Source organism: Molossus molossus, unplaced genomic scaffold, assembly GCF_014108415.1.
Source record: "Molossus molossus isolate mMolMol1 unplaced genomic scaffold, mMolMol1.p scaffold_m16_p_17, whole genome shotgun sequence".
Classification (NCBI taxonomy): domain Eukaryota; kingdom Metazoa; phylum Chordata; class Mammalia; order Chiroptera; family Molossidae; genus Molossus; species Molossus molossus.
The window spans coordinates 6,668,513-6,735,894 of NW_023425352.1; the positions used below are offsets into that span (position 1 = coordinate 6,668,513).

At 49.2% G+C, this 67,382-nt stretch overlaps 1 protein-coding gene across 1 annotated transcript; it reads right to left on the bottom strand.

The window, feature by feature from the left end:
- Positions 1-26,697: 26,697 nt before the first annotated feature.
- On the bottom strand, positions 26,698-51,495 carry CUNH10orf143 (chromosome unknown C10orf143 homolog). Its single transcript, XM_036266020.1, has 4 exons — positions 51,386-51,495; positions 39,830-39,994; positions 39,659-39,721; positions 26,698-28,586 (listed from the first exon to the last, which is right to left on the bottom strand). The coding sequence occupies exons 1-4, from the start codon at positions 51,452-51,454 to the stop codon at positions 28,557-28,559; spliced, it is 327 nt and encodes a 108-aa protein (XP_036121913.1). The 5' UTR covers positions 51,455-51,495; the 3' UTR covers positions 26,698-28,556.
- Between the last annotated feature and the right edge of the window lie 15,887 nt (positions 51,496-67,382).

Consider the following 67,382-nt stretch of genomic DNA (forward strand, 5'->3'; position numbering starts at 1 on the left):
ATCATCATCATCATTGTTTTGCAGATGAGGACGCACAGGCCCAGAGAGGTGGCAGGCCTTGTCCGTGTCCTGCAGCCATCTGTCCTGTGATCACCAGGTGCCTTCTGAGTGCTCCAGCGCTAATGACAACACTGGGTCCTCACACAGGGCCCAGACTTGCTTCCGAATTTGACGGAGGGGGAATCTGAGGCACAGCGGCCTTGAGAAACGTTAGGCCACTCGGCTGGGATGTGGGAAGCTGTCCATTATGCCAGGTTGTCAGGGCTCCAGCCTTCAGGGTCAGAGGCACAGACAGGACCCTGGAGAGCCCGCCAGCTGACTCCTCCTGCCCTCTCCAGGTTGTCAGCCCGGCCTCCACCTCCACCCAGGTGGCTGCTCCAAAGGATGAGGCCCCTCCTGCTGCATATGGGCCCTCCGGAGGTCAGACGCTTGTCACCAATAATGCGGGTCTGTCCTGCCACATGGCTGGGCCCTTGGCCGGTTTTGGCCTCCTTGAGCTGCAGTTAGGGGGCAGTGTACCCTGGGCAGGGGTCTGGGGAGCGCAGTGGGGGGTGGCGTGGGAGGGGCCAGATCTGTGTGCCCCCAAGGGTTTAGGTGGATCAGCAGCCGCCTGGGAAAACGTCCCGTCTTTCATCACATGGGCCACATGTGGGGGTTTTATTGACTGTGTTACTTTGCTCTGCAAGGTTTTCCCCAGGACTTTCCCATAATCACGTTTTCTAGTCAGGCTGATGATGTCTCCCTTAAGAGGTATTAATATTTGAATAAATTGTTCTTAAGGTGCGTCTACTTATGAAATAAACTATCACAAGCACACCGCAGTGTTCCACAGAGCACAGGAGACATCACGATGCGGAGAAGCTGCAGGAGAGTCGTAACTGTGTTTTAACTTCTTGAATCCGTCTGCAAGGGACGGGATGCCTTTCTGGACCATCTCTGCTAGAGGGGAAAACGTAACCGCTACTTCCTCCGAACGAAGCAGAGCAGTCGGCGAGGGTAGCGCTCAGCTGGGATGGAGGCAGCGTGCAGGGCCCCTGGGAGCCTCTCGGGCAGCAGCAGGAAGCCGAGGTGCAGAGCGTGGCTCCTTCGAGATCTTTGCTCTCCCTCTAGCCCATCCGGGCAGCTCACTGCCTAGACCCCCAAACCACGGCTGGAGGAAGACTTCCCTGAATTCAAAGCTCTTTTCTTTAATGGTAGGTGTCAAATATATCGCCATAACTAAATATTCAATTCATTAAGTATTAAACATCTGCTCTAAATAGCACTGTGAAATGCAAATAATGGCAGCTGTGTTATATCTTAATACAAAATTCATTAAATGCATTGCCCCAAACATTCCAGCCTCATTATACAGCGGTGTGCTCAAGGCTCGCTACCAGTGATGCGTCCCCGTCTGCAGACTCTTTGTGAAGCCGCCACATCCAGGTTTGGGGCAGTTAAGACAGAAGCCGGGGGTGGGGAGAATTTGCTGCCATTCCCCAGGAGCAACAGGAAATAAAGCTGTGTCTACTTCGTGCGTCCTGCAGGGTCAGCAAGCTATGTGCAGAGAGGACCTTCCGGCAGCTGGGCCCCCACCATCCTGGGGTACTGGGCAGATGAGCAAAGAGGACACGGGCTGGTTAGAATCTCAGAGCTGTCTCTTCTACCCACAGACACTTAGAAGCGTCTCCAAGGAGCCTCTGCTAATCACCAGAGCACCAGGGCAGCTGGGCACATGGGCTGTCGGACAGCACTATGCGGCTGGTTGGTTGGTTGGTTAGTTAACTAATCCATTCCGTGTTCCCTCCTTCCTCCCCCCAACCCCCGAATCTCCCTGGAAATGGCCTCGTCTCACCGTGGTGCCTTCAGTGATGCCGTACTCACCCCCATGCCTTGCAGAATGTGCGCCACCGGCTGCTTCATGTTGGGGCTCCGGCTCCCCCCATGCCCGAAGCCGTTCTCCTCTCCTCTGGTGTGAGCCTGTGCCTCGTCTGTAGTGGACGCTCCATGAATACTTCCCGAACCACTGAAAGAACACACGAGCACACTCACTGCCGTGAGATAGCGTAGGAGCCTGGGCCCACCTACCATCCAGCCAACGTGAGCGTGACATGGAAACAAGATTCATGTGGCTCACCACAGAGGAGGCGTCTGCCTGGCCCAGCTCTGCGTTCCCGGCTGCTGTCTGTGGGGGCTGACCTCAGAAGTCGGCATGGTAATGGGCGGGTAACCTGGCAGGAAAGGGCTGGGACTCATCCCTGGGGGCCTCAAGCACACAGGGTGCTTCCGGTGACATCCTCATGGCAGCCCACGGTGGGAAAAGCCTTTCACTCTGGGCCAGGACTTATATATCAACATGCACTTGTGGTCTGTTCTAAACGCACACTTTTCACCTGTTAGCATCTCCGAAAATGCACTCAATCTTACAAGGAAGGCACCACCTAGCAGGCAGCAGCTGCCTGGACCCTCCTCTCCACACTTGAGTTGTCCATCTTACAGGCACCACATGGGTTGAAATCAGTTTTTGTTGAGGTGTCTTCAAAGAGAGTCACTATGCGTCGGCAATGAATGAAAAGATCTGCATATGCAGAAAGGTACCAAAGCAGGGCAGCTAACTCTAATCCGGTACCAAAGACCGAATTCAACATTAGGGGGGCCGATATCCATCCCTGGGAGAACGACGTGAGGCCACGTGTTTTTCCAAACAAGCACCATGTGCTTGGAAGGGAAGAGCCCAGAGCAGAGGAGGTTGGGTGGGTCTGGGCATGGAGACAGGTGACATGCCTGGCTGTGCAGCCACTGCAGAAGCAGAGGAGACACAGGAGGATGCTGGCCGGTCATTGCATGCCTCGCAGCGTGGCATCGCTGGCTGTGCCTTCCCTTTCTTAGTGGTCCACGAAAGCACACCTGTCTTACAGCTTACGGCACTTAGGTGAAATGAAAGACGCACAACGAAACAGGTGCTGCCGACCAGTCGTCACCTTGAGTAGGCAACTCGTTGTCAGCATTCTCTAGTCTGTTCTACTTCACGTTTTACAAATTCCGGCCACAATCTACGAACTGGATTTCCTGGCCCATTAATGGGCTGTGACCTTTACTTTGAAAGCGGTGATGACGGCAGGCGCCTCGCCCCAGGTGCAGGGAGCCCCCAGAGGTGGAGGGAGGTGCAGAGCCTCGACCTCGGTGTCGTCCGGCAGAGACGCAGGGAGCCACGTGAAAAGTGCAAGAATAAGCAGGCAGATTAATTTTAATCATTAATTTATTTAACCCAATGTATTAAAAATGTCTTCTCAACATTGGATCAATCCACACACACATTCTTTTTTTAATCCTCACCCGAGGACAGCCTTGCATTCATCTTCAGATAGAGTGGGAGAAAGGGAGGGAGAGAGAAACATCGTTGTGAGAGAGACACGTCGATCGGCCGCCCCCCACACAACCCCCACCGGGGCTGAGGACAAACCGCAACCGAGGTACATGCCCCTAGCAGGAACGGAACCCGGGCCTCTCTGGTCCACGGGCCGAGGCTCTAATCTCTGAGCCAAACCAGCCAGGACCACACACACACATTCTTAATGAGCTATTTGACATCCTTTTCCACACTAAGTCTTTGAAATTGTGTGTAGTTACTCTTACCGTCCATCCAAACTCAGACTACATACATGTTACGTGTCACATGTGCTGGTGACCCCACAATGAACAGCACAGCCCTAGAGCCGGGGTTGACAAGCCCGTGTGTCAAGGGCCACATAGTCCACGTTTTAGGCTTTGCCGCTGATGGTCTGGAGCCTAATACCCAACTCTGCCCCCGTCACGTGAAAACAGCCCCACTAAATACGCAAATGCCTGCTGCTGTTTTCCAACAGATACATTTACAGGAACGAGCAGCAGAACCGCTTTGGCCCAAGGGCCTGAGTTTGCTGAGCCCTAACGGGTCATTCCTTGCCTGAGGCCATCAACATCTCTAGACTCCCCAGTTCAAGCCAACAAACACTGTTTGTAAATTTGCTAAGTGGTGATTGGACATTAAGACAGCTACCGTCTCCAACTCCTGCCCCCACAGAGGGCCCTGGGTCGACGTCCTCCCCTCGAGAATGCTGTTCCCCTAGCGTTGCTGCCTGCGTTCTTCCCAAGAGCTCGGTGCAGGCCTCCCCTCCTCCTTCCCCGCATCTTTGTTCTCTTCTCCGAGGGGTGGGCTGGGTTCTCCAGCATCTGTGAAGTAGGTAGGAACGAGAGGTGGACTTCCATGACAGCCAGCCTTGCCTCTGGTGGACTTGGAAGCCTCAATCCGGGGAGCAGGGGACATGGCCAGGCTTGTTCAGGGCAAACTGGCCAGACTGGGAAAAGGCTGTTCAGGGGCACAGGCTCTAGGGGTCTACAGAAAAGCACATGCTCCTTTCCCCCTTCCCTGGTCACTGCGCCTCGAGGCCGCTGGAGGAGCTGGGGGACCCAGTGCCGTAGTATTCTCATAAGCACAGCACAGTTCGAGCCAAATGCATTCAATGTCTGATTTTAGCTCCAGATGGGGCACTTGCCCAGCCCTGCAAAGGAAATTATTTCCAAATGACAAACATTAGCCCTGGGGCTTCCAAACATTATTCCTGGAGCCAAGTGAGCACCACGCAACGGCAACATTGTAGCAGACCTCCCAGGGTTTGCTGCCTGCCCCTGACCTTCCCGGGGAATTCCTGCCCCCACTGGTTCCAATGACTGGGGGGCACCTGGCCGGTGAGCCTCTGCCCTGAGGGCCGGGGAACGGAGCTCCTCTGTCTGCTAAGGCACACCCGCTCAGGGCTGTCTGCAGACACACGGAGAAACCTGATTTGCAGGGATAGTGAAGGAAGCCGGTGGCCAAAATGCCAAGTGAAGGGAGCGGGAAGCAGGAAGGGGCCTGTGGGCATTGGGGTTCCTGGATCGCATATCCAGGTCCGGCTCATTCTTGCTTAGTGGCTCTTGGAGACACCTCTAGGTTCTTTCAATAAGCTCCTTTCTGCTTTAGCTGTTCCCATTGGGTCTCAACCACTTGCAAACAATCGAGTCGTGTTCAATCCTACTGGATAAATCCCACCCAACTTTGGTGATTGGAAGTCACAGTGAAGGCAGCGAGGAGACAAAGGGCATGGGGCACCAGGAGGGCTTAGTCCTGAGAGGGCTGCAGCAGACTGAGGCCCGACGCCCAGCGTCTCCCTTTCCACCCTGGTCCCCTGGCCCCGTGATCCCGGGGCTAGCTTAGCTGCCCCAGGAGAAAGTACCTGGTCATCGCTAGGGCAGGCTGCTCTACCTCCTCCCCTCGGGCACCCTGTCAGCGGTGGGGGTGGAGGGCCTGCTGGCTCTCAGGAAGGGGGTGTCTGGGAATCGAAGGGCTGGCACTCTGCCCACGAGACCATCAACCTGGAGAGAATCCCACTTGACATTCGAGAACCGCACATGCTGCTTTGGGGCATTACGGGCATGACTCAGGGACTGAACAGCAAAGTCACTCCAAGCTGGGGCAGAGGGGGCTGCTCTTTAAAAAAATTTTTTTTTTATCCTCACCCGAGGACATTTTTTGTTCAGATCGAGTGGGAGGGAGAGAGAGGAAGAGAGAGAGAGAGAAACATCGATGTGAAGGGACACATCGAGTGGCTGCCACCCGCACGACCAACCAGGGCCGGGGACAAACTGCAACCGAGGTACGTGCCCTTAGCGGGAACCGAACCCAGGTCTCTCTGTACCGCAGGCCAATGCTCCAACCGCTGAGCCAAACTGGCCAGGCCAATTTTTTTTTTCTTTATTGATTTTAGAAAGAGAGGATGGAAGAGGGAGAGAGAGATACATCGATGAGAGAGAACATTGATTGGCCGCATCCTGCACGCCCCCCCACTGGGGATCGGGCCCACAACCTGGGCATGTGCCCTGACTGGGAATCAAACCAGTGACCTCTTGGTGCCTGGGTCGGCGCTCAACCACTGAGCCACACCGGCCGGGCAAAGGGGGCTGCTCTTCATAAAGAGTTTCCTGGAGAGCTGCAAGCAGTGTCACCCCAGCTCACGTGCACCCAGACCTTGCAATGCGACCTATTTGGAAATAGACCTGTGCAGGTGTATTTAGTTGAGATGAGGTCATACTGGATTAGGTTGGGCCCCCAATCCAATAACTGGCCCCCTGATAGGAGAGGAAAGGAGACACAGAGAGGAGCGGAACACCCAGGGGAGACGGCCACAGGATGACGAAGGCAGAGGCTGCAGGGAGACGGCCGCAAAGCAGGGGACAGCAGCGAACATCGTGGACCAGGGAGAGGCTGGACAGACGCCCCCAGAGCCTCCAGAGGGAGCGCGGTCCTGCCGACACCTTGATCTCTAACTCCTGGTCTCCAGGCTGGGAATGAATAAACGTTTGTTGTTTTAAGACAGTCAAGTTTGTGGTAACTTGTTACAACAACAACCCCAGGAAACTAATATTAGGGACAAAAAACTCCTTAGTCAGGTTCCCCTCTGAGGCCCCAACACCCACCCTGTGCTTCGGGTGCACTCTCCTAGCAGTGAGCACCCCCAACACAAAACTCGCTCTGTCTCATGCTTTGAGGGCCCCTCCCTTCCTGGAAAATCCCCTCTTAAACTGGGGGCTGCCCTGCCTGCACGCCTGGGGCCAGGGATCCTTCCTCCGGGTCCCCTGCCCCGGGCGTAAGGCCACTTTTACGATGGCCTCAGGGGACGCCAGTGCCGTGCCTGCATCTGCCTCCCTGCCCCGCATGGAGCTCCTGGGGGCCACGCCAGCCCAGAGGGGACCTCACGGATGGAGTGTCAAGGGGGATCACCCCGCAGAGCCCACTGTGAATGCACTTAATGAAGCAGCAGGTGGGCTTTGCTGGCAAAGCTGGGATTTCAGAAACAATTGTTCCCGTTGATGTGGGCTTGGCGTGCGTCAGCACTGCACCAAACTCATTCCTGGGTGGATTCATCTCCCTCGCAACGCCGGCGGGGACATGCTCGGTGCTGTTCGATGTGGTGACAGAGGCCTGGTGTGCCCCAGGTGGCCTGGCGTGTCCACAGGTGGGCTGGCATCCCCATGCCCCACCCCTGCCCGAGCAGGCTGTGTTCTCTTGGCAGAAGAGGGATGAGGCCAAGGGTGGCTTTCCTCTCTGAAACACCCAAATTACTGCTACGCCCCGCCCTCACTTTGATAACCGGCAGCTGGCAATACCCACTCCTGTACACAGTTTCTGTCATCTTGATGTAAAACCCAATTTCCCTAAATCTGGGCATTAGATATTATATTTTTGGAGCAAATCTGCCCGAATGTAGAACAGGATAATGATCAACACCAACAGGGTGTTGGCCGGGGTTCCCATAATCCAGACTGTGCCTTTGTGAGAACACGCTGTCCTCCTGCCTGGGAAACCGGCCTCCCGTCCCGAGGGGCAGAAGGAGGGGCTGGGCTCTCCGGGAGAACGAGGTCTGCATGCACACCTGCTCTCAGCCTGGTGCCGGCCCAGCAGACAGCTACAGCGAGCCTCCCAGATCTTCTGTATTTGTCTTTGAAATTCGGTTTCTGAAATGGATTCATTGATTGATACCCTGCCGTATTACAAAACGGAAGTGTTTTACAGTCTGTTTCCAGGTCGATGGTCCCTGTGGGCACAAAGCTTGGAGAGCGGTCCTTTCGCATCTGCAGCACAGGGTCCGGGCCCTCGGTTTCATGGGCACTGTTGGGGCCGACCGCGGGGAGGGGCTGGGAGGCCTCTGGCGGGCAGGCCGCGGGTGCGGTCCCGAGCGCTGCCAGGGTTTCCTCCGGCTCCTCATTGCTTGTACAGAACGAGACAGGGCTCCAACGTTGCTCTGAGCTCTTCCCATCCTCCTCCCGGCGAGTTTGGGACACGGCCACATGCCTCCGCAGCATACTCTCTGCCGGGCGATTTCAAGGGGCGTTGCTGGAGAGACTTGTCTGTTGAATGCATTTAGAAATGGCTGTGTGGGGGACGTCTGGGAATCCCAATTACCGGAACGTCCTCCATGATCTGAAATGCTGTCCCCTCGCAGCTCCCAAGAATTGGCACAGCGATCCCAGCGTTCAGGGTCGGCTCAGAGCGCCAGCTTCGGCTCCTGCGACCAGAGGGGCAGCCGGCAATTTAGGCAGATAAGGTGATAAAACCCACTGAGTGAGTATTGATATACGCAAGGGAGGCTGGAGCCAGTGCTGTGGGCCCCCAGTGAGAAGTAGGCCTGTGGATGTGATGCACACGACCAGCGGCTTGAGCAGTGGGTGCCCCCGTGAGCCAGGCCTGGGTGCCCAGCTCTACTGGGCTTCTCAGTTCCTCCAGCAAATCCACCAGGCGTTGAGAACAGTGGGGGGACTTCCCCCCAGCTGAGGCTCTTTGTTGAAAAGGAGCACGGCCCTCTGGGAGCGCCCCTGGACGGCAGGGGGCAGTGAGGGGGCACCCACTGCGCCATGGCTCACAGGCCTGAGCGACTGAGTCCCGGCGACAGCTGTGATGTTTAACAGTCAAAGCCTCCAGAGGGCCAGACTCACCAGCACTGTCCCTCCTCGGGTGTGGCTGTGTGCCTTAAGGATCAACAGAAACAACAGTGACCCCAGACCGAGAACTAGGACTGTCCCTTAGCCCTGCCCCACCCTGCCTCTCAGCGGACGTGGCGGCAACCCCTTCCTGGAGGAGCCTGGGCAGCTGCTGGGCGGCCCTCCCTGGCCTCTGCTCTGTGCTGCAGTGTGGGATGGTGGGCAGTGAGCTGAGCAGCAGGCTGGTCAGCTGAGCCCAAGGCCAGGGCCCAGACTCGCTGGCATCACCACGCACCCCTCCCAGGCCCACCACCGGGCCAGCCGGAGCTGGAAGTGGGTTCTGAGCAAGTTGGACCATCCGGAGATCATCTCCCTGGATGCTGGATAGGCACCCTCAGCTCTGCTGACCCAGGGGGACCCCAGAGGGAAAGGTGCAAGCACCCCTTCTGGGGGCTCTCGGGGAGAATCCACGTCTTTGCCACCCTCCCGGGCTGTGGACTCCTGCATCCTAAAAGCAAGCATGGCGGGCTGAGTCCTTCTCACATCACACCCCTCAGACTTCCTCTCCTGCCTCTGCCTTCCACTTGCAAGGACCTTGTGATGACATTGGCCACGGGGCTAATGCAGGATCATCTCCCTGGCCATGTAACCTAATACATTGCAGGCTCCAGGGATGAGGATGGGACACCCTGTGTGTGCGTGCGTGTGGGGGGAGGGTTAGACATGATTCTGTCTAGCACAGGGATTTTCCTGGATATCTTCTTGTTACTGATTTCTAATTTGATTTTATTCTCGTCAGATTATATATTCTGCACGAATTCAATCCTTTCAATTATTAAGACTGGTCACGTGGCCCAGCCTGTGGTCATGTGTTGGAGAACATCCCACGCACACTTGAAAAGAACGTGTGGTCTGAGCAGTGGGATGCTGCATAGTCCTCAGGAAGGTCAAGGCAGTCGATGACGTTTTCATGTCACCAGTGTTTTAAGTAAATTTCTCTTTGTTCTACGAATTGCTGAAAGGTGGCTGTTAAGTCTCTAAGATTGTGGGATTGTTTATTTCTTCTTTTGCTAGGGGCACTCACACTGCTGATTACTGTGTTTTCCTGACGAATCGAGTCTTCCGTTCCGAAGGGCCCATCTCTACCCCTTGCGGTTCTCTGTCTTGCGGTCTCGCGCCTGGTGTTGAGGCAGCCCCTCCAGCTTCCTTCTGCTTCCTGGTTGCGGGCACGTCTTCGTCCCACAGTTACGGGAACTATTTTGTTTTTTCTTTATTGATTTTAGAGAGAGAGGAAGAGAGAGGGAGAGAGAGAGAGAAACATCGATGACAGAGAACAGCGATTGGCCGCCTCCTGCATGCCCCCCACTGGGGACCAGGCCCACAACTTGGGCGTGTGCCCTGACCGGGAATTGAGACGGTGACCTCCGGGTGCATGGGTCGATGCTCAACCCCTGAGCCACACCAGCCAAGCTAAGTGAACTATTTAAAAGTAATAAACTTAAAATAACTATTGCAGCTGGGTCTTGCTATTTTCAAGTTTTATTTTTAAATACGCACAGAGCATATGCTCTGGCTGGTTTGGCTCAGCAGTTAGAGCATCGGCCCACGGACCAAAGAGGCTTGGGTTTGATTCCGGTCAATGGCATGTACCTCGGTTGCGGTTCAGTCCGCAGCCCTGGTCGGGGTGGTGTGGGAGGCAATCAGTCAATGTGTCTCTCTTACATGGATGTTTCTCTCTCTCTCTCCCTTTCCCCCTCACTCTATCTGACGATAAATGGAAAAATATCCTCAGGTGCCTGGCCGGTGTGGCTCAGTGGTTGAGCGTCAACCCTGCACCATGAGGTTGCCTGTTCGATTCTCAGTCAGGGCACATGTCCAGGTTGTGGGTCCAATCCCCAGTGGGGGGCATGCAGGAGGCGGCCAATCAATGTTCTCTCTCATCGATGTTTCTATCTCTCTCTCCCTCTCCCTTCCTCTCTCTCTAAAATCAATAAAGGAAAAGAAAAGAAAAGAAAAATATCCTCAGGTGAGGATTAAAAGCAAACAAACAACGTACAGAGCATAAAATCGGCCGCCTTGGGTGGCCTGTTACCATCTTACGTGTAACTCAGCATTTTTTTTTATTTTTTATCCTCACCTGAGGACATTTTTCCATTTTTTTGTTCAGGTAGAGTGGGAGGGAGAGAGAGGAACAGAGAGAGAGAGAGAAACATGGATGTGAAAGGGACACATCGAGTGGCTGCCACCCGCATGACCGACCAGGGCCAGGGACAAACTGCAACCGAGTTACGTGCCCCTAGCGGGAACCGAACCCGGGTCTCTCAGGACCGCAGGCCGATGCTCTAACCGCTGAGCCAAACCTGCCAGGGCTAACTCAGCATTTTAAGTGCACAGCTCAGTGGCGCCCACCACACTCACTCTGCTGTGCCACCCTCTCCAGAATGTATTCACCGCTAAATAACTCCCCAATTTCTCCCACCCCTCCAGCCTTTGAAACACCCATGCTACTTCATCACTCTGAATGAGACTGCTCCCGGGACGTCATATAAGTGGAATAACCTAGTATTGGTCTTTTTGTGACGGGCTTATTTCACTCAGTATAACGTCTTCAAGGTTCATCCATGTTGTAGCCTGTGTGAGCATCTCCTTCCTTTGTAGGGCTGAGTAGTATCTCGGTGTGAATACTCACCACATTTTGTATATCTGTTCATCCATTGATGGATATTGAGGGTGCTGCCACGTTTCGGCTACTGAGAGTAATGGTACTATGCACGTGAGTATACAAATATCTGTTCATGTCCTTGCTTTCCGTTCTTTTGGGTATGTGCTCAGAAGTGGAATTGCTGGGTCATGTGCTAATTCTATTTTTAAATTTTGAGGAATTGTCATACTGCTTTATATAGCAGCTGCACCTTTTACACTGCCACCAGCAATGCACAAGGGCTCCAATTTCTCCACATCCTTGCCAACATGTGTTATTTTCTGTTTTGCTTTTTTTAAATTTATTTTTATTTTTATTGTACCATCCTAATGAGTATGAGGTGTGGGTCTTGCTTTTTAAAATCCATTCTGAAAATCTTTGTCTTTTAACTGACATGCTCAGTTCTTAACATGTCATCTAAGTTTTGATATGGTTGGATTTGGGTATGCTAATTCATTATTTGTTTTTTGTTTGTTCCCTCTGTTTTGTGTTCTTTAGTTCCTCATTTTCTGACTTCTTCTGTATTATCTGAATACTTTTTAAAATTTTATTTTAACTAACTTACTGTGTTTTAGCTATAGCTATATCCCTTTACATTACACTGTTACTGGTTGCTTAGGGGTCAAATTATACATAATATACATACTTAACTTTTTATTCTATAGGAGTTAGTATTGTACCATCATATGTAAAATGTAGAAAGCTTATAACTATAGATCCATAGCCTCCCCCCCCCCCCATCCTTTATGCTATCTTTGTCATGGGTATTATGTCCCCATACATAGTAAACCCCAGAAGACATGTTGGACTTTTTAGATTTAAACAGTATTATGTATTTTAGAGAGATTAAGATTTTAAAATTCTTTTATATTTATCCATGTTTCCCAGCTTTGATACTCTTCATGACTTTCCTAAAATCGAAATTTCCAAGTGGTATTATTATTTCTCTTCAAAGAACTTCTTTTAGCATTTCTCATAAACAGCAAGAGATTCTCTAAGTGTTCTTTAATCTGAAAATATTTTCATTTTTTGAAGACTACTGTCTGTCCCTGATTATAGAATCCTAGGTTGACTTTTTTTCCCCAACACTTTAAAGACATTCTTCCACTGCCTTCTGGCCTCCATAGTTTTGATAAGATGTCTGTAGTCATTCAAATAATATTCCTCTGTGTACAATGTATATAGTTTTTCCCTGGTTACTTTAAAGACTTTTCATTTTCAGCAGTTTGACTGTGATGCTTAGGTATGTGTGGTTTATTTTATTTATCCTGTTTAGGGTTTACTGAGCCTTTTGAAACTCAAATTTATGTGTTTTATCAAATTCAGGAAATTTCTTGATCACTATACCTCTGAATACTTTTTCTGCTACATTCTCTGTTTCCTCTCTTCTTGGGACTCAAATTGCATAGGTGTTAGTCCATTTTACATTGTCTCACAGGATCCCAAAGCTCTGTCCATTATTTTCAGGGTGTTTTCTTTCTCTTCCTCAGAATGGATCATCTCTCCCTCAGAGCGGACTCTTTTGACTGTTATTTCCATTCTGGTAGTAAGTCAATCCACTGAATTTTCAGTTTCAGATACTGTTTTTTTTTTTTTTTTCACTTCTAGAATTTATATTTAATTCATACTTTTATAATTTATATTTCTTAGCTGAGATTTATTTCCCCCTCTTTCACTGCCAACATATTTTTCTTTACTTCCTCAAGTATAGTTATAATATTTAAAATTCTTGTCTTCTGCCCTGGCCAGCTTGGCACAGCGGTTAGAGCGTCGGCCTGCGGTCCGGAGAGACCCGGGTTCAGTTCCCGCTAAGGGCACGTACTTCGGTTGCAGTTTGTCCCCGGCCCTGGTTGGTCGTGTGGGTGGCAGCCACTCGATGTGTCCCTTCACGTCGATGTTTCTCTCTCTCCCTTCCTCTCTCTCCCTCCCATTCTATCTGTACAAAAAATGGAAAAATATCCTCGGGTGAGGATAAAAAAAAAATAAAAAATAAATAAAATAAAATTCTTGTCTTCTAATTCCAACACCTTGGGGTCATCTCAGGATTGTTCTCAGTCAATTGTTCTCAGACTTTTCTGTTGAGACTGGGTCACATTTTCCTGTTTCTTACTATACCGAGCACATTTAGATTGTATCCTGGAATGTCATGTATTGAGACAGTTATATTGCAGAGATTCTGAATTCTCTCTAATCTCCCAAAGAGTGTTGACTTTTTGTTTTAGTAGATAATTAACATGACTGGACTCAGGGTGAAAACTCTTTAGTATCAGCTCAAATCATAGTTCAAATATTTTATTTTAGCTAAACTGCTTAAGGTCTGCTTAAGGAAAACGTGTGGTTCATGGGTCAGCCAGAGACATGGGTGGAGTTTATTAGTTTTCTGTCTGTCCAGAGTCTGTGGTTTTTACTCGCCAGAGGATGAGGCCCAGATGCGTTTACTTGGCTTATTTGTATTCCGAGGCTTGTTTCCACCATGCAGGTGTTCTGTTCTTCTGTCCCAAAGCTGGGAGGCCCCGAGCATGTGACTTAGTGACCAAAGCACCTTCAGGAGAGACTGTGGAATAAAAGGCCGACTCTCTCTAGGCGAAGAGCAGAGGCAGCTGTGGGTAAACCTGCCTGGGTGAGTCTGCACAGGCTGCCATCACAAAACAAAATGCCGCAGAATATGTGGCTTAAACAATAGAAATTTATTTTCTCACAGTTCCGGGGGCTAGGAGTCCAATATCAAGGTATCAGCAAGTGTGGGTTCTCCTGAGGCCTCTCTCCTTGGCGTGTAGAGGGCCGTCTCCTCCCTCTGTCTCCACACGGTCTCCCCACTGTGTGTCTGTGTTCCAGTCTCCTCTTCCTGTCAGGACAATGGTCATGCTGGATTCAAGCCCAGCCCAATGACCTCATTTAACCTCAATTGCTTTTAAAAACTCTATCTAGGCAATTCGAGGTCCTGTGGGTTAGGACGTCAGCACCTGAAATTTGGGGGAGACGGTTACTCTGCCCTTCAAAGGCTGAGAAGTGTCTTTTCTTAAAAGGCTGCGAGGAATTCAGTTGATCTGCCCAATGGCACCTGTGAAGCCCTGTGTTCCGACGAGGACACTGAGGCTCAGGAAGACGCAGGCTTGGAGGGGGCATGGCTGGTGCATCCAATGGCACTTCCCATGCCTGGCCTGTCACCCATATTGGTCCTGGGCTCCAGTCTTGCAAGCCTAGTAGGTTGTGGGCACCACCCACAGACCTCAGGCTCTGCTGTCGTGGGACCATAAGCACCAGCTGGGAAAGTTCCCACCTCGGCTGGAGGGTTCTGTGGCCTGTCTATGGCTCAGCATTGACCCCTGGCAGCCCTGGCAGCCCTGGCAGCCCTGGCAGCCCTGGGAGCCTGACCCAGGAGCAGGCGGCTCCCTCTCAGGCCCCTGGTACAGGGCCTGGCCGTGTCTAGAAGCCCTGTCCGGCCCCTCGCCGAGAGGAGCAGCTCCCGCCCTTCTCCTTGTCGGCTGCCTCACGCTGCGTGGTTCCCGTGAGCACCCACGTTTCCGTGTCTGTGGCTGACAGCCAAGGGGAGAAGTCCGCAGGTGTTGTCCCTCGCAGTGGAAAGTGTTCTGAGTCCCTTCGGGGGAACGTGGCTGTGAGGCAGGCCTGCAGCCCACCCGAGTGTACGCTGTGCCATGCTCCTCCCTCTCCAGTGGACCAGGCTGGGGCAGTGCCCAGAGAGCCTGCACTGGGGGCCTCTCCAGAAGGTCAGCCACCCCAGACTCACCTCTCCCTGTTAGGGACTGCCCTGGAAACGAGACCTCGACACAGATGCATCCCCTATGGAACGGGGCAGACTCTTCCAAGGGGCAACTCAAGGCCTGAAGCAACACCCGGAATACGCAGAATTAGAATGTTCGGTAAAACTTGGCTTCGATGTCATTTCAAAGTGCAGATGACACACAAGAGCATGGCCCAGGACGACTGAGCCATGGACCAGCCTGGCGCCACCAGACAGTCCGGATGGAGCCGGGGTGGGGTGGGGGTGGGGCTAGGCCCTCTGCGTCCTGGGAAGGGGTGGACAGGCAGAAAGGCCGTGGGGCATCACAGTTCTCCGCGGCTGTGCCCTGGTTCAGTGGCACTTCATGTCAGAGAACATTTGTATCCAAGCACCGCTCCTCTCGCACTGTATTTGTGCACCATACTCACACGGTACATTCACGCAGTCTGCCTCAATTACACTGTCTGGGGAACAGCTTGGCAACCATTAATCCCCTGATAAAGTATTGGAAAAGCAAACACACTCAGACAAAAATTGCTCCGGATCCCGAATTTCACCAGCTCCCCTGTTGTGAGACAAGTTGGGTGCGTGGCCCCCCAGGGAGGGGCAGCTGGCTCTGTCCTATGTCCACCGAGGGAGGTGCCATTGCATGGTGGGCACAGCCCAGGAGGAAAAGAGTGATTCATCTGCATCTTGCCATCAGGTACCTGTGGCCCACATGTCGCTCAGTGTAGGGTCACAACAGGAAGGTGTGCAATTACAGGGACAAAAATACCCCAAGGAAATCAACACGGAACTTATTAATATCAGACCCATAGGTGACAAGTGTCAGACAATCGGTCAACAAGGGGCCTCGTGTCTGCGTGATCCCAGCTAACCCATTATGATCTTTATGAAGTGTCCTTCTGGGGGGTCCGGATCGCCAAATGGGAGGGGAAGCCCCTTCCCTTTTATTAGCAGCTAAGCTCTTTATACTTTGACCATATTGCAGCAGGTTAGAAGTCTAAGCTTTATTGTCTTATGTTATTGAAAATCCAGATTCCGGCAGGCTTCTCCCTCAGGTCACGCTTTGTCTGCGAATACATTCTCATTTTTCCATGTACAGAGACCGTCTGGAGAGAGGCAGAAAAAGATTATGACTGTAATATACTTAAATCCAATTTATTTGCCTGGCCAGAAACTTCCACCCTCCACAATTGCTTCCTACCCTCGATGTTGTCTTTAATTCTTTCGTGACAGGGAGAACCATGCAGCGTCGGCTTCCAGCAGGTCCAGGCGCAGAGAGCGGGCAAGGGTCCTGAGGTGTCCAGCCCACGGGTGACAGGAGGGCCCCGGGGGAGGGGGTCAGTGCTCCAGGCACTGACCGAAGTTTCCAGACCAGAACTTCTCGCTTGTTCACGGGGAAGACGTCTGCAGGCACACGGCGTTTGCAGGAAGAGAGATGCGTCCCTGAGAACAGCGGATCAGGAGAGACCTGGCACTGCCATCCCTGCGCGGCCCCTCTCTTCGGTTTTGTGGCAGGAGGAGGGTCTGTCTCCCCGCTGCCTGGCTCCCGCGCAGAATCGGCCCCGTCAGGGCGGTCCCCACAGCCACACGTTGGGTCTTTATTAGCCTGTGTTAACTTCCTCCAGCCTCTGCCGCTGGGCACAGCTCGCAGCCTGGGGGTGTGATTGGGGGTTAGCACCCCGTTCCCCCCGTGGAAGGGCACAGTCCGGAAACTCATGGAGGGGACAGGCTCCTGAACTGACGTCCTGCCAGGAAGACGCTGGGTTGGACACAGGATGCCAAGCAGCACCAGGGCAGCACCGAAGCCCGGGTCCCGAGTGCGGGCGGCGTCCACGCCCTGAAACCAGGGTGCTGGCAGGGGCCACGGTTTCTACGTACGGCGTTTGACCCCAGAAGGGGAAGAAGGTGGTGCCCTCAGTAGGTGTGGGAACAGGGCTCAGAAGGCAGCTTTGGGCATGAATCACACACAGACTCAGTGCTTAGGAAGGGCAGCAAAAGGACCAAAGAGCAGGGGCGTTTTCCATATGACAGACTCTGCCAGATTGTCTTCCGAAATGACCGCAACACTTCTGGTTGCTACCAACAGTGACCGAGTGCCTGTGTCCCCCCATTTTCATCAGCCCTAAGTATCAGAATAAAAATTTTAAAAAACACCTTTTGCCCACTTGATAGTTAAATGACATAGAGCTGGTTTGCATTTGTTAACTGAAGAGAGCTAGCATGTGGTAGGAGACACGAGACGGAGCCGGCCCAGCCTGAGGGTGACTGTCACTTCGGGGATGTCAGGGCTGGTGTTTGGGCTAAGTCAGACAGCGTGCAGAATCAACAGGCAGGAGGGAAGGGTCTCACTGAATACAGTGTAAAGGGAGCTAAGTTAGCTGGCCAGGGAGACAGATTAGAATATGGGAAGTGTGCACACGGACACGTACAAGTGCCTTCCCCGAGCTCACTCCCTCAGAGGCACCGCCGTGATCTGTTTCACGCTCTGTTTTCCAAGTAGCGTGTTTCAGGCTGAAGCCTTGGAGCTTCTGTGCTGCCTCCGCCCCCAGGACCAGTCCCCCTGCACAGAAACCACCTTCAGCTCCGGCCCCTCGTGCTGCCCCTCAGCCCGTTCCCCGAAAGGATAGAATCGTGCTTGGCTGTTGGCTCTGTATCCGCCTGTCTGTCCTCAGGCCCACACGTGCTCACAGCCACAGGTCTCCATCATTCCAAACTGTAGTTAGCAAGCGACCTTGAGAAGGCCGGAGCGTGGCCAGGAGAGACGGGAAAGAAGGCGGGATTGCATCACGGGGAGGACACTGAACTTGAACTGGGTGTCAGATCGTGCTAGGGCATCGCTGGTTACTGTGTACGCCGCAATCATGGTGTAAGGGAAGCTGAGAAATCCTTCCCTGCTAAAGATACATACAGGGGCATTGGAGGATGAAGTAGAACGCGGCCTTGGGTTTCCGTAACGCATTCCCGAAAAGAGTCCAGGACACGGTGTGGAAGGAGACTGGCAAAGCGTGAACACCTGATAGTCTGGGCGAGGAATGGACTGGGGAGTATTCTAGTCTCTCTACTCTTGAGTATGTCCGAGTTTTCCATAATGATATGTTTTTCGAAACACCTACCAATAGTAAAAAAATAGGTTAAAAAAAATAAAGATAAAGGGCCGATATACTTAAAACAAACAAACAAAAAGATTATCATTATTTCTAAACATGTTGGTGTTCTAGAAAATCCAAGAGACTTGTTAAAAGATTAAAATGCATTGAAAGATTTGTCAGCTGGCCAGATATAAAACCCATCCGTAGGAATCTAAAGCCCTTGCCAAATACCAGCCACTGGAAAAAACATTTCTAAAAAGACGCCATTTATGACAACTGCTTGTTAGCCCGGAGCCGGGTCTCCCGAGCAGGGGGAAGGACGCCTCGCTCCCTGAGCACTGGGGACAGCCGGGGCCGCGCGGAGTGTCAGCCAAGCCAGCAGTGTGTGACCAGGCCTGGGAGCAGCGAGAACTCACGGGTTCAGAAACACTCTGGACCGGTAAGGATGCTTTTGTGACAAGTGACAGATATTCGACTCAGAGAGCAATGTGAGCATTTAATGTCTCAGCTCCCAGGAAGGCCAGGGGCAGAGCTGTCTGCAGGGCTGGCTCAGCCTGCTCTTCTGAACGTCACGGAAGGCACGTGTCTCTGCTCCGGGGTTCTCGGGTCAGGATCCTGGTGGGGGTGGAGATGGGGACAATGGCTTCCTCACTCACACAGAGAGGCAGAGACAAGGGAGGGAGGCAGGGCGGGAGGGAGACAGAGAGGGAGCAGGAAGGGAGGGGGCAGGAGAAGGAGGATGTGGGCCCAGGTCGGGCACTTTATTCCAGTCTGGCCCACTAGCCACACCCGGGTAGAAGGCGCTCGAGGGGGCTGTGGGACCCTTTGAGGACCGGGTGCTGACGGACAGCCAGGGGCTGCTGGGAAAGAGGCCGAGGACACTGGAGGACAAACTGGGCCTGGAGGGGTTGGCCAAGCTGGGACTAGGGCTCAGGAGGGTCACCCCTGAAGTGGGCAGTGGGACTCCCACGACGTGAGAAACCAGGAGGAGGCTGTGGCTGGAGGACAGTGGAGGGGTCTCTTCCTGGGCTGGAAGGAAGGAACAGCCCACCCCAGCTCTGCTGTGTGTCCTTCCTTCCCCTCCACTCCGCCTCCCTGCCAGGGACACCCCTGCCACCAGGGCTTCGGCCTCCGAGGAAAGGGCTCACTGCCCTGAGGACACGGGAAGGCATCACGCAGGCCCGAACTGTGCCCGGACCCAGGGGGCTGACTCAGGGGACCGAGCCTTTGGATCTTACAAGCCGGCTGGGCTCGAGTGGAAGAGATGTACATGGCCTGCCGGTGGGATCGAGCAGGGACATCTCGAACCCAACAACCAGGTTGGCTCCGGCTCGTCCACTGACCAGCTGTGGGCCTGGGGAAGTCACAAGCTTCCTCTGGGCATGTGCCCTCGGCCACCTCAGGGGCCTCTGTCCCCCAGGAGGGGCTGCCTATGGTGTGTGGGACAAGAAGTGGGTCGAGAGAGGCCCTTGGGAGCAATATCCAGCTGGCTCACGGGTGGGGGGCACACGGGGCCCAGCTCAGGTCTGTCCCCCAACCACACCCTTGGCCTTGGCTAGACATGCTGAGCCCCAGGGCCTGCCCCACAGAGGGCTGGCAGGGTGGGCCTGCTGTCCCCAGCCCTCGTCCCTCCTGTGTCTCTGCTCCCTGGGCTCCAGGATCACCAGGCCATGGAGACAGGGCTGGGGGGTCTGGGACTAGGGGGGTAGGGCCGGCTTCCTCGTCTGCCTGATGGGCAGGCTCTGGGTGACCATGGCCTGGTGCTCACAGCTTCCCTGCCTGCCCGCTCGCCAGCTCGAGGCTCTGCTGGGCCTGTCCCCCCATGCTCATCACACGACGTCCTCCCCTAACCACGAAGCAGACTCTGCTGTCAGAACCTGTCCGTGTCCAATGTCTGACACACAGGTGATTAAAACTGCGTGGGCCCCACTCATGAGCCCTTGACGACAGCAGCCGCAGCCTCAGGGCCCTCGGACACGAGACTCAGCATTTCTGGGGCCACCCCTGGGCCCGGCACCCTCACACACATTTACCCGCTTAGCGATGCCACACAGTGTTGCTGGTGGCACGTTCAACTCTTCACTCCAGAAACAGTTTTATTCCGTGGCGTTACAAATGCAGACAGGAAAGTGTCATTAGGCACCCACGCACGTCCAGTCACATCCCACATGAATGAAGTCACGACTCAGGAAATCACATCCCGTCACACCGGTGCGGCGTGTTCCCGTGGGCAGCGGGGACGTGGATGCAAATGCTGGCATCTCATTTGCAAGGTGCCCGTCCTCTGATCCTATCAAACATGCATTTGCCCAGATTCCAAGGCAGACTGATAAAGTAGTCTGATACAAGTAAGTTACAGATTAGATTCTGCAAAGCACATTTTCCTAGGAAATCCAATTGCGCCTGCTTGGGTTTCTGGGGCCGAATCCGTCACCGGCGATATTACATGAAATGTGTGTGGGCTGTTTGAGCAGAGGAGGTGAGCTCCTTCGTCCGATGGCCGGGGTTGCTGGCAGGGGGAAGGGGCCATCCTGGGTTCCCGGCTGGCTGGGCAGCCCCACCTTTCCCTCCACCTGGTGCCTCCCCCACCAGGACCTGCTCCGGAGGCGCCGGCCCACAGTCCATACATGGGAAGGCAGGCAATTCATTTTAATTACATGTGACGTACAAAGACCACCTACAGATGAGACAATGCCGCCTAAGAGTCTCAAGGTTACTGTAGGGAATACTTCATAACCCAAGTGTGTTTTCCCCAAGGAGTTATACTACCATTTGATTTAATTTTTAATTTTTACATTTTAATCAAAAATAGATCAAATGGTGGTGGTCTCTCCGGGGAAACATACTTCAGATAGAAAGCCGGCCATGTTCCTTTAAATATGCAAAGCTGCCGGCTCCACACAAGTCACGGATGCTTCAAGGCCACCGGCAGCCAGCTGCTTCGACCCGGCCCCAGCCTCAAACAGAGAGGCTCACTCACCCTCGCTCCTCCGCTCAGCGTGGGGCCTCCGCTCTCCCAGGGGGCCCTCACCTGCCAGGGTGGGGCGGGGGGCAGTGTCAGTCACGTCAGGTGTGTGCGAGTCTGTTCAAGGCCCGGGGCTGGGTGCTTGGTAGGGAAACCGCAGACGGTGCCGGAGGCCCAGTGGGTCTCCAGAGCTCCACCTCTCCCAGTGGCTGTCTCAACGCCCTGATGGTCCCACAGCCGCGCAACTCACAGCATCTTCCTGAGGCCCGGGGTCTCTCTTCCATGCGTCCCCTCGGGTTTCAGTACAATAGCACGCTTTTGTTTCCATCTCTGTGGCTCATCACTATGGGCCGTGCAGTGGTCCGTCCAGCTCCCCCTCTGAGCTGGAGGGCAGCAGGACTAGGGGAAGACTGGTTTGGCTGTGACCCCTCCCTGGTCCCTCCTGTGAAGGCCGAGGGGGAGTCGGAGTCTGTGGCACCCCATCCATGGGCTGGTGGGGGTAGGCCGACTGGGAGTAGGCGCCCCTTTCCCCACGACCTGCGGCCTGTGTCCCCCACCTTCTTCCTGCCACTACCTTGGCCATGGCTTGGCTGGATAGGCCATGTCCCCACTGCCTGCTGCAGGGGCCACCACGCCCCTTCTCTGGGCTAGGGAACAGCTGTGCCAGCCCCCAGCTCAGGACAGGGTTAGTGATTTGGCTGCCGTTCCAGACCTGGGGTCCAGGGGAGGTGAGGCCTGCAGGGACCTGTCAGTTTCAAGCTCCGAGGCCCACCCACGGCCCTGCGGTTACACAAGTCCCCGCAGTTTACCAACTTCTCACAGCCCTGCACTGCAGAGACCGCCCCTGAGCGGAAGGGCTCGGGAGGCATTTTCTTTCTTCTCTCTACCCTCACCCGAGGACATTTTCCATTTTTTGTTCAGACAGAGTGGGAGGGAGAGAGAGGAAGAGAGAGAGAGAGAGAGAAACATCGACGTGAAAGGGACACATCGAGTGGCTGCCACCCGCACGACCCAACCGGGGTCGGGGACAAACTGCAACCGAGGTACGTGCCCTTAGCGGGAACCGAACCCGGGTCTCTCTGGACCGCAGGCCGACGCTCTAACCGCTGAGCAAAACTGGCCAGGGTGGGAGACATTTTTGTAATGGATTTATTCCCCATGCAAGGCCCTGGAACTCCCGGACTCCAGTGCTCAGCACGGTCCAGGTGTGTCCCTAAGGGTGGGCGGGATTCACTGACACCAGGTGCAGCGTGCCTGGGCTCACTCGTCCTCGCTCCCTGCAGCAGGGGTGAGGAGCAGGGGTCCCCTGGAGCCATGAGGGCTGGGGCAAGTCCCCGCCTCTCAAACTGGAGTCACAGCCACAGCCGGCCACCTTGCAGGGCTGGGAGGGGGCAGGAGGCCCCACCTCGGGCGGGTCCAGGCTCACACTGTGGCCACTGAGGTGGTTTCTGACTTGACAGTCCCCTTGCTTGTTCTTTGCTGCCACAGTGGTGATTCTCTCTGGGGCCACACGGACCCGATGCCACTTCTGTGCTGGAGGGAGCGCTTACCACTGTGGCCGAGTCTGGGTTTGGGACTTTGAGGACTTCTGATGTAGAGAGTTTCAAAGTCAGAGGAAATATCTAAAATGCGAAATGAAAACTCAAGGTGTTCCCTTTGCACCATCGAGGAACCAGAGGAGGTGGGAAGTACAGCCACGGTTAGGAAGGGACTATTCCTCAGTGACCACGTTCAGGGTGATTTTAAATCTCATGGCCAACGTCAGGTTTGTGTGCCTTACAAACCGAAGACAGACCAGTAGAGGCTCAGAGAGACCTGGGGCCTGGGGCCAGGAGGCAGGTGGGGGACTCTGCCCTGGGGCGGGAGGGACTTGGGAAGCGGGGCTGCTGGACCTCAGAGCTGGGAGGACCACAGTGGGCCCTCCCGCCCCCTCCCGCCCCTCAGGATGCTTGCCTCTCACAGAGCCCACGGGCTTCGTGAAGACCCGAACTTTCTCCGAGTGACACAGAGGGTGAAAGATGCGAATGGGGCCCGGGCCTTGCGGGGCCCTGTCACCTGCGCAGCCCTAACTGGCGATCACAAGGCTTCAGGGACACGGACCTTCTGGCTCTGGCCTCTCCGTCCCAGGCAGGGGTGTTCAGTGTAAGGCCCTGGGCAGGAGCCTTCCCCCTCGTGTCGGGGTGTTGCTGTTGGCCGTGTGATCGCGGGGACAGTGGCTAGCTGGGGGAAGCTCCGTGGTCTGGACGGGGACGCCACCAGTTCGGGCCTCTCCAAAGCCTGAACTTTGGACACGGGTCTAGGGCACCTCTATCAGTCACTGATGCCAGTGAGACCGAGGCTGGAGTGGAAGGTCCGGAAAGACGACGAGGCTTGTGAAGAGTCTCCTCCAGCTGTTGTCAGGACACTGCCCCGAGCCGAGTGCAAGGAGAAACCGCTGGCGTGGCAGAGGCAGAAAGGTCCCTCAGTGGTGACCATGGAACAGGACTCTCCCCGGGCAGGGGCAGCATCTGAACACACCTGGAAAGACTGTGACCCCCCCCTCCCAAGTGCACTGAGGGTGGAAGGTCTGTCCTTTTCATTGTAGTAAGGACCCTTACCATGAGGATTCTTCGTGCTGAAACTACCCTCCGAGCAACACCTCCAACGGCCCCTCCCCCAGCCCCTGGCAGCCACATGCCACCCTCACCTTCCATGAGTTTGACTTGTCTCGATTCTGCAGAAAGTGGGATCTGCAGCGCTGGGCCTCCTGTGACAGGCTCACCGCCCTCGCGCAGTACCTCCTGGGTTCCCCCATGTGGCCGCATAGCCAGGGTTTCCTTCTTTTTCTATTTTTTTTTTTTTTTTAATCCTCATCCGAGGACATTTTTTCATTTTTTGTACAGACAGAGTGGGAGGGAGAGAGAGGAAGAGAGAGAGAGGGAAACATCGATGTGAAAGGGACACATCGAGTGGCTGCCACCCGCACGACCAACCAGGGCCGGGGACAAACTGCAACCGAGGTACGTGCCCTTAGCGGGAACCGAACCCGGGCCTCTCCGGACCGCAGGCGGATGCTCTAACCGCTGAGCCAAACCGGCCAGGGCGGTTTCCTTCTTTTTAAAACTAGGTAACATTCGTGTGTGTGTGTGCACGTGCGTACCACATTTTCCTCATTCATGTACCAGTCGATGGACATTTAGAGTGTCTGTACCCTGGCTGTGGTGAATAGTGCTGCAGGGACACGGAAGTATGCATTATCGACTGAAGATCCCGACTTCAATTCCTCTGGCTGTTTGCCAGAATGAAATGACTGGGTCATAAGGTCGTTCTATGTTTAAGTTTTTGAGGAACCTCCACGCCCCCTTCCACGGGGGCTGCGCGATTCGGCATCCTACCAACGGTGCGCAAGGGTTCTGACTTAGCCACGACCTTTCTAGTGCTTGTGTCTTTAGCTTTCTTGGAAATAGCCTTCCTGGCGGGGATGAGATGGAAACTCACTGTGGTTTTGATCCGCATTTTCCTGATGACGAGTGGTGTTGGGCCATCTTTTCATGGACCTGTTGAAGGCATCACACTTCCTGATCTCAAAATACATGACAAAGCGACAGTCATCAGAAAAGTATGTACTGGGATAAAGACAGACATACAGGCTGACGGAACACAACAGAGAGTCCCAAAATAAATCTGCGCACACAGGGTCAAGGGATCTTCGACAGGGTTGCCAAGAATACACAACGGGAAATGGTGGTCTCCTCAGCAGGCGGTGCTGGGAAATCAGATGCACGTGCTAAAGAATGACATCAGACCCTTAACTTACACCAGACACGGAGTCATCCCGAGGTGGATTAGGAGCTGAAACATAAGACCTGAAACCGTTAAACCCCTAGACGAAAATGTAGGGGAAAAACTTCACAACACTGGTCTTGGCAGTGATGTGACAAGGAGATGACGCCAAAACACCAGCAACAAAAGCAAACAGACAAGTGGAACTACATGGCCCTGCGATCCTTCTGCACAGCAAAGCAAACCACCGCCGGAGCGCACGGCCGCCCCGGGAACGGATGGGGGAACACCTCTGCGAGCCACGTGAGGGATAAGAGGTTAACATCCAGATTACATAAAGAACGTGTAGAAATCAATAGCGAAAAACCCAATTAACTCGTTTAAAACATGGGCTAAGGACTTGACACTTCTTTAAAGAAGACAGACAAATGGCCATAGGACATTCTTGACGATCAACAGCTCTTCGGGACTGGAAAAGGCATCGATGACCCTGAGATTAAATCTCCTCTGTTAATTAAAACTAATTATTAAGAGGCTTGTCAAGAATGTCTGGGAAAAACCGAGGAGCTCGAGACCGTCATGGAGCTGGCTTTCCTGACACGTGAGTGGCCTCATCGGAGCGGAACCACAAAGATCCCTTGGCGTGGCACACACTTGCGGCGGGTGGCTGCATCTCTTCTTGTCATTTCATTCTTCTCGACAGACGTCGTAACTAAATGTGATTTCAGTTTGTGTCATTATGTTCACGTAAATTAGATGTCAGAGAAGAAATCTTGTCTGTCCTGGATTTGGGCTGAGTCACTGTTGAGCGGACCTGAGCGGGCCACTCGGAGCCGGGGCTCCAGTCCCAGAGGGGTGGCTGCTCCCCAGGCCTCCGGGGCTCCCAAATCCTCCTCCTTGCGGTGAGGTAAGACGCGGCGTGCCATCACGAGCGGGCAGGGGGAGCCCCGGGAGAACCACGCACAGGCTCAAAGGCAGCAGTTACCTTACGTGGGAACACGGGGCTTGTCACCGAAGGTGGCTAATAATCGTTGCAATGACTCTTCAAGGAGATGTTAGCTCCAACGGTCTGACAGAAACCCCAGCCGAGTCTGGGACGGCTGGGAGACAAAAACCCACGCTCTGCATTCTGTCCCCATCAGTCACTGTGGGACCCAGTTACTGTCACCAGCTTGTAGGATGTGGGCAGCCTCTTTGTAACCAACTAGCCTGCGTTCCAGCCGCTTGGAGCCGGCACAGCAGACGGGACCAAGCTGCCATCCTGGAGCCACAGCAAGCTGCTTGGCCAGGGCACCGGAGGCCAAGGAAGCTGATTCTGTGACTGACGCTGACCAGCCCCCTTCCCGGGGGTCACCTGGAGGCCATCACGCTGAGTTCCCGAGACAGGCCGTCACTTACCTTAGATAGAAGCGGCGTGGGCCAGGTGACTGAGCAAGACCGAGCAGAAATGTCCCGTAGCTCAGAGCTTCCACACAGCAGACTGCTTTCCTTTTCTCTTTCTGTCCTTGATCGGCTTTGTCCTCCCGGAACCGAGGCCGACAACATCCGTGCAGGCTGCTCCTGCCTGTGACCCTCCCCTGCCACAGGAGTTAGCCGTCCTCACCCGTGTCGCTGTCCAGGGCCTCGCCCTCCCTCCAGCCAGAAGGAATGGAGCCCATCCAAACGGCTGTCAGGGCTGTGACCCCAGACGTGGGGACCAAAGGGTCAGCCCCAGATGTCCATGACCATGTGCCCATGGAGCCCAGGGTAAGAGGCAGGGTGCTGAGCCCCCAGTTATCCCGGGGTTTCCAGGGGCCGGAGGAAGAGGTAGAGAAGAGTGATTAGAATTCGGACTGTCCAGTCGGTGACTTATGGGACGTGAGAAGAAACGCCGACCTTTTTCACAGAGAGGGAAGGACTGGGTCTTGATTTGATTTTTTTATTGTGGTAAAATACACACTATAACATTTACCATTTTAACCATTTTTAAGCGTACATTTCAGTGGCATTGAGCATGTTCACAGGGTTATGCGACCATCACCACCCTCTGTCTCCAGAACTTTCCATCCTCCCCAAGTGAAATCCTGTCCCCACCACTCCCCAGAGGCCATCTGAGCCGTATCCTAACCAGGCTGCAGAGATGAGAATGAGCGTGTGATCCTCCCAAATACGTGCACGTGTGTAAGTGACTGACGGGCCAGGAATTTCTGAAGGTGCTTCAGCATACACAGAAAAACCAAGAACACTGGTCACGAGCTGAGGGCCGGGGCCACGGGGATGACGTGGAATGGTGCTCCCGCAGCCTGCGGTGGCAGGGGCGGGGCTTCCCGGCAGCGGCAGGACCAGACGGCTTTGGTTCTGGAAGGGCTGTGCAGGGAGGCTGCGCAGACCGAGTGGCCACCAGGGCCCCTCTGTGCATGAGTCCTGCAGGTCACCATCCCCATTTCGCGGATGAGAATAAGGCACAAAGACACTCATGGTGCTCAGGGTCACATGGCTGGACGTCGGTGGAGGGGGAGAGGAGGCTCTAAAGCCGGCGTCTCCACTGGGCAGGGGGCTGCACGGGCACGTCCCCTACACGAGCTGAGTCACGTGCAGAGCCGGGTGACGGGTGCCTGCCGCCTCGATTCCCAGCACGGCGGCTGTGAGTCCGCGTGCATCTCCTCTCCCCGAGGACTGGGGGAGAGACGTGATCACACACACACAAAAATGTCGTGAATCTAAGACTTAATTTTTCTTGTAAAAAATTAAGATGTGTATCTCATTTTGAAAAGAGAGGAGACAAAAAAAAAAAGCTCTTTTAGAATATATAGTTTAAGGCCACAAATCTCAACACTTTCTCTCTCTCAGCCTTGGTCAATTGGCGAGGATGGGTGTTCCCGCGTCTGTCACCGTGGGGACCTTATTCAGGTTAAATGTCCAGCCCCCTCCTGAGATGCTGGTGGTGGGATTGTCAGCTTTCTTTCCTGTGGTTCTAGAGTCCACATCACAGACGCATTTACTAGTGTTCTCCAGCTCCTTGTCTTCTGTCCATCTTTCCGACAAGAAATTCCCTCCAAGGCTACACGCAGCGACTGTTTATGGCTCGGGCTCGTCAGAGCGCCAAGGCTGCGGTGGGTGGCCAGCAGAGAAGGGGCCCAGGTGGGTGACAGCGAAATCGCCAGAGCACAGGGGCTTCGTCCCGCCCCAGTCTGGGGAGGGAAAGAACCTGAGAGCAATCCTAGAACCCACTGCATTTGCTAGGACCTTGTCCTAGACGACCAGGACATCTTGGGAAGCCTTCAGACTCGGAGAAGGACACCAGACTGCACAGTCCGACAATACGCTGAAAACCCAAGAGAAAATGAGAAATTGCCATTTAATATGAAAGGGGTCCTGTGCCCCGTAAACGTAAGTTGTAGGATTACACAGAACAGTTTGGATACTAGCATTTGGTAAAATTCAGTTTAAGAGTACAGAGCATTTAGGTATAAAAATAAGTCTTTCCATGAAAAAGAATGCCTAAGGATGCACTCACAAAACCAGTGAAAAGTATAAAAGCGAGGCTGTAGCTGGATATGGCTTCATAAGCCACGGGGTTCTCAAATCTCACAGGAAATTTGATACTGAATTTTCCAAGACTTTTAAATGACACAACTGATCTTCTTCTTAACCAAGATACATGGGAAGAAGGCTTAGTAGGTACGAGCGATTTGCAGGCTCTTTGGAGGCGACAGGATCCCCCTGGCTCGATCGCGGAGGCCGGTGGGAGCCCCACATCCGTCCGTACGAGGTTTACATCTGCCATCACATGGAGGTTCAAAACCCAAACTGGAACGTTCCTCTTCCAACTCGCATCTTCTAATGATTCTCGGTATGGTTAAGATGTCCCTAAAATGATAAAACAGCGCATGTGGGAATTCACTTTCACTGACACTGCATCTGCCGTGGCTGCACCCCGACACGCAGCACAGCACTCAAAGCGACGGGGCGACCCCGAGTGACATCGCACTTCTCAGGCAGTACGTTCACAGTGCACGGGAGACCTGGAGACACTGCGGCCCCGTCCAGACCGCCGCAATAAGGTGAGTATCCCACCAGAACCGATCACTCAGATTTACTGGTTTCCCGGCGCGCCTGGGAGTTCGCAGAGGACTGCGGTCTAGGACGTGTGCCGCAATGTGTGTGAACATGCATGTATCTTAATTAAAAAATACTTTCTTGATAAAAATGCTATCCATCATCAGCGAGTCATAATCTTTTTGCTGGTGGAGGGTCTGGCCTTCAATCTGTAAAGAACTCAGCATCTGCAAAGCGCCATAAAGCTAAGCGCAATAAAACGGGATATGCCTGTAAATATAAAAATATCATCGTTAAGACCGTTAAAGCACTTCCTACGGTGCCTGTGCACACGATGTTCTCGATAAATGTCATTTCTCCTCTTGCCTGTGAGGAAAAGAGAATGAAAACATCTATACTCATAAAATAGAAGTTTTTAAAATGATGATGTCCAAATACTGAAGCGGGATCCCACACTACAGCGGCTCCTCTCTGGGGACCGGGGCGTCGCCATCCCCGCCAGGGTCGTCTGTCTCCTGCAGCAGGCCTCGCGTGTCCTCACCTCAGCCACAGGAAGAACTGGGGAGCCAGAGGGCTGGTGGAAGACAGGTGGCCGGACACTGAGCCTCTGTGAAATGAGAGGTCTCGTCCAGCACTTAGAAGCCTGTCACACCCGGCCACTATACCGGCAAAACGCGTGGCTCCATGGCCCTCCGGCAGGGACGGCCCTGCTCCCCAAGACCACAGCGTGATGGCAGTGAGCTCCCTGGGCCAACAGATGCGAGGAGGGTGGGCGGGCCCAGTGGTGGACAACAGCAGTCAGGCCCACGATGGCACCCAAAGCCCTGGGGACCCAACAGGAGAGAATCAGGCCCTACTGACAGCAGCCGTTTCACAGGACGGCTCATTTGGGTGATTGGAATGAAGCGATGGTGCACTCATTCTACCTGACGAGGGTCAGGGAAGGCTTCACACAAAACCAGGTGTCCCAAGTGGACCACAAGGGTGGGACAGTCTTAGAAGGTGGGAGAGGACATCCCAGGCAGTGAGGACTGCATGAGGTCAGAACGTTCCAGAACTGGAGAAGCTGTCTGTGATGACGGTGCACACAGTCAGTGACGGGAGACCTGTCCACAGGGTCAGGCTGTGCCCTGGCTGGTTTGGCTCAGCAGCTAGAGCGTCGGCCAGCAGACAGAAGAGTCGTGGGTTTGATTCTGGTCAAGGGCACGTACCTTAGTTGCGTTTAGATCTCAGCCCTGGAGGCAACTAGTCGATGTGTCTTCCTCACATGGATGTTTCTCTCTCTCTCCCTCCCCTCCTACTCTCTCTGGAAAAAATCAATGGAAAATATCCTCAGGTGAGGATTAAAAAAAAAAAAGAAGAAAAGAAAAGAAAGTCAGGCTGTGCCCAGACTGTGAAAGGCCCTGCACACCAGGGTGAACGCAGGTGCTGAATGTATCCACTGGGCCTGTGTTTTCGAAAGTACATGTGTGACAAGCACCTCTAGAAAAGTACACTAAAGAAAATGAAACAGGTTCTTGACTGTGACGTTCGGGGTCTAATGAACATTAAATCTACAAAAAGTGGGGAAAAGGATGCAGCACTTCTCAAACTTCTTTGACCAGGAAACTTGTCGTGAGACCCCCAGCGGCAGGACCCCAGGGGTGAGGTCACACAGACGTCTGGGAGGCTTACTCTCAGCTACTGTGTCCAAAGAACTAAAGGAAATGATGATTAAGAACTAATGGAAAGTATTTCCACCAAATAGAGACTATCATTGAAGAGATAAGAATTATTTAAAAACCATACAGATATTCTAAAGTTGAGAAGAATAATAACAAATAAAAATTTACTGGAAGGGTTCAACAGCAGATTTAAACAGATGAAACAAACTGACGTCAATTGAGATTACTCAGTTTTTGGGGCAGAAAACAAAATGAAGAAAAATGAACAGAGAGCCTCAGAGGCCTGCAGAACAGCATTAAATGTACCAACATATACACAGCTGGGGTTTCGGAAGGAGAGGGGAAAGACAATAGTTGAAGAAACAATGGCCAAAAACGTCTTGAATTTGATGAAAACACAAATCTATGCATCCAAGAAGCCCAATGAACTACAACTAAGACAAAACCAAGGAGATCCATACAGACATATCATAAAATGTCCAAAAAACAAAGAACCTCGAAAGCAGAGATAAGAGACATATCTCACACAAGGGCGCCTCAACAACACGACCAGGTGACGTTCTCATCAGAAATATGAAAGTTAGAAGACAGTGAGATGACATTCAAAGTGCTGACAAAAAGACAAGAATTCCTACCCAACAAAACCATCCTTCAAAAGTGTGGGAGAGATGAAGACATCCCCAGATAAAAAGAAAATCTGTCACTGATAGACCTAGAGAATAACTCAAATCCACATGAAGACATAATGTGAACAGGATTTTGTCTAATTCATTATTAATGAATAAGACTCTGCTTTTGTATGTTCATTTTATATTTAACAATCTGGATGAGTATTAATTCTAGTAATTATCTGTACATTTCTTGGACTTTCTAGGTTAATTACATCATCTGGAAATAGCAACTTAATTTTTTTCTTTCCAATTCTACACCTATTGTTTCTTTTTTATTTGTCTTATTGTGTTAGCCAGGAATCCCAGTACACTAAGCAAATGTGGTGATCTCAGACTTGTCCTTTTTTCTCCATCAACAAAAATGCTTCCACTGCCCTGGCCGGTTTGGCTCAGCGGTTAGAGCATCGGCCTGCGGTCCGGAGAGACCCGGGTTCGGTTCCCGCTAAGGGCATGTACTTCGGTTGCAGTTTGTCCCCGGCCCTGGTTGGTTGTGCGGGTGGCAGCCACTCGATATGTCCCTTTCATGTCGATGTTTCTCTCTCTCTCTCTTCTCTCTCCCTCCCACTCTATCTGTACAAAAAATGGAAAAATGTCCTCAGGTGAGGAAAAAAAAAATGCTTCCACTAAGTATGATGGATACTTATAGGGTAAACCCTTGGATTTCTGGTTTGCTAAGTTTTTATTGTGAATGGGATCTGCAGGTAAGTGAATAATGTTTTTACATGTATTAAGATAATACTTTTTTGATCAGACAATGTAATTTTTCTAATGTTAAGTCACCCATGTATCCCTTCACGTAGGATTTATTTTTAACCTGTAAAAACACCTGGGATGGTCCAGTGTACATCTTCTACAGCCAGCCCACATGCTTACAACAGGCACAGTCCCCTTATTATTTCAAAGATCTTATTCCAAGATCTTCTAGTGTCTATTGTTACTAATGAGAGGTCTGCTGTCAGTCAAATTATTGTTCCATCATGGTAGTCATCTCTCTAGCAGCTTTACCAATTTTTCTCTTTGTCTTTAATGTTTTTCAGTTTCACTATGGTGGATGTGTGGATACATCATGCCCAAGACTCACCATGATTCTTCAGGCATACAAAAGAGTATAGATAACAACATGACCTACACTCATGAACCATCACATAGCTTAACAGATAAAACATTACAGATATCACTGACACAGCCTTTGAGTCCTGAGAGCTCACTCCCTCAGGAGACACAAACTTCATCCTCCTGAACTTGATGTTTATCATTGTCAGGCAGGTTTTTATTCTTTTATTTAATGTTTAAAGGTCTTACATATTTAAAATTACATCTAAATGTTATCATCAGTCATTTTTATTTTTGCTCATTTGATGTTTTAATTTGCATGTCCTTAATTACTAGTGAGGTTAAACATACACTTACATTTATTGACTAATTGGGTTTCCTCTTCTCTTGCCAATTCATGTACTCTGCCCATTTACCTGCTACTTTCTATTTTGTGTGTTGCAAATGTTTTCCCTGCTTTATGGCATATTAAATAATGATGAAATAATTTTGACATGTAACATGTCTTAATGCAGATAGTTGAATATATTAAGATAAACCCTGTCAAGCCCAGCAGGTGTGGCTCAGTGGTTGAGCATCGACACATGCACCAAGAGGTCACTGGTTCGATTCCCAGTCTGGACACATGCCTGGGTTGTGGGCCCGATCCCCAGTGGGGGGCATGCAGGAGGCAGCCAATTGATGTTCTCTCTCATTGATGTTTCTATCTCTCTCTCCCTCTCCCTTGCTCTCTCTCTAAAATCAATAAAGAAAAAAAATTATAAAATAAACCCTGTGGGTTTATTACAACTTATAAATCTACCTGACTTCATAAATATATTCTCCTGTATTTTCTACTACAATTATTGAAGTATTTTGATTTTTGTATTGTTTGTGTTTTTCTTAGGTTCTTTAACCTTCCCCAATCTCCCAGAATTCTGTGTAAGCAGAGGTCTGATTTCATTTTCCCTCACATATGGATAGGCAATTGTCCTAGTACAACTCATAGAATACCTTGTCATTTCCAGCTGATTTGAAATTATCTTCTCTATAACAAATCAAGTGGCCATATATGCATGTTTAAAACCTTGATTTTATTCATTGGTCCATGTGTCTATTCCTGGGCCAAAAACACATTATCTTAATCATCACAGCTTTGTCGTAAATCTTGGTATCTGATAGGAATACCCCCACCTTGTTCTTCTGCTTCAAAACTGGTTTTCTTCAAGTCTAGGAAATGCTCAGCCATTATCTTTATTCTTTTCAAATCTGTCCTTTTCATTAGCTCCTCTTCTCCCATTTTAAACTCTTTCATTCTGGATTTCCTAATAGACCCTCTCATTCTTTCTTCTATAATTCCTAATCACACTTGCATACTTTCCCATCTGTTTATTTCCCTTGATGTATTTGGAAAAATTTCCCCAGATCTATCTTCTAATTCACAGATTCTGTCTCCAACTGTGTCTAACCTGATGGTTTTTTTCTTTAACTTCAATGACCATATCATTCACTTTTAGAAGTTATTTTCTTTTAATCTTCCACTTACTTTTTCTTCTTACTGTCATGTTCTTTCATTATGGCTCTATTTCTTATTTAATCACTTTTAGAAATTAAAATACTTTTACAGTGAACTTCAGTTTCTTTTATTATTTTAGATTCTTGGAGGTTTGTCTTCTCCTGTTTGTTATAGTTCCTGACCCCTAAACCATCAATGGTCGATTTGTTTATGTGGTTTTTCTTGCAACCTCATTCCTAGGGTAGCTGCTTTACCTGTGAATGCTGTGTGCTCTGGTGGCAGAAGCCTCCAAGATAAGTCTGCATCTGTTACTATGAAAGACCTTAGGGACTTCAACAGTTGCATCTATTTTTATGCTCATGCTTCGATTTTGGGTTCTTGGATGAAACTGGAGCCCACTCCCATGCACAGCCTTGTTTTAATTTCTAATCCTCCTCTAAGGTACAGGCTGATCTTCAGGGCTCTGAACTTTATGCGAGGGTCCAAATTCTAGCTCCCACAACTCCACTGGCCAAAGTCACATCTATGTCTGGAAATTAGAATCCTAGCCCCCAACATCTGGGCCCAATCCAGGGCCAAGCCCAACAAAGGCCAACACGCAAGGACAGCCACAGGGATGTGTTTGCATCTACTGCTCTCTCGTTTTCCTCTTCACTTACAGGATTAACTACGCATCTAACGTTTTCGTCTGTAGCAGGAGGGGACATATTTGCATGAGCTTCGTCTAACATGCTTATGAGAAATCTAAACTGCATTTTTCTTAATGTGCTCACTTTTCTTTTATTCCGTTTCACCATCTCCTCATAGGTGAACATGTTTTACTCCTAGAGAAAGAGGTTTTTGTTTTGTTTGCCTCATCACCTGAAGGCTTTCTCTTCCTTCAGAGCCTACAAACGATCCAAATAAGTTAAATCTCTTTAACAACACTATTTTTCTGGTGTCCACATTCCAGAGAAAGCATTTGCTATCAGAAGCTCAATCTGAAGGTTGTGTGAGTCTGTTCAAGTGCTGCTCTGTTGGGATTCACATTTGGCCACACGACCCACACAGTGAGGGCTTCCTCTTGGCCAGCGTATTCTCTCGCAGTTTGAACAACTCAGCTCTGTGTCTAAGCCAAGAAGTCTCATTGTGTCTGGGAAGGAGGTCCACGAAGATCCCCAATCTCCCGGCTGCCCTTCTTGGGGGGTGTCAGAGCAGGTCACTGCACCCAGTGTTGGGGCGATGCTGGCACACTGGCTGTAACACACACAGCAGCCAAGGAGCACAGGAGGGGAGGGTCGCGGTGCGCGCTGGAGCCAGCCTCGCTATCAACCACGGGGCACGGCAGGCCAATCACTTAACCCCTGTGGACCTCATTGCCCTTATCTCCAAATTGACGGGGTCAGACCGATGAAGTCAGGATCCCTGACAAACCAAGGGGGGAAATGCATGGAGCACAATTTCTTTTTTTCTTTTTTTTTAATCCTCACCCGAGGATATTTTTCCATTTTTTGTACAGATAGAGTGGGAGGGAGAGAGAGGAAGGGAGAGAGAGAGAGAGAAACATCGACGTGAAGGGACACATCGAGTGGCTGCCACCCGCACGACCAACCAGGGCCGGGGACAAACTGCAACCGAGGTACGTGCCCTTAGCGGGAACCGAACCCGGGTCTCTCCGGACCGCAGGCCGACGCTCTAACCGCTGAGCCAAACCGGCCAGGGCCACAATTTCATTCTTACAGAATGATCAATGAAATCCTGTTGATACATCCACGATTTCGTTTTCTTCTCTCAGGACAAAAGAATAGGGGACTGACAAGAACTAGCATTTCTTGAAACAGGACACACAGGGTGAAATGCACATGGATCTTTCTTCATCTGTGTCCGGACATCACATGTCCCTCCGTGGCCAGGGTCCCGGCTCCACACCGGGGTCTGCGTATCGAGCACAGGCGGGCACAGGAGACAGGCAGGGGCTGCCTCCCCAGGGCCGGGTCTGCTCCTGCTCCTGCAGCATTTCTAGATGCTACAGACGTGCGACGCGACCACCAATGAGACAGAGAGGCAAACAAATAAAATGTTTTAAAGGTCACCCGTTTGGAGATAAAAGAAGTACAAAAGATGTGTGTCCACTTAGAATCAGAGTCATCATCATGCTCAGGCTCCTCCTGCTGTCCCTACAGGGCAAAAATGAGCCAAACCACCTCCTCTTGCCCTCTATTTCTGCTCCTGCGGTGACCCCTCACCCCACTGTCAGGCAAGAGAGTCGGTGTGCAAAAGTGAATGTCAGAGTGTGAATAGCTCACAGGCTGACTAAGACTACTCCCTTAGTAACCACCCTCGACACTAATGAACAGGCTGGTATCCAAGATCAGTTTCTGGGAAGTGGGGGTGGGGTGCTGGTCTACAAGGCCAAAAATCATGGTTTCCATATGAGTTTCAGATTGGGCAGGAAAGCCCACTAACACCAGATAAAAGAAAGCACAGGAACACCCGTGATGGGCAACATTAAAGGGCTCGACTGTATTTTTCAATTTAACACCCTCTGGGTGACTGGGTCTGCCGCACTCCAAAACAGGGCTCTGGAAGCTGCCCTTAAGGAAGGGGGGGGGGGGTGCTCAGGCTGCCACTCCCTCCCCCCACGCTCAAGGCCAGTGTCAGAAACCAGAGCGAGGGCGCCCAGAATGCAGTCTCCACAACACACAGCAGGGGAGACAAAGCTGGGGGGTGGAGCTGAGAGAAAGCTGGCCGCTGACTGTCTTGCTGACCCAGTGAAATCTGAGGGTGGCCCGTCCCTGAAGGTCTCCTGGCTGAGGAGCTACAGGGTGTCAGAGACCAGATGCCCCTGGAAAACTGGGTCTGAGAATACAGACGTGCCCCTCCACCAGCACCCCAACCTGTTCTTCTCATGGTTTTCTGTCTTACGGTGCCAACCCCTTCTCATGTATCTATAGTGCCACCCCCTTTTAGGTGTCTTTTGTCATTATTTTGGAGAGCTTTGGCAGCGTTAGGTTTCACTGAACGCATCTGAATTTACAAAGAACAGTGTGACTGCCATGTCACACTTGGGACCCCATGGGCTGAGCTGGCCCGAGACAGGAAGCCTGCCCCAAGGCCCCGGTCCAGCTTTGGAAGCCCCTGTGGAAGGAAAGGAATCTGCCAATGACAGTGACCATCGGCACTGCTTCCGGACTAGCAGCACCGGCTGGTGCAGAGCGGAGGGTGGCCTGGCCGGGGGGTGGGGGGACACCCGAATGACGGAATACCATGTCCCACCAAGTGGGTAAGGATGGTTTCATTGCAACTGTCAGTAACAGGAGCAGAGTAACTCAGGGCTGAGAGATGTTTCTAAATAATAACAGGTACTATGAGTTGAACCTTAGCAGTGACTACTCTCAGGAACTGTATCAGCAATGAGTGAAACAGTGATCGTTGTCACAAGGAGCTGGACTGGGTCAAATAGCGAAGAGAGCGATATGGCAGCTTGGAAAGTGAGTTTGAGAAGGTCTGTAAAAAGATCCTTGCGGTGCGAGAACTCCAGATCTTGCATTCGTGAGAAACGGCTCATGATAAAAGTAAGGCGAAGCTTAGGAACAGAAGGGGGACAGGAGCTCAGGCACCAAGCGGAGACAGCCACGCTGAGAATTCAGCGCAGACCCGATCGGATCAGCTGATATTCCACTGGGGTCAGAAATACACCAGGGGGTCCGGACGTGAAGGAGTCACTGGGGAAAAGCACCAGATTCGCTGAGACTCCTGTTAGGGATTCCACACAAACTGCCCCTGGGTCGCTGTGGGGTGGGGCCTGGGAGGAGGCACTGAGCATGGCAAGGCCTGTGCTTGCAGCGGTGTTTATTTAATCCTCATCCAAGGGCATTTTTCCATTTTTTTGTTCAGATAGAGTGGGAGGGAGAGAGAGGAAGAGAGAGAGAGAGAGAGACATCAACGCGAAAGGGACACATCGAGTGGCTGCCACCCGCACAACCCAACCAGGGCCGGGGACAAACTGCAACCGAGATACGTGCCCTTAGCGGGAACCGAACCCGGGTCTCTCTGGACCGCAGGCTGATGCTCTAACCGCTGAGCCAAACCGGCCAGGGCTGCAGCAGTGTTTAATGAAGCCGTCTGACACGCGGGGCTGTGCCCACCGGTGATCTGTGTTAAGCACTGCTCCCTGGGATCCTGCATCGCTAAAAATACTATTTGCTTTTTATTTAACACTGGACTTTCAATGTTCTAGAATGCAAAAATAGTGTCTTATTATTTTTAAAAGCTTAGGAGGAAAAGTAGCCACATTATTAGAAAAAGAAGATATATGCAGCTAGAGTCTGTTCAAATATCAAGAGGTGTGACTTTTCGAATTCACATTTCAATCTTTATTTACATAAGACTTTTAGAAATAGTGGGTGTAAATATTAAATCACCCAAGCCTGGGTGAAATTTTATTGAAAATAACTACAAATAAAGAGAAACTGATTTTTTAAAGTCGGTTTCTAAAATTTAGATGAAAAAGAATATCAAGCATTAGCCAACAAATGATATATTTACATATCAATATAGGTTTTCTGTTCATAGACTCATTTCCCATGAAACAACAGAGGCAAGCTTGGGGAATTACAAAGGAAGGAAAAACCCTAATCAAATAGGTACTGTTGTTCAAACAGAATATTAGCCAAAATGATCCAATCAGTTGCTCGAGCCAAATTTTTTTCCCTTTAAGCCAGTCATTCCAGAGCACAGCCTCTGAGCGCTGAGACCCGCATTTCATTCCTAGTGCGAGCCCCGTGGATGGGGGTTTGACCCCCCACCCCCCACTGAAATGGGATGAGAAGGCAGCAGTAACGCACGGGGCCCAGAATGGGTCCCATTTCTCAGGGTAAACATTACTTCTTTGCATTGCAAGGTACGTTTGGCAATCACATGAGTCAACCAGAGTCAGTTGGAGCGCGCTCTTTGATTTCCCCACTGTGCGGAGACCACACAACCTGCGCAGACCTTCCTGAAGGCGGAGCGAGCACAGCTCCACGGAGCCAGAGGGACAGGGGCTTTGTCTTCATGCCTGTCTAATGACTTCCGATAGTCAGAGGTTCATGTGGGTGGCCACTAACACTTTCAGTTCTTCGTTTAAAACAAAAATCATTGCCTACCCCTGGAAAACACAGTAACTTGCAATGTCAAATGAAGATCTCTCTAATTTGTTGACTCAATCTTTTGCTTATCAAAAACAGCAATACGTTTCTCTAAAAATTTTTAGGGGGCAAAAGCAGAAATACACAGACACATACAGACATGTGCGCGCACGCGCGCACGCACACACACACACACACACACACACTCCTGGTTTCTTTGTGGAAATTAAACATAATTCTATTTTATTGCAATATTAAGATTCCAATTTTTAAATTGAAAACCCCCAAGAATTACAGAGGTTATCAAAGATATATTAACTTGTTCTTAGAATAAGCTCAAAATTAATAACAAAGGCATTATTATGCTAATGTGTACTTTATGATATTCCGCCTGACACAGGAGACTGGGAACCTGACCCTGGCCGTGTAAGACCCCCCCTTTACTTTGAATTAATGGTGTGAAGACTGCATTTCATCTAAAATCTGTGGTTTACGGGAAGTTTATGGAAACACGAAAGAAAAGCTTATCAGAGATAAGAAAAAACAACACTGATTCCTATTTGGATAATTAAATGAGGGTAGGTCGTTTCTCCCAGATGTCCTCAAAAGATCTGCGTTCATCATATCCGGTGGCCTGTCCCCTTCCCTGAACCCTGCTTTGAAAAAGAATTTTAAATGTATTTGCAATTTCTATTTCCAACTCGAAGCTGGAGACAAATTAGTTTGCACCCCAGTAGAATGCTAGGAAAAGCTTAAATCAATCTGCACCTTTTTATTTACATCCCTCATTCCTTAGAAGCGTAATTGCCATTTTTATTAACTTTGTTTTATGGCTCTAATATTTAAGAACAAGCCTACCCTCTATGTGACACAAGAAGGTGAATACACTTACAGACTCCCCTGCAATACATCTCGGGCAGGGCTGGGCAGGGCTCCTTCCACCGTTCGGAGGGATCTATTTAACAAATCACAGCCGCAGACGTATCAGAACAACGGTTATTTACACTTTTTATTAAAATATTTAAATGGGTTCCTGGCTGGTGTGGCAGGAACGGGAACCTACCCTCGCATTTGGTGGCCCCTGGCCGCTGTCTGGCCTCGGGGCAGGACGGTGGCCTCCAGGTGGCACCTCCGGCTCCTTGCTGCCCCAGGACACCCGGGCGCTGGCCTTCACCTGGGGGCAGCCCGGCTCCTGCACGGCCACTTCTAAGCTCCTGCACACCCGCTTCTGAAACAACACATTTCATTTGCGACGGCTTCATAAAGCACGCAACACTCTAATTAAATTTGCCTTCTGAAAACTTCAGCTGCAAGTACAGACCCCTGTGGAGCTGGGAAAGTTTATAGGACATTTGAGGAGATGCCTTTAAACTTTATCTTCAGGAATAACCACCATCAATTACACTTAACCTCATTATTTCCGGAATTGTCTGATATTTACTTAGTTTTACAGATTTAAAAGAGTCATTTTAACAATTTGAGCAGAAACTCTTGTAATAAACTACTGTGACTGGTTTATTGATATTGAAAATGTACAAAACCTATAAATTTTGTTCAAGAAACTAGTTCTATGCTTCAACACATTCTACCTAGTATTTATTCAGTGATACACTTTCTCAGTACAACAGGAAAAATCCACATATGAATAATTCTTTCTCTTATGGACACTGAAGACCAAATTAATTTCATTTCAAAAGTTGCACACACAGTCTATAACTGATCATCTTTGGGAAAGTTTGTGTTTGGTCTCTGCTTCCTCTTGAACTAAGGATAAGTTACCAAAGCTAAAGAAAAAGGTATTCGCTCTCAAAGTGCCAAGACTGTGTATTGTGAGGGTAACACTGTTTTCACGGACACAGAGCTGGATGTCCGTGCAGTGCCCAGCCCCAGCCCCAGCCCCAGCCCAGCTCAGCCCAACCCAGCCCAGCCCCAGCCCAGCCCAGCCCAGCCCCAGCCCCAGCCCAGCCCCAGCCCCAGCCCAGCCCCAGCCCCAGCCCAGCCCAGCCCCAGCCCAGCTCAGCCCAGCCCAGCCCCAGCCCAGCCCAGCCTCTGCCCCAGCCCCAGCTCCTGCCCCTGCCCCTGCCCCAGTCCCAGCTCCTGCCCCAGCCCCAGCTCCTGCCCCAGCCCCAGCCCCAGCCCCAGCCCCTGCCCCTGCCCCTGCCCCAGCCCCTGCCCCAGCCCCTGCCCCTGCCCCAGCAGTGTCTCTGGATCCCTGGGCCACCTGTGGGCCTGCTGCTGGAGCTCTAACCTGTGACACCGCGGCTACAACTTCTTCAGTCACTTGCAAATTATCATCATGATTTGCGCCAAATTGGTTTTTATCTGTACTGTTATTCATTTAATATTTTCTAAACTGATACCTTTGTATTTAATGGATTATTCAATATAGAAACTTTATATGATAGGTTTCGGCTGCTAGTTCTACTGTTCTCTAACCTGCCTTAAAACAGATACTTAGAGATTAAAATGAAAAATGTTGAACTCGGCGCCCCGAAGCCACTTGGAATAATGTGTTGGGATAAGCGCTTGACCTCCAGGTGACAAAAGACAAGGGCCACCATATAGTCACCGACCTCCTATAGTTCTTCCCAAATGACAGGAAACTGAAGACGGAGATACTCTCGAAGTTCTACACCAAACCACACCCTGAGCAACACTTAAAGACAGAGCGTGACAAAACCTGGAAATAAGGCTAGTAAAAAGAGAAACACTTGCCCAGTCAGTGTGGCTCAGTGGTTGAGTGTCCACCCATGCACCAAGAGGTCCCCAGTTCGATACCTGGTCAGGGCACATGCGCAGGTTGTGGGTCAGATGCCCAGTGGGGGGCATGCAGGAGGTGGCCAATCGATGTTCTCTCTCATCGATGTTTCTCTCTCTCTCTCCCCACCTCTCTAAAGTCAATAAAGAAAAAAAAAAAACTGCCACCAAATCCAAGCGTGGGTCCCAGGGCTCCTAACCCACACCACTGATGCGGGCTCTGTGATGAGAAAGGACAGAAGAAAAAATGACCACAGGGGTGAGAGCCATCTACATGGCCCCAGCACGTCCACTGCCAACATGAAAAGGCTATGACGGTACCTGTGTGGACCAGAGCACACAACTCAAAGGAAGAGACCTCATTTAAAGAGGCATCCTGCAAAACTCACGGCGTCTGGGGAAGAAACGGGAAGAGAGGAAGGGGGCAGTGCCCCTTGGCACCTGGGTGGGGAAGATAAAGAGAAAAAAAGAGGGAAAGTTTCCGGTCCTCCAAGTAAAGAGGTCCATAACATCAGGGGGCTCGTGCCCTCCCTCAGACACAGACACATGCGTGTGCACATGCACACGCACACACACATGCAACGGCTGCAGGGCCTGGACCATCAGACTAGCTAGAAACACCAACGCCCTAGAAACTCCCTCCTCAGAAACAACCATGAACCAAAAGAAAACTGTAGATCAGTCCTTAAAAACATAACTACACATATTCAGACAAATATTTGAGGATATGAAGATCACTTTGCATTAATAATGTAGAATGAAAAGCAGAAAGGGACAAAAACAGGGAGAAAGGAAGAAAGAGATGAATGAATTCAGGAAAGTAGTGGAAGGAGAAACAAGATTATGTCAGAAAGGAAGAATAAACTATAAAGTGCCCAAGGAGACTACATTGAGATGAAAATTAATAAAGGGCACGGGGGCAAGACAGGAGTACAACCAAGAGAATGAACGTGACATAAAAAAGGGTAAGGGAGGTCAAATACATGTTCAGGAAGAAAGACAGACTTTGGGGGGTGAGCGCAAATTACGGTGTACAGATGTATTACAAAGTCGGACGCCTGAAATTTATACTTACTAGCCAGTGTTATCCCAATAAATTTAATTAAAAAAAAAAGAGGCATGATGTGTTAAAACTGGTTAACTGTCAGCTTTCACTACCCTGTGTTAGAGGGAAACAGGGGAAATACTACATGTGCCCCATGCCATTTTATACATAGGCTTAGCCCTTCCCATAGTGACATCAGTCAGCTGTGAGCCAGGGATGGGGGATAGGAGGCAGAGGCCACTGTCTCGATGACATAGACAGCATTCTGGGACGACATCCGGAACCATTTCTAGAGGGGAGTGGGGGTCACAGAACAACTGGCACATTAAGGTCAACAGACGTGTGATTATCCATGGTGACAAGCCGACGTTCTTCGAGTGGCTCAGGTGGTCGGGGAGGTCAGGTCCCCACCTCCTGTGGTAGGCGAAAAGAGGATCCACGCCGATTCCAAGGTGCTGGATGAACGCTGGGCTCCCCAGGGAACGGGGGGATCGCCAGCTTGGCGGCCCTGGGTCAGCTGAGTGGATTAAATTATTCATGTTCCCTGCTACTTACCGCAGAGCCTGACCCGCACGCTTCCTGGGCAAACAGTCCGACTGGCTGGACCAGTGAGCACGGCTGCCGGCCTTCGCTCCGGGATGCCCGTGCCCCACGGCCCCCTCCTGCTCCTCCCGCTGCGGAGGCTCTGCCAGCCTTCATCAGGCAGGCGGAGATTTACCGCCCGACGATAAAGACACTCGCGCTGTCTAAACAGAATTAAAACCCGAGTCCACAAAGACCCCATCACTTAACAATAACGGAAGGAGAGCAACTGAACAGCAGCCTCGCCAGAGAACAACTGAACAGGAACATGACTAAGAGATGACACTTGATAAGATACATAGATTAAAATATAAAATATGTATCTTGTTGCCTCAATGATGAAACAAAGTAAGCAGGTCTGGGAAAGACAAGCTGCCCTGGCTGAGGAGCTGGGTCACACCTTGGTGGCCAGGGACCTGCTCCTTCACTGGAAGTGTGGAGCCCAGCGAGCTGGATGAGGGGGGCGCAGAGGGAGGGGTGTTAACGGCTTCACAATTCGGCAGAAATGAAATTCAAAAACCTCGGCTTCCATGCTGGTGAGTGGCCCTTGTAGCAACCAGACTGGGGGTGCTTTCCCTACTGCCTGGGGGCACTGGGCAGCCAATGAACAGAACAGGAATGAGGACACAGAGCACAGGCCGGTGCCAGCCGTGCCGTGGAGGAACCTGGCAGGCTGCCAACTCCAGAAACCCACTTCTCCACTCGACACTACAGGAGAAGGTAGAGAATGAAGGAAAGAGACACCAACTTCCTTGAACACTTTGACAGAAAAGCAGTGTATTCTCTTCGATCAGCACAGCAAGAGAATGCCATGTTCTTAAAAATTAAACACCCTGAATTAAACATACATAATATATATGCTAATATATAAGTGAAGCATATACACCATGAATTAGAATACCAAGGTAAGTCATTAGAACTCAGCAATGAAATTAATGGTAAGTCTCTCTCTCCACACACACACACACACACACACACACACACACACACACACACACATTTAATCTTTCACTCTGAAGGTATTTTGAGAATTTTTACTGACTAATGTCCTTTATTCATTTGCATTATAAATGTGTAATGCTGGTTAGCTGAGTCCTCCTTACGAGAAACAGTTTGCTGAGTGAGGTTTTTCAGTTGAGTTTGGTTTTAATTCTACTTAGTAAAGAAAGTTTACTTTTGCTGATAGGAGTAGCTGATACGGACGTCCATCAGCCCTGCATACGGAACAGTTAATGCTGATGAGAAAGATTAATAAGGCCCTACAGACTGCCATTTAGAAAGAGAGCATGGTTTCCATCAAGCCGAGATTCCTCCTCGATGACACTTTCATTTGGAAAATGACCTTGTACTCGGGAGGTTCGCTCTACAACACAGTGAAATCGGGCACAATATCAGCTACAGAGAAGATCGGAAATGAGGACCCCTGCCATCAACTCCCATGTCATCAGGGCACAGAGGACTTCAACCGAATGGATCGGAACATCTCGATGCTGTGCTTTATCCATCCGTGCCATGTCTTACGACTCCCCGGCTCCCTGTGCACAGCCGCACGCGACCACTCCACCTTGGCCAGGAGAAGGCAACTATGAGGAGACAAGCAAGGTGGGCCAGTGGTTAGAAGTCAGAATGCCAACTTAATTCTCTGAGAGCTAGTTATCTAGAAGACAGCAGAGAAGAGCAAAGAAAAACCATTTTTATTTCTAATTAAAGTAAAAAGACATAAAGGTACACACTAGACTTATTGGCAAGTCATTCTAAGCTTGCAATATTTACCAAGTACACTAGAAAGCTCCGTGATATTCCTGATTAAAATGAAGAATCCCAAGGGAAGTGGGTATGCAAATTTACTTATAATAGGTGGAACCTAATACACATTCCTTCCCATCATAAAAAAACTACAGTTTAGGGTGTTTACATATTTATCATCTCAATTGATCCTCATAGTAACCCTGTGACATAGGAAAGCTAGGGAATTTTATTTCCATTTTGCAGATGAGGAAAATGAAGTCCAACACCTTAGCTAATTTGCCTGAAGTCTGGTAGTTTGAAAGGACAGAATTGGGCTGCCAGTGTATTCTCAGTCTAACTGGAGAGATGAGACTGAAAAATACAACAAAATACAATATAAAGAAGGACTAAAAACTTGCCTGGCTGGTGTGACTCACTGGCTGAGCAATGACCCATGCACCAAGAGGTCGCCGGTTCGATTCCGGGCACATGACTGGGTTGTGGGCCCAATCCCCAGTATGGGGCGTGCAGGAGGCGGCCGATCCATGTTCTGTCTCATCAGTGTTTCTCTCTCTCTCTCTCTCTCTAAAATCAATAAAGAAAAAAAAAAAAAGCACTAAAAACTAAATAATGTATGAAAAAGATTTCAAAACATAACATAAATATAAGTCTATAGTAATCAAGCCAGTGTTTTTTGTAGCACTGGCTTAGGCATAAACATACAGATCAGTGGCACAGAACAAGAACCAGAAATAAACCTTTGATCTATCATCAAGTGACTTTTCACAAGGCTGCGAAGACAATTCAACGAAGAAAAAACAGTCTTTACAAGAAATGGTGCTGGCACACTTCAATACCTACATGTAAAAGGAGGGACCAGGGCCCCAGCACACACCATAAACAAAAACTAACTTAAATGGATTAGAGGTCTTAATGTAAGAGCTACAGCATAAATATTTCAGTGGAGAACATAGGAGAAAATCTCTGTGATCTTGGGTTAAGTAGAGATTTCTTAGATATGACACCAAAAGTGAAATCTGTCAAAGAAACAAATCGATAAATTATTACACTTAATCAATATCCACACCTTGGGGGCTTCAAAAAACTAAAAAAACCATTAAGAAAGTAAAAAGTCAAGGCACGTTCTCGGAGAACATGTTTACACATCATACATATGTTAAAGGACTTGCATCCAGAATACACAAAGAAGTCTTCTCATGCAACAAGAAAACAAGTAACACAATTTTTCAAATGGGCAAAGGATCTGAATAGTAATTTTCTGACAAAGATATGCAGACGGCCAATAAGTACGCGAAAAGGTGTTCAACATCATTACTCATTGGAAGAATGCAAGTCAGACACAGCAGGATACCACGTCCTGCCCACCAGAACAGCTACAGTCAAAAAGAGACAGTAAGTGCTGGCAAGGAGGTGGTGGCCCTGGAGCCCTCATTCACTGCTAGTGGGAATTGAGAGGACAGCTGCTATGGAAAACAGTTTGGTGATTCCTCGAAATGCTCAGCATAGAGTTACCACAGGACCCAGCAATTCCACAATGAGAAACACGAGCACATGTCCACGCTAAACTTGTACATGAATGTTCTCAGCAGCATTACTTATAAAATCCCAAAAGTGCAAACAACCCAAACACCCATCAACTGATAAATGGATAAATACAATGTAGTATATCCAGACAATGTAGTATTATTTAGCAACAAAAAGGAATGAGGTACTGGTGTATGCTTCTACATGCATGTACCTAAAAACATTATTATGCTAAGTGAAAGAAACCAGTCATAAAAGACCAAATATTAAACATGTTGTCATTCCAGAATAGGCAAATCCAAACAGACAAGAAAGTCAACTAACTGCTAGTTGCTTAGGGTTCGGGGGAGAGGAACTAGGGATTATTTATTGGTGAGTACCGGGTACCTTTTCGGGATGATGAAAATGCTCTGAAATTAGATAACGGTGATATTTACACAACTCTGTAAATATACTAAAAATCATTATCTGTGTACTTTAAAAGAGTGAACTGCATGGTATGTATATTTTAATGATGCTTTTTGTAAAAATGGGCAAAAGATTTAATAGTTCACCAAAAGCTATGATTGGTTAATAAGCACAGGTAAAGATGCCCAACATCATTAGTCATTAGGGAAATGCAATTAAAACTGCAGTGAGATACCTAACTTCATAATTACTAGAATGACTAGTGAAACAGACAGACAAGATGAGGATGTGAACAACGCGGGGCCCTCCTAAGTTGTTGCTGGGGTGTACTCTGGAAAAGTTTGCCAGTGTCTTAGAAAGTAAAACATAACTTTACCACAGGAACTAGCAATTCCAGTCCTAGGTACCTAAGAGAAATGAAAAGATGTCTATACAATGACCTGTATGTAAATTCTCCTAATTTTCAGCACTGCTCATAATAGCCAAAAAAGGAAGAGCAGCCCTAATGACTATCAACCGACGAACAGATAAACACATGTTGTACATTCACACAACAGAATATTGGCTAGCAACGAAAAGGAGCAAGCTACCACTATGTGCTTCATCGTGGATGAACTTCAAAAATATCCTGCGAAGTGAAAGAAGCCGGCGGCAAAAGACCGCATATTCTATGAGTCCATCGCTGTAAATGCCCAGAAAGGGCGAGTGGAGAGGGACAGAAAGACCGGTGACTGCCCGGGGCTGGCGGGAATGGGAGTGACTGCAGCGGACACGAGAGAGCGTTCTGAGGTGATGGAAACGTTCTGAACTGGGCGTGGTGGATGCACAAGTGTCAATTCAGGGAAAATCACTTCACTGTACACTTCCCAAAACACTACACAATATGGTCTTGATGACAAGCGCAAGAGTCATAGTCATGATCACAAAAGGCAACAAAGGGGCACATTCTGGGGTTTCACCACTCAAATGATAACTTTTCCTAAATAAATGATACTCTGAAAATACCAACATCATGCATTAGTGTATTGCTTTTCAGTTAAACACATACACGTGCCCTCACATATTAATTAACCAAAAAGCATTTGCTGAACACCCACCATGTGCCTGGCTAGGTCTGGCCACCTGGTAACTAAAAAGCAGATGCTGAGTCGTGGTCCTTCCAGGTCCCTGCTGAGCCCCAGAGACACACACCTAAAAGCGCCCCCAACCATGGAAAACTACCTCCTGACTGACCCTGACCTCATTTTTACTTTTCTGTGTCACATAAAAAGAAATTGGTCAAAAACTAGAAAGGATTGAGGCTATCATTTGTTATTAGGAAAATGCCGATCAAAACCACAAAGAGATAACACTTAGGATGGCTATGATTTTTTTTAAAAGTTAACAAACTGCTGGTGAGGATGTGAAGAAAGTGGAACTTTCATACACTGCGGGTGGGAATGTAAAATGGTGCAGCCACATTGGAAAACTATCAATTCCTGAAATGGTTAGATAGTTACTTACCATAATGACCCAGAAATTCCACAACTAATTATATACCCGAAAGAAATAAAAACATTTGTCTATACAAAAACTTGTGCATGAATGTTTATAAAAACGTTATTTATTATAGCCAAAAAGCCAAACTGTAAACGTGTGTAGTTTGTTATACCCCAACAAAGGTATCAAAAATAAAAAGAAACAAAAATGATAAGCAGAAAAAACCTATACTAGCCAATGAATTAATGCATCTATTTTTTCTAAAGGACAGTGACAAAATGTGGAAAGAAATGACAACAGAGGAAATGGCTGCTGACCTCTAGGAATCAAAGCTGGGAAGAAGGCTCCTGAATCAACTGGACGGAGCCCAGGCACGCCAGGTTCTCCGCCCAGAGCCCTTGCTCTTCATGGAGCTGTTTTGGAGGGAGAGTCTTGGCAAAGATGCCTGAGTGGACCTGACTTTCCAGGTGCTCCAGGCAGTTTTATTCTAAAACATGTGGCGAGGTGAGTGTGTGGTGGGCGCAGGGACTAAAAAGAACCAGGCACTGGATGCCCCCATGTCATGGGGTCAACCTGAGCAAGAACTTCACTTCTTTTCTTATTCTAGAGCCTCGAACAGTGTTTGGTATATAACTGCAGCTCAAAAACTGTCTGCCCGAGGGAAATGATAAGCACAAGTGATACTGAAGTGCTACACATGTTACCACAGTAGCTAATTTACCAGAGTTACAGGACAGACACCTGACTGTGGCTTGGCACGAGACTCCCCTGCAAAGCTCTTAGAGATGGGTCCTGGGTGCTGCAGGTCCTAAACCTGCACTGGTGGGAACGGTGCACAGGATGCAGAGACACTAGGCTGTTAATAAAGGCAGGGAACAGGCTGCACCTCCTGAGTAACTGAATTCTGGAGGTGTGTGTGTGTGAGATGGGGGGTAGAGAAGGGGAGGGGGAGGGGATGTAAAACCTGGCACAAGAACTTGGACACTTTATTGAACTCAATCCGAATCATTAGATCAAAGACTAGGACACAACACAACATAAACAAGAAATTGATCCAGTTAGGAGGCCACACACTGTAGCAATAAGACACCAACTCACTATTCTTTGGTAACAGTCAGGAAGTGTTGCAACCTGAAGCTGGGAGCTTAATCTCAGTAACTTTAATCTGAAAGAGCATTTGAGGTGTCTTCCATCAGCCTTTCCTGTTCTTTTTGATTAATAATGACCTCTGGCTCCCAGTCCCTGAAAGACCATCATTTTAAGGCCAATTTAGGACCTCATTGCGAAGCTTCATTTCAGTCCCACCAGTTCCAGGGTGGAAGCTATAATGCCAGGTGGCTAGGAGGGCATGTTGTGCAGGAAGAGGGCCGGGTAAGACCTAGCTCTACCACTCACTAGCTGTGCATCCTTAGGCTAGTAGATTAACCTCTCTGTACATGAGATTCCTAATTCATAATCTGGAAATAACAGGTTGTGGTGAAAAGTTCAAATAACCCACCTGGTAACCACTGATTAAGTAGCAGTTTCTGCCACATCTGTGCTAAACATGGCAAAGACATGACATAGCCCAACTGAAACTCATCTCCCTGCTCATTCCCTGCCATAGTTCTGTACCAGTCTTCTTCTCTCAGTAACAGTGCCACTACCCAACCAGGTGCTCAAGGCACAACCCTGGAGTCATCCTGGATGCCTCCCCATACATCACCTTCCACATCCACTGCACCAGCACGACCTGTCAGTTCTTCCTCCACAATACACTGCTGTCTACTTTACCATTTCACTGTCCTCTCCAAATCTCTCATAATCTATGTACTCCTTGCCTCTCTGCCTTCACTCTGACCATCATCCCTTTCATTTCCCACAGAGCTGCCAGAGTAAGCTCTTAGAAAGTCAGTATGATCAGTCACTTCACTATTTACTTCCCAGTCTGGAACGTGAGCACTGCAGTGATGAGCCAGCACTGACCTCACAGAAGGGGACAACACTCAGGGGTAGCAGAGCTGAGACAGAAGGAAATTGCGTTCCTGGATGTCTTTGATCTGGGGAACACCAGTCTCATGCTTGTATTTAGGGTACCTATGTTCCACATGCTCACCTCTGTACTGTTACATTAGAGAGTAAAACTTCCACCTTGTTTGAGCGGATGTGGTTTGAAGTCTCCCTGTTATAGAAGCTACACCTGTGCTCCAATAACATGGTCCCTGGAAGTGAGGTATGGCTGTAACACAATTTTTCTGCAGCTTAGTGATCAGGCAGTGGGTGGTGAGTCAACAGATGCTGCAGGGTAGAAAGTTAGTCGAGCTGTGTGAAACATTTGAAAACGCATTGCCTGCACTAACTCGAAAGAGATCCTGTCTCGTGGATCCTGCAGGTCCAGAAGCAGCTGCCATAAAAATGTCAGACGCTGGATATGCTGGCAGCTGGATGCTGCCCTGGGCGAGGCACAGAGATATCACCGAGGTGGAGAGGAGCCAGCAATCCGCAGACAGAGCTGGAAGACAACAGTGCTGCTCCGGGCTCTGCCTTCCGCCGCAACCTCACGGACTCTTCTGTCCCCGGAAAGGCGAAGCGCTGTCCCTTGGTTTCCCTCCCAGTCTCGCACCGGCCTGATCTGATCACTCATCCACGCCATCGCCTCTCACCTGGTTCTCTCCGGTCAGAGCACTAAATCCGGGCGACTGGCCAGTCTGCCCAACCAGCACTCCTACCACACCAGCCCAGCGCCTGCACGTGGAGGCGGGACGCAGGCGCGCCACCACCTGGCCCAGACGCCGAGTCCTCAAGGCCTTTAAGAGAGCTCCGCGCACCCCAGAGGGACCCTGATCTCCCGATCCCCGGGAGCATAAGGTGCTGGTGGCACGCGAGTCCTGTACTTCTGCGCAGGCGCGGCAGAAGGGCGGACCCCGCCTACCGCTGGCCCCGCCCCCCGCTGGCCCCGCCCCGACAGGTGCTCGCGGGCCGCTGCCCCTCAAGGCCACCTCTCAGTAAGTGCCGCCAGCAGACGCGAAGCCCACTATGGGCCCGCCTGAGGACGCCGCCTTCCCCTTCGTAACGCCCAGGCCCCGGTGGGCTCACCGCGTCCCCCAAAACCTGCAGTTCCTCCGGCCTGCGCCGACGCCACCGGCCCAGTGTCAGGGTGTCCATGCGATCCACAGGCCCAACTCTGCGGGGCTCTTCCCCATCCGAGGCCGGGCGCCCCGCCCACGCCGCAGCCGCCGCGTCAAAGCCTTACTCCCACGTGTCCTGGTGGAGCCAATGAGAGGCAGGGTTGGGGTGCAGCAGGACCGATTGAGTCCTACCGGGCAAGCGCTGCAGGCAGGAGTAGCGGAGACCAGAGTCTTCTGAACTTAAGGGACGTCAGTCCCAGATCATTATTTTGCAAAGAAGGCCGTCCTACCACTTCTCAGGTCACTGAATCGGCCGTGAGACCCCGAAGAACCTACCTTTTAAGGATCCCGCCACGTTCGACCGCAGACCTTGGATCGGCTGGACGAGTGCCCGCCTCCTCACCCTTGTAATTGGCCGTCTTCCTGGCTGGTTGGCTGATAGATGGCGCAGTTAGCCAATCAGCATGGGCAAGGCTGCGGGGTCTCTGGGAGTTGTAGTCCCAGTGAGGCGGCCTCACTTCCGGGCCAGTGCGGGCAAGGACCCTGGTGCCGCGACTCCGCGATCTCCAGCCGGGATTGGCCCGAGGCTCGGTGGCTTCCGAACCTGAGGCCTCAGGGCAACACTTCTCTGCTGGCTGAGGGCAGCGCTGCAGGGCCCTCGGGCTTTGCAGAAGGGGAAACCGTGGCCTCTCCCCCAACCCTCGGGCGTGGGATTCCGGCTGTGCACTTGGTAAACCGGGGTACCCAGGTGACTGATGTTGGTAAACAGTGTGCTGAGCTACACCGCATCCTTCTAAATACACCTCCTGCTGTATATCGTGTTAGAGGAAAGGTATTCGTGATACTTGTTAAAAATGGTAAGGCAGACTTCACCTGGGGGACCATCATGACAGGTATTGGGGTTTGCAGTAGGGAGAGAGTGGGCTCAACTTTGACTTCAAGGACAAGTGGGAATTTATAGCCAATCTACCTAGTATGTTTACTTAAATTCATAATATCTTAAATTTTTTAAAATAATGCAAAACATCTATAAAATGATAGTTCAAGTGCTCATTTTAACGTTAAATACATTAACCGTTAGGAGAAAACAGAAAACTTTCATGACATTGGAGTCTTGCATAAAACACAGTCAACAAATGAGAAAAATAGCAAAATTGGACTATATAAAAATTTAAAATTTTTATGCATCAAAGATGATATGCAAATGGCCAATAAGCACACAAGAAAATGCTCAACATCACTAATCATTAAGGAAATGAAAATTAAAACCACAATGAGATACCACTTCATATCCATTAGTACGGTTGTAATAATAAAAGAAATATGTTGGCTAGGATGGAAAGAAACTGGACCCCTGGTGCATTGCTGGTGGAAATTGAAATGTTGCAGCCACTACTAAAAACAGTATGATAGTTCCTGAAAAAATTAAAAATAAAATTATATGGTTCTACAATTCCACTTTTGAGTATAATTGAAAGCAGGGATTAGAACACCTATGTTCAAAACAGTACTATTCATAATAGCCAAATTGTGGAGGTGACCTGTGTCCATAGATGGATAAATGTATAAACCAAATGTAGATACTGACAATGGAATATTATTCAGGTTTAAAAAGGAAGGAAGTTCTGACACCTGCTACATTATGCTAAGTGAAATACGCTGGTCACAAAAGAACAAATACAATATAATTCCACTACGTGAAACATTCATGGAGACAGAATGGTGGTTTCCATATGGCAAAGGGGCAGGGCATGAGATTTATTGTTTAATGGGGACGGTTTCAGTTTAGAAGATGAAAAGAGTTGTGGACATGGGGTCCATTTTATGTATGTTTTACCACAATAAAGACAACTATTAAAAGAAAACTTGCTCATCCATGCACCACTTACTGTCATTTTGCACACCACCTTCAGGGGAAGTGGCACAGGAGGAAGGTGACCAGAGTTCCACTTCCCCCTGCTGATTCCCAGCTCCAAGGCAAGCTTCTTTTTCCTCAAAGTCCCCTTCCCTTGTTGATAAATTGGGATGCTGATAAGGGGCCTACCTCAAAGGGGTGCTCTGGGTTTTCAGTGACGCAGTCTGCAGTGGTGAGCATGATGTCGGGGATGCAGTCAGTTTCTGCTCATCATTGGGGCATGGCCACCCCAGTCTCTCCCAGCTGGACCAGCCGGAGTTCAGAAAGGGTCAGGAGAGGTTTCGTTTACACTTAACTAATGATGTGTGCGGGGCAAGTGTTGACCTCCGAGCCTCAGTTCCCTCCTCTGTAAATAGGAATACAACAGCTGCTCCTGTCACCTGCTTTCCAGGGAAGTCGGAGCTTCGAGCAGCAGTGGATTACCTTTAATAACTGGCTGAGCTCCTGGCCAAGGGAGTGTGTGTGTTTGTGTGTGTGTGTGTGGTGGGGGTGGGGTTGAGTGACAGTTTATTTTATTTTTTATTTATTTACTTGTTTATTTTATTTTAATTATTTTTTTAATTTTACTTTTGTTACAGATGTTTCTCCTTTTTTTACCACATTGACACCCTCCTCCCCATCCCCCCTACCCCATCCCCGGCTTTGTTGTCCATGTCCATTGGTTATGTGTACATGCATATAAGTTCTGTGGTTTATCTCTTCCCTCCTACCACCACCCCCCTTCTGAGGGTTGTCAGTCTGTACCTTACCTCCATGTCTCTGGGTCTACACTATTCCTCAGACTGTTATGTTCATTATATTCCACAAATAAGTGAGATCACATGGTATTTGTCTTTTTCTGCTTGGCTTGTTTAGCTTAAGATAATACTTTACAGGTCCTTCCATGTTGTCTCAAAGGATAAGAGATCTTTCTTTCTCACAGCTGCGTAGTACTCCATTGTATATATGTACCACAACTTTCTTATCCATTCGTCTACTGATGGACACTTGGGCTGTTTCCAGATCTTAGCTATTGTAAATAGTGCTGCTATGAACATGGGGATACATATATTGTTTCTGATTGGTGTTTCAGGCTTCTTAGGGTATATTCCTAGAAGTGGGATCACTGGGTCAAATGGAAGTTTAATTTTTAATTTTTTGAGGTAGCTCCTTATTGTTTTCCATAGTGGCTACACAGTCTGCATTCCCAACAGCAGTGTACTAGAGTCCCCTTTTCTCCACACCCTCGCCAACACTTGTTTGATGATTTGTTGATGGCGGCCATCCTGACAGGTGTGAGGTGATACCTCATTGTTGTTTTAATTTACATCTCTCTGATGATTAGTGATGTTGAGCATTCCTTCATATGTCTCTTGGCCATTTGTATGTCCTATTTGGAGAGGTTTCTATTCAGCTCCTCTGCCCATTTTTTAACTGGGTTCTTTGTCTTAGTTTTGTTGAGTTGTGTGAGTACTCTATATATTTTGGAAATTAACCCCTTATCTGACGTATCATTGGCAGTGATGCTCTCCCATACAGTGGGTTACCTTTCCATTTTGCTGGTAGTTTCTTTTGCTGTGCAGAAGCTTTTGAGTTTGATGTAGTCCCATGTGTTCATTTTTTCCTTTGTTTCTGTTGCCTTAGGTGAGTATCAGTGAAAATTCTGCTGCATGTGATGTCCGAAATTTTGTTGCCTACATTTTCTTCTAGAATTTTTATGGATTCACGGGTCACATTTAAGACTTTTATTCATTTTGAGTTTATTTTTGTATATGGTGTAAGTTGATGGTCTAGTTTCATTTTTTTGCATGTAGCTGTCCAATTTTCCCAACACCATTTATTAAAGAGGCTGTCTTTACTCCGTTGTATGCTCTTGCCTCCTTTGTGAAATATTCATTGAGCATAATGTCTTGGGTCCATTTCTGAGTTCTCTGTTCTGTTCCACTTGTCTATATGCCTATTCTTGTGCCAGTACCAGGCTGTTTTGATTACAGTAGCTTTATAGTATAACCTGATATCTGGTATTGTGATCCCACCTACTTTGTCCTTCTTTTTCAAGATTGCTGTGGCTATTCAGGGTCTTTTTTTGGTTCCATATGAACTTTTGAAGTATTTGTTCTAGTTCTGTGAAGTATGTCATTGGTATTTTGATGGGGATTGCATTGAATCTATAGATTGCTTTGGGTAGTATGGACATTCTAATGATGTTAATTCCTTCCAATCCATGAACAAGGCATGTGCTTCCACTTTTTTGTATCTTCCTCTATTTCTTTTTTCAATGTCCTGTAGTTTTCTGCAAATAGGTCCTTTACTTCTTTGGTTAAGTTTATTCCTAGGTATGTTAATTTTTTTGCCACAATGGTAAATGGGATTGTTTTTTCAGTTACTCTTTCTGTGAGTTCATCATTGGTGTATAAGAATGCCGTAAATTTCTTGACGTTGATTTTGTATCCTAATCCTCACCCGAGGATATTTTTCCATTTTTTGTTCAGGTAGAGTGGGAGGGAGAGAGAGAAACATCGATGTGAAAGGGACACATTGAGTGGCTGCCACCCGCACGACCAACCAGGGCCAGGGACCAACTGCAACCGAGGTATGTGCCCATAGTGGGAACAGATCCTGGGTCTCTCTGGGCCACAGGCCGACTCTCTAACCGCTGAGCCAAACTGGCCAGGGCAAGTCTAGTAGATTTTTGATGGAGTGTTTAGGGTTTTTTATGTATAATATCATGTCATCGGCAAATAATGACAGTTTCACTTCCTCCTTTCTAATTTGGATCCCTTTTATTTTTTCTTCCTGTCTCATTGCTGTGGCTAAGACTTCCAGTACTATGTTAAATAAAAGCACGCAAGTGGGCATCCCTGTCTTATTCCTGTTCTTAAGGGAAATGCTTTTAGTTTCTGCCCATTGAGTATGATGTTGGCTGTAGGTCTTTCATATATGGCCTTTATTATGTCGAGATATGATCCCTCTATTCCCACATTGCTGAGTGTTTTTATTAGAAATGGATGCTGGATTTTGTCGAATGCTTTTCCAGCATCTGTTGATATGATCATGTGGTTTTTATTCTTCATTTTATCTATGTGGTGTATCACATTTATTGATTTGCAAATATTGTACCAGCTTTGCATCCCTGGGATGAATCCCACTTGGTCATGGTGAATAATTTTTTTGATGTGTTGCTGGATTCGATTTGCTAGTATTTTGTTCAGGATTTTGGCGTTTATGTTCATCAGGGATATTGGCCTATAGTTTTCTTTCTTTGTAGTGTCTTTTTCTGGTTTTGGAATTAGAATTATGCTGGCCTCATAAAACGAGTTTGGAAGTATTCCTTCTTCTTGAATTTTTTTTGAAATAGTTTGAGGAGAATGGGTGTTAGTTCTTTTTTGAATGTTCAGTAAAACTCCCCCGTGAAGCCATCACGGCCTGGGCTTTTGCTTGCTGGGAGAGTCTTGATTACCTCTTCAATTTCTTTAGTTGTTATTGGTCTGTTCAAGTTTTCTATCTCTTCCGGATCCAGTTTTGGGAGACTGTGTATCTAAAAATTTGTCCATTTCGCTTAGATTGTCGAATTTGTTGCCATATAATTGTTCATAGTAGTTGTTAACGATCTTTTGTATTTCTGTGGTGTTAGTTGTTACTTCTCCTCTTTCATTTCTGATTTTGTGTATTTGGGTTCTCTCTCTTTTGTTTCTTGGTGAATCTAGCTAAGGGTTCATCAATCTTGTTTATCTTTTTGAAAAACCAGCTCTTTGTTTCATTAATCCTTTGATTGTTTTTTTTTGGACTCTATGTCATTTATTTCTGCTCTGATCTTTACTATTTCCTTCCTTCTACTTACTTTGGGGTTTTCTTTTTATTTGCTTTCTAATTCTTTAAGTTGTGAGGTTATATCGCCTATTAGAAATTTTTCTTGTTTCTTGAGGTAGCCCTGTAGTGCTATGAACTTCCCTCTCAGAACTGCTTTCGCTGCATCCCATAGATTTTGTGTTGTGTTCATTTTCATTGGTTCCAGGAAGTTTTTAATTTCTTCCTTGATCTCCTCTGTAACCAATTCATTGCTTAATAACATGCTAGTTAGCCTCTATGTGTTCAAATGTCTTTGCATGTTTTTGTTGCAATTGATTTCTAGTTTCATGCCATTGTGATCTGAGAAGATGCTTGATATGATTTCAGTCTTCCTGAACATGTAGAGATTTAGTTTGTGTCCTATCCTGTGGTCTGTTTTTAAGAATGTCCCATGTGCACTTGAGAAAAATGTGAATGCTGTAGTTTTGGGGTGTAATTCTCTGTAGATATCTATTAAATCCATTTGGTCTAGTGCTTCATTTAGAGTCTCTGTTTCCTTGCTGATTTTTAGTCTAGAGGATCTATCCAGTGATGTCAGCAGGGTGTTGAAGTCTTCTGCTATGATTGTATTGCTGTCAATTTCTCCTTTGAAGTCCTCCAGATGATTTTTAATATATTTTGGTGTTCCTATATTGGGTGCATATATGTTTATCAAGGTTATATCTTCCTGTTGGATAGATCCTTTCAATATTATGTAGTGGCCTTCTTTGTCTCTAGTTATGGCCTTCATTTTGAAATCTATTTTATCAGATATGAGTATTGCTACCCCAGCTTTTTTTTTCTTTTCGTTTGCTTGGAAGATTTTTTTTCATCCCTTCACTTTCAACCTATGTGACTGTTTTGTTGTGAGGTGGGTCTCTTGTAAACAACATATAGACGAGTCATGCTTTCTTATCTAATCAACTACTCTGTGTCTTTATATCGGAGCATTCAATCCATTTACATTTAAGGTGATTATTGATATGTACTTATTTATTGCCATTTTTGTTTAGTTTGGTTATATTTTATTCCTATTTATTCTACTAATTACAGCAGTCCTTTTAACATTTCTTGCAGTGCTGGTTTGGTGCTAATGTATTCCCTTAGCCTTTTCTTTTTTTTTGTCTGGGAATCTCTTTATTTGACCTTCTATTTTGAATGATCGCCTTGCTGGGTAGAGTAGTCTTGGATTCAGATTTTTGTTTTTCATGACCTTGATTACTTCATACCATTCCCTTCTGGCCTGTAGTTGAGAAGTCAGCTGAGAGCCTTATGGGTTTTCCTTTGTTGGTAACCTGTTGCTTATCTCTTGCTGCTTTTAGGATTCTCTCTTTGTCTTTAATTTTTGGCATTTTAATTACTATGTGTCTTGGTGTGGGCCTGTTTGGATTCCTCTTACTTGGGGCTCTCTGTGCTTCTTGCACTTGAATGCTTTCTTCCTTCATCAAATTGAGGAAGTTTTCTGTCACTGTTTCTTCAAATATATTCTCTAACCCTTGCTCATTTTCTTCTTCCTCGGGGACTCCTATCATGCGAATATTATTACGTTTTCAGTTGTCCCACAGTTCTCTTAAGCTGTCTTCCCGATTTTTAATTGTTTTTTTCCTTTTGATTTTCTGATTGGTTGATTTTTTTCTACCCTGTCTTCTAATTCACTGATCCGGTCTTCAGCCTCCTCTACTCTGCTGTTTAGACCTTCCAATGTGTTCTTTATCTCTGATATCTCATTCTTGATTTCTTCTTGGTGGTTTTTACTTTCCAATTGGTTGATTTTCAACATTTCTGTCTTTACTCATGGTGTTGATGTCCTTACTCATGTTGTTGAGCTTCCTCAAGATCATGGCTCTGAATTCTAGCTCTATTAACTTGCTTAATTGCTCCACATTTATCTCATCTTCAGTAGAGGTCTCTTGTTCTTTCATTTGGCTTTTGTTTCTTTGTTTCACCATTTTGGCTATCACAGTGGGTTTTGGAGTCTGCCAAATTTTCCCTGTGGGTGTTGGTGTTCTGCTGTTTGTGGCTCCCTCCACTGGGTTTGGATGAGCGTGGGAGAACCCACTTCATTTTTTTTTTTTTTTTAAATTTTCGTGCAGCCCCCAGCGTGGTGGGAGGGAAAGGGTGAGGCTGAGCAGCCCGGAGGAGGCGGAGGGGCTTGGCGAGGCCAGGATGGCCCAGGAGGCAGCGGCGCCAAGGCGGCTCTGATGGTCGAGTGCTTGGAGGGGCGTCGTGCTGCACCGACGTGGGAGGGGAGGACCCACTTTAAACACCACTGTCAAGTCTTACTTTCCTGGGCCAAGTTGCAAGCCCAGGAGTGGTTCATCTATCTTCTAGCTTTTTGTCTGGAGGCTATCAGTAGTGGTTACTTGAAGAGCCTCGGGTTCTCAGTTGAATGAAAAACTCCCTCAGGTGCTCAGCGTAGGGGGATTTCCTGAGGGCAGGGCAGATGCTGGTTGTTAATGACCCACCTGGGTAGGGTTGAATCTCTGAGGGAGGGGCCACCGCCTCTCTCCAGAGCCCTGGGAAGGAGTAAGATGGCCACCCTCCTGCGTGGCTGCAACTCAGCAAAACATCTGAGCCCCCTCCAAATCCGGAGTGTCCCCACACAGTTCCAGTCCAGTCCACCCTCCCTCTACTGGAGCCCAAGGTGAGTGGCTATGGCTATTTTAGCATCTGTCCAGGCTCTGTGCTGTGGGGCCACTTGGGAATATAACCCGAGGGCGCTGCTCACAGCTAAGGTCGCTGCTGTCTGTGGGTTCCCAGCCCCCCTCTCGTACCTCCGCAGTCCTACCAGGATCGAGTCAGTGTCCCTGGTTATATGATCCTCGCAAGTTGCTTTTTTCTGATGATTTGTCTTTATTTTAGTTGTAATTCCAGTTTGGTCCTGGGAGATGGTCTGTGTACCTTCCGTTCACTTCACTGCCATTTTGGAATTTCTGAGTGACAGTTTGATTCAACTGCTGCAAAGCCGTTACTTCTATTCTTCTATTGGCTTAACCTTCCCCCTTTCAATCTTTAATGCCCTCTTTCAAAAATTACTGTCTTCTTACTGGATTGGGATGTGAAAGAGAATGTATATATATCTCCCGTAGCACAGAGCTTGGCACAAAGTCAGCGCTTCATAAATGCTCCTTCCTTTCCCTCTTGCCCTTATTAAAAATAAAAAGTCCCAGCACTTCTTGGCCCTAATATAAGGTTATATTTTTTCTTTGAAATGGGTGGTTTATTTAGATAATACAATAACAGTTGTCTTCTTCACCTGGAAACACTGTTCTGTGATCCGGGGCAGCTGTGTCATTCTCCCGAGAGCAGGGAGCCTCCCTTCCCCAGGGCAGCCCTGATCAGGAGCAGCCACCACATCCTCTGCGCTGGCCTGACTCCAGTCCTCCCATGTACTCATCCCCGCGGGGCAGCTCTCTCTCTCTCTTTTTTTAAAAATTCTTTTTCTTTATTGATTTTAGAGAGAGAGGAAGGGAGGGGGAGAGGGAGAGAGAAACATCGATGAGAGAGAACATCAATTGGCTGCCTTCTGCATGCCCCCCACTGGGGATTTGTCCCACAATCTGGGCATGTGCCCTGACTGGGAATCGAACCGGCAAACTCTAGGGACACGGGTCAGTGCTCAACCACTGAGCCCCACCGGCGGGGTGGTAGCTCTCTCTCTTACCTACTGGTGTTCTGTGTTGCCCTCCAGAATCCCTGTCCCTCCTGGACAGAGCCAGGCCGCAGTCAGCACACAGAACATCACTGTCCGTCAGGCGTCAGAGCCTCTCATGGTCCTTGATTTCGTTTGGTCTCCACAGCAGCCCTGCAGGGCCATCTTCAGTTGAGGCAGAGAAACAGGCTCGGCGATGTTACTTATCACTCCAGGGTGCAAAAGGATGGTGCGCAGACCTACATTCAGCCATAGCTCCACACTTCCACCCTGCTGCTGCCTGTAGCCTGTGGTTCCTGAGCACAGCCTCCTCACTGCGCTGCAGGCCTTCATGAAAACCCTGAGTTTGATCAAACAAACGAGACTCGCGCTCCGCCAGTCGCCCCAACGGGCTTACTTTCACAGGGCAGGTTTCCAGCAGCCTGCGGGACCAGCTTTCCCAAGGTGAACCTCTGCTGTACACAGAAGGAGTGATCTGTGCATAGGACTATGTGGTCATTCTCCTCCTGAGAACCTGTGTTCCCAGCGTCCAGCACAGGCGGGGCCCGGAGGGGTTACTCAGGGCACGGCTGGTGAATGATGAATTCAGCATTTAGCTGTGTGGCATCTGCTCCAGCCAGAGCCTGGGAGGCCTTCAAGAGAGGTGCCCCACCCTCCAGCCTCCTCCGGGATGCTGTCAGCTGAAAACACGTACCATGGCACCTGTCCACCTCTTGTCTTTGTGTAAATCATAATATTACTGAAGAGTGGCGGGTCAGGGTATCTCCAGGCCCATGCTTGGCCCTCACCTTCTGCCTTGGTCGTCAGCTCTGCAGCGAGCAGGTAGGCACAGGTTACCTGCCTGGCCCACTCTCTGGACAGATGCCTATCCCAGGAGGATGGGGATCTGCAGGACGGTCTCCAAAGGTCAGCGCACGTTTGTTGGCTGAGGGTCATGGTTTGGTTCCAGTGTCATTTCAGAGCAGGTGGTGTGTGTTTGTTTGTTGTTACGGCAGGACTCAGCATAAGATTTTCCTAGATGTAGCCTTGTAATGATCTAGACATAATACCTTAAGGCAAAAAAAATAAAATAATAACCCACTGCTTTTCAACTTTCTAAATAATATCTACATGGAGACCTTTGTGGTCTAAGCCAGGGCCCTAAATTATTTCCCGACGTTGTGAGAGTGTTCTTCAGGGATGACCGCAAATAGGTGAGTATTTACTGTTGAAAGCCTCTGTGACCAGTGCACGTGAGAGACTTACATGAGACTGGGCAGTATGCGTGCCCTGCGCTGCCCCTTAATGCAACTCTGCACACTTGCTACCTGCAGAGGGAGGATGTTTAACCTGTCACTTTGCATTTTCTCCATAGGTGCTGTGGATAAGTAAAAATATCACTACACCAAGTATGTGTCTTCTAAACTCAACAGCTTTAGGTTTGACCATAAAGCCTTAATTGTACCTCATTTGAACTCATCCCTGCTTCTGATCTCTCTGTGACGTTCGCGAAGTGTTACACCCTGTGTGCTCTCTGTGCTACGCTGTTTCAACAAGAGATTACATTTTAGTATGTTTTATATTTCATCCTAAATTTTTTTTTATTTTTGAGTGTGTGAAGTCACGTTGGTTATGTTTGATAACCTACTTTTGCATGTATTTTCCTATAAATGATAGGGTGTCTTTCCTCTCAGCTCTCACACCACAGTACAGAGACCCCTAGCATGTGGAAATATGACGGATGTCGCATTAGCATGTGCTTGGAAATAACAAGGATTATAAATGACTCACTAGGTATAGAAAACAGGGAGACTTGTTGGGAAGAAGCATGCTGTCTTTATGCAGAGCCCGAAGAAGGCACTGGGAAATATATATCACCGATCACCTGGTTTTTATTTCTAAGGGGGTTTTATTAACCCCTTTTTATCAATCAAAATAAATTGAGTGCCAGTGAATGCAATATTTTTCAGCTTTTTGAAATTATAAAACAAAAGCAAGACTGCAAACTCATGTATTACTTCTCCTGGTAAATAAAAGACCAACTACCTCTGAAGAGACTGCTAAATAGTGTTAAAGATTTTTATGGTTGTTCCTTAAAATAGGATATTTCATTTAAGGATAGGAGTAGGGATGCCCTGGCCGGTTTGGCTCAGCAGTTAGAGCGTCAGCCTGAAGACTAAAGGGTTTGGGGTTCGAGTCCCAGTTAAGGGCACACACTTGGGTTGCAGGTTCGATCCCCGGCCCTGGTCGGGGTTGTGCGGGAGGCAGCCCATCGATGTATCTCTCTAATGTCAATGCCCCCCGCCCCCCATCTAAAAATTAACGGGAAAATATCCTTGGGTGAGGATTAACAACAACAACAAAAAAGGAGTGGGTCCCGGGACTCGCCATGTCAGTGACCAGGTGTCCAGAACACTGCTCTTTAACATTCATGTCCCATCATAAAGGACATTTCTGTGGGGCAAATACGTTTATGGCTGATAATAAGTCGGGTCTAGGTAGAAAATGATACAATAATCTGACTCAAGGGGAGAGGAAGCCAAGTGGCCTGGAATCCACTGACAAGTGCTGCTTCTAGATGGCAAACGTGTGAAGGAGAAAATAAACATTTCTTTCAAGGGGGTGAGAGTCTCCCTCCTGGTCCTCTGCAGTCCGGGAAGAAGGCCTGAGATTTCGGGACAATTGGAATAGAACCCAGCAGTTTAGAAGATGGGACCGGGGTGGGGGGCACGGGGAGCAGCCACCACGGAGGCCCCCTGCCCTGGGAGCTCTTTGCCTGGTTCCGCTCACCCCCAGGGCGGCTGTGCCTCACGGCTTGAGGGCCTGGTGCCTGGCAGAGCCCTCCTGTCCTGTCTGCAGATCGGCCTGACGTGGCTCGGCACCCCCCCTCTCCCTCAGATCTGTGGCACCCAGGGCCACCCATTTTAGGGTCTCACGCACCTGTCCTTGATCATAGGAAGGAGACTTTCCCCCTCTATCTCCTGTTAGTCGTTTCTTAGTTCAGACGTGAACTGAGAAAACAATGTCACATGGGAAAGTCTAAAGGCAATGTTGGCATCAAAATTTCTGAAAGAGCCCTGGCTGGTTTGGCTCAGCGGTTAGAGTGTCGGCCTGTGGGCCCGAGAGACCCGGGTTCGGTTCCCGCTAAGGGCGCGTGCCTCGGTTGCAGTTTGTCCCCGGCCCTGGTTGGGTCGTGCGTGTGGCAGCCATTCGATGTGTCCCTTTCACGTCGATGTTTCTCTCTCTCTCTCTCCCTCCCACTCTATCTGAACAAAATATGGAAAAAATGTCCTCGGGTGAGGATTAGAAAAAAAGAAAAAAAAAATTTCTGAAAGATACTGCTTCTAATTAAAGTAAAGCATGCGTATTTCACAGGAAGGAGTAACAGATACTGACTTAAACTTAGGCTAATGGAATCACCAGCGTTTGCTTTCTGTGATGAGAGGATGCAACCACGGAGGTTTAAACTGGAGCAATTTTATCGTGAGAACGTGAAATATTGCCCATTTATTTTATATACATCATATGGGGCAGTAGGCCTCTGCACCATTTAAAAATCACTGGTGTGCGTCTTTCTTTTTCGTTTGGTTCTAGAGGAAGGAATTAGAAGTCAGCAACCACTCTACAGAAAACTTATCCCAGCAAGCCCAGGCCGAGTGGGCGGCCCCTTTTGGAGAATTGAGAATCCTTTCAGGATTTGAAGCAAATTCAAACCCGTCACATTGTTCAGGATTATTTTATTGTCACCACCTTTCAGAGGGTCCCTGAGCCTCACTGGGAGCAGCTGCTGACCCCCGGGCACAGGGGCCCACTGCTGACTGGGTAGGGACCTCCAGCATCATACAGCCCAGGCTGGCCAGCTCTGGAAGAGGCTCAAGAATACAGATGTCAGATGATTCAGAAACAAAACAGAAACGCATTGTGTTCCTCTGTCCTGCACCTGGGGGCGGGGAGGATGTCTGATACAGGACAGAGAGGGGAAGGGAGCCCTCATAGGTGTGGCACTTTTGAGGCAGTGTGGCAGGCATGGGACATTGTGGTCAGTCATTTAACTCCTGGAGCCGATTAGCTCTCCAGGTGGGGTGGGGTCTGCCATGTGAGCGAGGGCCAGTGACTGGCCTTGGCCATGGCTCGGACCCCAGAACTTGGTGGTATGTCACCGAGCTGAGTCTCTCAGGGACGTGTGTGTTTCTCTGTCCCAGACCTCTGCACCCTGAATTCCTTCCATAGGTTGGAAGGGCCAGCTGGTGCCCACGGGACACTACAGGTGTCCACTCCACAAGTGACGTCTCCTTTCAAAAGCAGCCTGCGGGAGTGTGCCAAGGTCAGCAGGACGAGGGCCCATGGCTCAGACGAGGCAGCGTGCATGGGGACCCAGTGTCCGGAAGGTTCCCTGTTGAGGTGTGGAGCCACCCAGCCCACAGAGCTCACCTGGTTCCAACTTCTTAGCTCTCTTAAGAACGACTTCTGACTTTACTGGGGTTCTTGTTTGTGAGACTAAGGCAAACTGATTTGGCCCTTAATTTCTCAGTTTTGAAACAAGAATTACAAATAAGAGCAGAAAATTGCCCTGGCCGGTTTGTCAGTGGTTAGATCGTCAGCCTGCAAACCAAACAGGTTCGATTCCGGTCCCAGTAGGGGCCATGCAGTAGGCAAGCAGTCGATGTCCACCCCCTCCCCCCCGCCCCAACTCTATCTGAACAAAAGTGGAATAATGTCTTTGGGTGAGGATTAAAAAACAAACAAACAAACAAAAATCAATGGAAAAGTATCCTCAGGTGAGGATTAACAATAACAACGAAAACAAAAAAAGGGACAAGAGCAGAAAATTAACTCCAGGTGGACTTGGAGAGTAAAAACAGACAGACATGGGCACATACACACACCACAGCGTTTTCAGGTATAATGTTTGACTCCACACCCTGGAGCAGCACATGAACTTACACAGTGATCAGGAATACTCCTGATCCACAGCGTGTCCCCGACACCGCATCTGGGGTGTGGGGTGACCGCATGGGGCACTGGCCCTTGGGATAAACAAGGATGCAAGTGGAAGTGTGTGTGCAGGTGACAACGTGCAGAGTCCCTCCTGCTCTGCCCTGCCCCTTCCCGTGCCAGCATGTTCACAGGCACAGCACAGACTTGGGGAACCGGACAAGGTCTCGAACACCCGGCGCATGGAAATGAGGGGTGAGCGGTGTGAATGTCGGCAGGCCGGGGCGAGGGCACATGGTCTTGATGGATGAGCAGCGCCTCTGCAGATCGGGCACCAGTCTGTGTAGATTCTGAACCGTCGCCTCTCTGGGTTGAATAAAGAGACCACTCAACAAAGGACTCTCCTTCAGCCCGGAGAGGCAGCTGACGCCACCTGCAGTCCAGAAGAGGGCTCTGCACCCTGCACCGCCCCGCCCCGTCTGTGGCCCAGAGATTTGAATTTACGTAGAGGATGGAAAAGAGGCAGTCAGCTCTCCAGATGAATTTTTTCCTGATGAAATGTAAACAATTAAAAACATGTTTAGAAATTATTTTGACGAAAGAGTTTTTGGAGATTGCAGAATTGCATGAAGACCTGTGAACTACATTACTTATAAACATTTCTTCTGGAGAGAATCTGATGGGATGTGGTCACACCCCCTCCTCACCCCTCATCTATTCAACCGCGAAACATTCAACCCAACACTAGATTAGGTCAGTGGGCACCTGCTTATCCACGTTGTTGTTTTATCTTCTTAGAGGAAACCGGGTTGCGGTGAAACCATCCGATATCACCTCTGAAAAGAAATGAAATGTATTTTTATTGGCAGAGCCAAGATGAAGTATGTCTTGAAATCTGTTTTACAAATAACCTGGCACATAAATTGTCCATTCCTGCTTCAAGATCTTTTTTCACATTTGAGGAGCTGTCAGAGGTCCCTAATAAACATGAGTCTTATTTAGTTTACTGGATATGTAATTCTTCTTTTCTTTGAAAATAATAATTTTTTTCAAGCAAGTACAGCAAAAATACAACCAATAAAAATCTAGCTATGACAGCATAAACAACCTTTATAACCAGCATATACATAGAGCCCTCCAATAAAAGCAGTTCCTGGTGAGAAAGACAACACAGAAAATTGGCTGACTTATGTCAAGACGCAGTGTCCAGTTTATCTCAATATGCTTTGTGACATGTCCTTCCCAAGGCCCATTCTTGGAGCCACCCAAGCTGATGGACAGTGGGGTGAAATCCCTGGAGGGCTCCTGAGGGCAGGACACAGACTGTCTACCTCTTGGTTTCCCCATTCTGCATCCAGGTCAGTGGCCCCCAGTGAAGGAGGTGCCAGGGTTGGTGGGAGGGCTGGGGTGTGGCGATGGGCTTTGGAGAGTCTAGTCCAGGGGATCATTAATGCTCTGGGGCTCCTGGGGAGGTGACTTTGTTTGGACCCTTTCCAGCCAGGCACCCAGTGGTGGTCACTGGGCTCCTAGCCACCTCTGTGGACAGAATGAGGGTGGGGGGCGCTCCTGGTGTCCCGGTGGGGGTGGGGAGGGGGGTGGGCTCCTCGGGAGCTCTGTTAGCAGGTTCCCAGCAGCCGCGGGTGCTCATTTAGGCTTTTTATAGTAGCTCCAGAGATG

What these genes read in the sequence shown, in the direction of transcription:
- CUNH10orf143 (XM_036266020.1), bottom strand. Translation starts at nt 51,454, where the DNA reads ATGGACACCCTGACACTGGGCCGGTGGCGTCGGCGCAGGCCGGAGGAA. An exon ending in AGGGGCCACCAAATGCGAGG is followed by an intron (nt 39,722 to 39,829) that starts GTAGGTTCCCGT and finishes TTTGTTAAATAG; the next exon opens with ATCCCTCCGAACGGTGGAAG. An exon ending in GATGTATTGCAGGGGAGTCT is followed by an intron (nt 28,587 to 39,658) that starts GTAAGTGTATTC and finishes TTATCATTTTAG; the next exon opens with GGACATCTTAACCATACCGA.